Source organism: Bidens hawaiensis, unplaced genomic scaffold (genome assembly GCF_021521415.1).
Source record: "Bidens hawaiensis isolate Kalapana, Puna unplaced genomic scaffold, B.hawaiensis_p1.1 tig00011640_1, whole genome shotgun sequence".
Classification (NCBI taxonomy): Eukaryota; Viridiplantae; Streptophyta; class Magnoliopsida; order Asterales; family Asteraceae; genus Bidens; species Bidens hawaiensis.
Genome location: NW_027491916.1, coordinates 522,262 through 594,350, shown reverse-complemented (window position 1 = coordinate 594,350; position 72,089 = coordinate 522,262). Strand labels below are relative to the sequence as shown.

Genomic DNA, 72,089 nt, shown 5'->3' with positions numbered 1-72,089 from the left:
TCTTCAAAAAGGCTTGAATTCATAATCAGCTGGTACGACTTTATTGTTGCGAGGACTTCTTCATTCTTACGACTTAATGCGTCGGCGGCCACATTAGCCTTTCCAGGATAGTATTTAATATCGCAGTCATAATCCTTTATCAACTCTAACCATCTTCTCTGCCTCATGTTCAGCTCTTTCTGCTCGAAGGAGTATTTCAAACTCTTATGATCTGTGTAAATGGTACACTTAGTACCATACAGATAATGCCTCCATATTTTGAGAGCATGCACTACAGCTGCTAGCTCTAAGTCGTGCGTCGGATAAGTACTCTCGTGGACTTTCAACTGTCTAGACGCGTATGCTATCGCTTTACCTCGTTGCATCAACACGCAACCTAACCCACGATACGAAGCATCAGTACAAACAACCAAATCCTCGTTACCATCAGGCAAAGCAAGGAGTGGAGCTTGCGTGAGTCATTTCTTTAATTCCTCAAGAGCTTCTTCTTGAAACTTACCCCAACTGAATACTATCGACTTTCGGGTCATACCGGTCAACGGTACGGCTATCTTGGAGAAACCTTCGATGAATCTCTTATAGTAGCCAGCTAACCCTAAGAAGCTGCGTATATCAGTCGGATTCTGTGGAGTCTTCCAATTCGTTATTGCTTCAATCTTAGCTGGGTCCACGGTAATCCCTTCAGGATTCATCACGTGACCCAAGAATTCCACTTCTCGTAACCAGAACGCGCATTTCAAAAACTTAGCGTACAAATTTTCTTTCTTCAGCGTCTCCAATACCGCTCTCAGATGCTCGGCATGATCAGTCTCGCTCTTTGAATAAATCAATATGTCATCGATGAAGACAATAACTGACTTATCCAACATTGGCTGACACACCCTATTCATCATATCCATAAATGCTGCTGGAGCATTTGTTAGACCGAATGACATCACGAGGAACTCGTAGTGCCCATAACGCGTCCGAAACGCTGTTTTAGGGATGTCTGCCTCTTTCACCTTCAATTGATGATAGCCTGATCTGAGATCTATTCGTGAGAACCAACTTGAACCTTGTAGTTGGTCAAACAGATCATTAATCCTTGGCAAAGGATATCTATTCTTGACTGTAAGCTTATTCAACTCGCGATAGTCTATGCACATTCTCATACTTCCATCCTTCTTCTTCACGAATAACACTGGTGCGCCCCACGGAGAAACACTTGGTCTAATGAAACCTTTGTCGAGGAGTTCTTGCAGTTGGGACATCAGTTCTTTCATCTCGGACGGCGCTAGACGGTAAGGCGCTTTCGCGAGGTTGGGCTCCTGGTATTATGTCTATTTGAAATTTTATCTCTCGCTCCGGTGGCAACCCCGGAAGATCCTCAGGGAATACTTCTGGTTAGTCGCGCACGATAGGAACATCTTTCAATTATTTCGTCTCGGCATTAGCGTTGACAACATACGCCAGGTAGGCACCACACCCTCGCCTTAACAATCCCTCGGCTTTTATCATCGAAATGACATTAAGCCCAGAACTTTCCTTATCACCATAAACCGTCACCGCACTACCATCCAATGACTTTAACCTTATCATTCTACTCTTACACACTATCTGAGCGTCATACTCAGACAAACAATCCATTCCCAAAACCACATCGAACCCTCCTAAGGTCATAACATACAAACTAACAGTGAACTTATGTCCCTCTAATTCTATCTTACAGTCCTTAACCATTTTCATTATTTTAACCGAGGCGTTGCTAGCGGTTTCTACTATAAAAGTTTCAGACACTCGGCAACATTTCATTTTAGCTACTTCACTAAAGGGCGTGGCTACGAAACTCTTGTTCGCACCAAAATCAAATAATACTGAAGCGGAAACACCATTTACTAAAAACGTACCTGTGACGACATCTGGGATCTGTTTGGCTTGCTCTTGGGTCAGCATGTAGGCTCTAGTCTTTGGCCTTGATGGTTCAGCATCTTTCATTCCGCTTCCTCCAGCTTCGGTACACTCTCTGGCGATGTGGCCCGTCTTGCCACACCAGAAACATGCCGGTTTCTCACTGCACTCATGAGCATAGTGCCCCACCTTCCCGCACTTATACAAAGCGTTTGATCCAACCCTGCACACATCTCCATGCGTCTTTCCACATTTATAACAAACATCTGATCCTTTACTCTACTTACACTCACCCCCATGCATCTTCCCACAAGTATTACGCGACTTCCTCTCCCACACCTTATGTTTCTTGTCTTTGGAGTTCCACAGCTGTGTACCGGGTCGTTAAATAGGAGCGACCCACTTCTTATCCTTCTTCTCTTCCCCCACAACAACATCATCCGCATCCAGGTCCTCATAAACCGTCTCTGCGAGTTCGACAGCAGAGTCAAAAGTAACAGGTTTATTCGCCCTGACTAGCATGCGAACTCTTTGTGGCAATCCCCTCACATAGCACTTAATCCTCTAGCTTCAGTGTTGACTATATCGGGCACCAACCTAGACATTCGATTGAACTCGGTGGTGTACTCACGATGTGTCAATGTTCCAGCTTTCAAGTTCAGGAACTTCATCTCCGCCCTCTCAACCTCGGAGTCAGCACCGAATTTTTCATAACTAGTTCTTTCAGATCCTCCCACTTCATAGCCTTGATTTCCTCTTGACTCTTCCTCTGCTCAATCGATTCCCACCAGTACATTGCTTCATCCCCAAACGATTAGGTGGCATAACCGAAAGCTTGATCAGGACGGCATTCGCTAATGCAGATAACCTTGTCCATAGTGGTTATCCATTGAAGAGTAGCGATCGCGTCTCCCAAACCAGTCAGCTTCGGCGGGTCACATCCCTTGAAGGACTTATAGTTTCACCCACCTTGGCCTCTTTTCCTGTCACCGGCTTTAACAGACTTAATCCCACTCGAGGCCTCCCTCTCTCCTTCCTCATCTCTCCTCCATCACCACCCGCTCCTTCAGCAGTTCTTTCACGGCTTCCAGCAGACCCTCCAGGAGTCATATTCTTAACAGCGGTGGATCCAGTTGAACCCCTTCGTTGTTGTTCGGGTCTCTTCCAGCTGCGCTTCCTTCATCTCCGGTGTTGGAAGCTGTCTCAACTGAAGGTTGTTGGACACGACGAGGCCTGCCACGACGTCCAGTGCGACCTCCAGCTCTCACAATTCCTCCAGTTCCGCATTTCCTCCCCTTCCAGCCATAGCTGATCACGTTACTTTCCGTGTCCTATACACTTCCCTTTATGAGTCTATTTGTGCTTATTCTAATCTTATACATTTAATCAATCAAATAATCACGAAATCCTATCCATATCAATCAAGATAACATTAATATTTAGTACCTAACCATACACTTTACCTTCACTGGGCTTGCTTGAGCGACACATTGAATTCTTGGACATGCATCTTCTTTCTTTTCTTACTTAAATCTCATTCTCTGTTCGAATCTAAGCATGTAGGATGCTTAAATCTCTCGATCTTTGCTCTGATACCAACTTGTAAGACCCCGTTACCGGTGCCCTACTTTGGACTTTGGATTTACTCATTCCATAGTTCTAAACATCAAAGTTAACAAAAACATTCGCGTAATATAAAAACTTTCATAAAACATTTCATAACAATCCATAACTTGTCTTAAAAGAACATCTTGTCTTTCAAAATCAACAAAACATTAAACATAAAACGCCTTGAGTCTTCCGATGTCAGTCTCTTATTCAATTGCCACGTGTTCCCCTCAAGCGAGCTGTCTCATCCTACTCACCTGCGTGCATACTAAAAGTCAGCTACGCTGAGTGAGTTCTAGTTAATCATTCAACATATCATACATTCATACTTACATACTTTCATTTATAATACACTTGCTTACCTTCATACTTTCTTTTATATTCATACCTTACGTTTTAAATAGCATTACGCCCTATAATTTTTGCATATATTATTAGGGTATGCAACCCTTTAACCTTCGCATATATTATTAGGGTATGCAACCCTTTATCCTTTGCATATATTATTAGTGTATGCAACCCTTTTAACCTTCGCATATATTATTAGGGTATGCAACCCTTTATCCTTCGCATATATTATTAGGGTATGCAACCCTCTTAACATACCTTCCCTTTCAGTATCATCTCCAATATTACATTCATTCATAACATACATACATAATATTCATGCCTTATATATAACATTCATTATGGCTTGCCAGTACGTGCAATATCCGAAGATCGTTCACGTACCAACAAGCACTCATTCATATCTTACACATATAGTATATAGGGCATACACTTATCACTTAGGATAAGTGTATTGACTAATCACGTCGAGTATGCACACAGCCCCGAAAACATAACAAGGAACAGGGCTAGAAACTCACCTGGATTCTGTTTCTTTCTCAATTTATCGTAATTCCTCTCTTAATTGAGTTCTGTTAACTGTACATAAGTTACACATATCAATACTTATCCTAGATTGCTTTTACGTAGATTTTATTCTTGAGCCCTAGCAGATTTGAATTTATGGTTTTTGTTTGCTTTAATAATTTTCTTTCCTCGGTAATCTCTCTGCCGTACCCTTGCATTTGACCCATCCAGGTAATCCAAAGTAATCGGACCTCGATATAATCAAATCTTGGATACGTATGCATACATAAATGTAAGTGAACTTGCTGTAAGTGAACTTATGTACACACGAACTTATATATGCGCGAACTAATATACAAGCGAAGTTATATACAAGCGAACTTAGCATCCGGCGAACTTAACGTCCAGCAAACATAACGCAAACGAACTTGTACGCCGAACTTATCGTGCTGCGAACTTAGCAGTGGGCGAAGTTATATGGCGAAGTTACCCAACAGCGGTTACGGATTTGATTCTCACCCCATAACATCTCGGTTTCTGTATATAACCTTTGATATGATACTAAACAATTCCCATAAGCATTCCCGTGGTCATTTTCGGATAAGACTCGGTCCCGAAAAAGGATAAAGTTTGGACCTTTAAGCTAAAAACATTCAATATTAGATCTAAAGTTTATTTTAAACGTGTCGTTCATGTTTACAAGCCCGTTAAGTTCGTCTTGGTCATCAAGTTTACTACTTTAGGTTTCGCTCATACCCGATCTATTCTAGATTCAAGTTTCAAGGCTAAACGTTTATAAAAACATATACTTTAAGATCAAAAACATACCTTTACGTGTTTGTTTGGTCTAGGTTAGCTTGTTTAAGAACAATAAATCTCGTATATGGCTCGTATAGTAAAGATCTACCAAAAACCAATGTTTGTTCGATCTCACTTTCCCTCTTTCTCTCGGCCGTAAGGTGGCTATGTGTGTGTGTTTGGAGTGTGTAGGTAAATATGGAAAGATGGAATGAGGATTAGGGTTTTAGGATGGCTTATGTGGGTATTTATATCCCTTAAAGCCCATGGACCTAAGTCCCATTGCCATTTAATTCATCTTAATTAATCCAAGTCCATAACTCTTTCTTTATTTAATATTAATGAATCATTAACACACGACAACTTAACACAACTTTCTTTATTTAATGCTTAAATATTTAGGATGTTACACATTTTGAAGCATGTAATCGTATAAGCGGCTCTTTGATACCATTGTTGGGTTTTATCAAGATTTCAAAGTCCAAATAAACCAATTTATAAGGAAAACGCAGCGTAAATAAAAGTCTTAAATCTTGTTTTTACCATTACACATAAACCCGTTTATGTTAAACCCAATCCAAGATCCATATACGATATACACACTATCAATAACAACCATAGTGTGTTTCAAGAACATACCTTCAAATACAGAAATTGAAAATGATGAATAAGAATGAATGACGAGATTCCAATAAAGAAATCCTAAAGCTTGTATACCCAACAAGCTCCAACAAACACCTAGGTTGCTAGGATCCTTACACTTGCAAGAACAAAATCCTTTTGTTTTACTTCTTCTTGTTCTCGGCTGGAGTGGAGAGAAAAGAAGAGAGAGTTGTGTGAGAGAGAGAGAGAGATGTATGTGAAAAAGTGATCTCCCAATGGAATCACATGCAAGGTTTTTGAATGAAACAATAAATAGAGAGAGAGTGGGATAGAGGGCCGGCCCCCAAGGGGTTTCCTCCCAAAACCCAAAATCTTGTTTATTTTCTTTTAACCACATATATATTATTTATCCAAATAAATAATACTTCTCTCAAACATAAATTATCCACATAATTTATTTAACACACAAATGCAAATATTTAGAAAACTCATTTTCCAAATATTATAAGTGTTGATAATTATTACTTAGATCATATCTAATAATAAGTATCGTGGCGTTTGTCTAGCTTGTTATTGGGTTGACCCAACTTGGATCATAACGTACTAGCCACATCAACTCAAATATGTGTCTTGGGCAGATCGATTCCAACAATCTCCCACTTGCACAAGATACATAGAAGATCAATGCAAATAGAAAATACCCGCCTAACCCGGGTTTGACGTCCTTGATTCGCGAAACTCTACAACCACGATACACACATGTAAGTCGTACTACCCTAAGATGTCATTGTATCAAATTGTGGGAATGTACAAAAAAATCGTACTAACCAAATCATACATTTGTTTCACCGCTCATTGGGTTGATCTCGTGTCTTGGCAATTAATGAAACGCACCATCGCTTATGAAAACTTCTTGTACCCACATACCGCCGAAAATTTATTTGAATTGGTTGATGAGGTTATAACGACTTATAACTTGAAAAATAAAATATTTTCTATGTCGTTTGACAACGCATCAAACAATTCAAAGGCGGCCGAAAAATTTATCATAAAATATTCACCACCTTGTTACAGGAATTTTTTTCATGTTCGATGTGTTGCACATATTATCAATTTGGTTGTTCAACAAAGTCTCGGCAATGAAAACATGGATCAAGATTTGACTTGCTTTAGACTTATGTTACAAGATGTTTTCAAAAGTGGTAAAAGAAGACATCTTGAATATAAGAACTATTGCAAATCGGTTGAAAGAAAATATTTACGGCCGAATTGGGACGTTCCAGCCCGTTGGAACTCAACTTGTCATATGCTCAAGTGTGCTTTTGCCCAACGCCAAACTTTACAATGTTTTCATAACAATCTTTTTGATCAATGTGAGGCCGATATACTTCCCGGAAGTGTTTGGGTCAATGTCGTTATTTGTTGGAGTATCTTGATGTGTTCAAAATCGCAACAACTAATTTATCGGGAATTTATTATCCTTCTAGTTTTTTGGTTTTGCAAGAATTGTACAACATGTCTTTGAATTTTAGAGAGTTTGAGAAGAAGAACAAACTCTTCAATGATAATGTTGCGGTAATGAAGGAAAAGTTCTTAAAGTATTATGAAGACATACCGCCGGTGTTCACTTGCGTCGCCGCTTTAAACCCCTATTGGAATGTTAACGGGGTTGAGACATTAATCAAGGAAATAATTGACAACATGGGTATGCACGAGATCGACCCGAAGTTGTCGACTAAAGCGAAGGAAAAGTTTAACAAAAACCTTCAAGAACTTTATGACCATTATTTTCAACTTTATGGTCCAAGCGCAAGGTTGTTTTTTGTGAGGCAAACAACGAAAAGTAAGCCGTGCAAGGACAAACTTATAAATTTGATGAATGCGGTTTGTGACTCCCGCTAAGAGGCAAAGAGGAAACACACCAACTAGTGAACTTCGTCGATATAGTGGAGCAAAATATGTTGAGGGCGCAACGGTCGATGAAATTCGCAACATTGATATTTTGGCTTGGTGGAAAGGAAAACAAAACGAATTTCCTATTCTATCCGCCATGGCTCGTGACTTGCTTAGAGTCCAAGCGTCAATGGTTGCTTCCGAAACAGTTTTTTCTCTTAGTGGGAGGGTATTATTAATGCGAAGAACAAAACTAACTCCCGAGTCTTTAGAGGTTTGCATTTGCCTAAAGGATCATTTGGATGCGGTGGATCGTATACAACACAAGGCAAACTTTGAAGACGAAATACCAATAGAGCGTCCTATTCATGATGAGGAGGTTGAGGAAGAACTTTCTTCCGGGAATTCGGGTGGTGAACAAGACGAGGATGAAGACTAAGAAGACTTGTAATCTTTATTTGATTTAGTAAAATAATTTGTAACACGATCAAATTTCCAGTAATATTTAGTTTTGCTTTGTTTATTAACTAGTTTTGCTTTTCTTATTACTAGTAATGTTTTATTCCTTATTAGTCATGTTTTATTTTTGTTATTTTTCAATTGATTACAATAACGACGAACATTTTATTATAAAAAACAACACATATTACAAAAATTATTAAACATGACAATACTAAACATAACATGTTAAAATAAAAAACAAGGTCCGTCATTTTAATACCGCGTTCTACAACGATTAAGCGTTGTTACCGGCGGCGGTAGGTGCTTGAGTTGTAGAGCCGGACGACTCTCCCGCTTCCGCTTTCTTGGCATCCAAACTTTTTTCTCACGACAAAACTTATTGGTATACTTGCGTAAGGTGGAGTTCGACCCCGCTTTCAGAAACTTGGAACAGTACTTGCATCGGGCCATCTCTTGTGAGTCGGTCATGACACACAAATCAAAATGAACCCAAACCTCGGAGCATCGTGTTGTTTCGATGACCATAACAACGCCGTCGTTACTTGCCATTGATCGCTGGTTTAAGCTAAATTGTGATTTAAAGTGTGTTTTAGAGTTTTGAAAGTGGTTTAACAAGCTCTACACACCACCATGCTATTTATAGTATGTGTGTAAGGTGAATATAGTTAAAAAACCGGTTCCGACGGTCAAAAATGGCTATATAGCCGTTGGAACCAATTCCTAAAGGTCAAAAATGTTTAAATTTAAAAAAAATGGTAAACCCGGTTTTTACGTAAAACCCGGGCCCGGTTCCTACCCTACCCGGTTCCACTGGGTTCCCATTGCATTCCAGCGGGTCGATCCGGTTCCTACCCGGTTCTTGATTGGAAGCGATTCCATTCTGTACCCGATGACGAAAAAACCAGTTCCAACCTGGTTCCAGGTTTTAAAAAAACTCGATATTGTGCACCTCTACACCACCGTAGTGTCCATAATACTCTGGTCGGAGAATTTGGACGAGTGAGCATCTCTCATATCAGCCCGAGAAACCCGTGACCTGAAAATACCAGCCTTGATTGATTACGTCCTCCGTCTGGAATCTTGATGCAATCAGTTTCAGGCCAAACCAAAAATAATCCACTATTTATGTTATTATCAAAAAACCAAATCGGTTTGCAAATGTTTCTTTCAGAAAGGACGCAACACATCCGTCCAACTCAATGATGTAGCCTTTTCTAGTTGGCAAACACTCCAAAGAAAGAATAAGAGAACAAGACTTTTGAAACAATTTTCTTCACTAATCTTTCAATGCAAATAACAACTTAAATAGGAAATGATGCAGTACATAATGTAAACATGGGATCCTAAACTTATGCAAGAAATATGGAAAGTGGAGTAGTGGTGGGACCACTCTCTAACTACATGCATGCAAATAAAACGTCGGAAAAGCAAATAATAACTTTGAAATATCCACCAGTTTTAAACGGTTGTTTTGTTGACTGGGTCATTAGCTGGTTCGGGTCCTGGATCAATAGCGGGTCGGTTCTGCTGGGTTGGGCCAAGTGCGACATTGGTCGTATCAATTCCGTCCCCTGGAGATACGACCTTGTCCCAAGGTTGGCGATTTTAACCACTGAAGGAACGGTGTTAGAGGTTGACGGTTGGAGTCCTTTCAAAGTGACGATCATGTCCTTGTGACGAAAAGTAAGCAATGGCACAGAGAAGTCGGCGGTAACTGGACCCAAGGAACGCAACCAATCAAAACCCAATATGAGCTCATATCCTTTGAAAGCCAACAAGAACAATGGAACCTGAAATGAAGTGCCTTCAGGGGTCACGGGAACAGCGGGGCAAAATCCTTTGCACTGAATGGGTTCACCGTTGCCAACGAGAACCGGGAAGGGTGAAGTGGGTTGAACCACTAATTGCAATAATGAGGCCACATGAGGCTGAATGAGGTTGTGAGTGCTACCCGAGTCGACGAGAATGCTAATCGGGTGATTGTGGATGAACTTGATGAGGCGTATGGAAGTCGATGGTGCAAACCTAAAGTACAGGGCTGGTGTGAGACTTAGAAAACGGGGAACCATAGACGAATCCTCACACATAGGGGCGTGAGTGACAGGTGGGTCGTCAGAAAAATTATCAATTATGAGCATAAATTGAGGACACCGAATACGTAAGCCCGCGGCGCGACGCTGTTGTAGTTGTTCCGGCGTCAAACGAGCAGTGGGTAAAGTGGGTGTAGAAACGGTTGGAGCAGTTGGCAGAGTTGAAGTGGCCGGTGGCGAGGGTGCAGGGGCGGTAATCACAGTAGGATGAGATAGGGAAGTGTTTGTAGTGGAGATGGGCAGTGAATGAGGAGTTTTGGACGGGTAAAAGGTGTTGGGTTGATAGGGTTGAAGGTGTAGTTTATCCTCCAAAAGTTTGGCAAGTCCACATGCATCATGCAGTATGGTGGGCTTAATAATTGCCAATTCTGACCGGATGTCTTGTTTAAGGCCTGAAATAAAGCAATTGAGTAGGGTTTGTGGGGATAAACCGGTGGTTTGGTTGCTAATTTTCTCAAATTTGGTTTGATATTCGGCAACCGAGGATGTTTGCTGAAGCTTAAAGAGGGTAGCTTCATGGTTCTCGTAGGTCGAAGGACCAAAACGGAGTTCAATTTTTCATTTAAAATCCGTCTAGGTACCTAAAAGGTCGTTATTAGCTTGGCATTGGTACCACGAAAGTGCATCACCGATGAAGTGGGATGCGGTTAAGGAGACACGTTCTCCGAGAGGCACGTTGTAATACATAAAATAATTATCGGCTTGAAATATCCATCCGAGAGGGTTGGAGCTATCGAATAGAGGGAGGTCGATTTTCGGGTGACGTGGGTGGCGATTGATGTTGTTGGCTAGTGCTCCTTGACGATCGTTTTGTGGACGACGTTCGTTAAAGGCTAGGTTTTGATTGAGTGTGGTCTCTTCATCGTCGGATTCGGGTGATAATCGGTCGGTGAGTTGGTTACATGATTGATCAAACGGCGGTGTTTTCGGTTTGGGTGTCTAGTTTTGCGTTTAGACCGGTAGTGGCTTGGACAAGGGCAGTGATTTGGGCAGTGAGGTTGGCTTGGGAATTGGCGGTATTTGTGGTAACGGTGATTAAGTGGGTTAATTGATCGGAAATTGGTGGTGGCAGATCCTCGGAAGTTGACACATCCTTACGGAGGGGCATGGCCGAGGTTGGTTGAGACGTGAATGAAAGCACCAAGATGATGTAGTCTTTTCTAGTAGGCAAACACTCCAAAGAAAGAATAAGAGAACAAGACTTTTGGAACAATTTTCTTCACTAATTTTTCAATGCAAATTACAACTTAAATAGGAAATGATGCAGTACATAATGTAAACATGGGATCCTAAACTTATGCAAGAAATATGGAAAGTGGAGTAGCGGTGGAACCACTCTCTAACTACATGCATGCAAATAAAACGTGGGAAAAGCAAATAACAACTTTGAAATATCCACTGGTTTTAAACGGTTGTTTTGTTGACTGGGTCATTAGCTGGTTCGGGTCCTGGATCAATAGTGGGTCGGTTCTGCTGGGTTGGGCCAAGTGCGACATTGGTCGTATCACTCAACCTCAAGCACACCAAACCATACCCATGATGTCTTCAGTAGCAACCATTTCGGTGAAGCAGAGTGAAAAACACTGAATCTAAAGACGTTTTGTTAAGTATTTTGGGTTTACCCGGCTAACCTGCGATTGACCAACCCTTAACGGTTCGATCCTAAGTCTTTATATCCTGACAATTTCAATTCTGATCAACTATGTAAAAACTTGTTTACCAAAAACTCTATGGAAGGCAATGGTGATAACTTATAGAATATCAATAAATGAGATCCATATGCAACGAGTTACACCGCCATTTATAATTCAACATTTATATTAAATTTATTTTACAAGTGAAGACAACCCAAATCAACATAACACATTTAGAACTATATTTCATGTGTCTTTGCTTTGTTTATATGCAAACAAGCTTGCTCTTTAAACTAGAAAAGGGAAAAAGATATCCAAGCAGGGTGCACAAAGATGATACTAGAAACAAGAACCTACAGCGTCAACAAGAGTCGCCTGTAAAATGTAAGACAGACATTAAATATAATATTTTTTCTGTGTAATCAGTTCAAACCCTATTTCTGAATCTCAGGTTCAACTAGGCTTTTTATTGGTTAATAAACCATTAAATTATTTTACTGATAAACATATATAGTTATATATATAACATAATATATACTAATTACTAACTTTTATCATAATTCTAAACCAATGTTACTATACTTAAAAAAAAGATTATAAAATTTATATAAATAAAAAGGCTAGTTTGCTGTGTCAAGCTTAGTACATGATCTAGGGCTTGAGCTCGTTTATTAAACAACGAACTCCAATTTACACTCGAGCCCGTTTAAGCTTGGCCCATTTTAAGTATCTAACGAGCAACTCATGAACGACTCCAGATTGTTTCACTAAAAGATCAAACTGAGTCGAGTGTAAACGAGTTCAAGCCTAAAATGAATCTAACCTTCATATACCGAGGCTAGTGAGCCTAAAAGAGCCCATTTTTTTACTTAAATATGATATATTTTATTTATTACAATATATTTACATGTGTTATATACTAAAAATGATATATATTAATTTATATGTAAAATTATTCTAATTATGTATAAATACCTTGACCAATTAATTATGCAAACATATATTATATATAAAACAAACCAAGCTTGAGCTTGAAAATTTTCTCACAAGCCACATGTGAGCTTTTGGAAATAGAGCTCTAAACGAGTCAAGCTTGTGCTATATAAGCTGAACAAGTCGGCTTGGCTCGTTTACAACCATGATCTAAAGAAACAAAGTAGAAGGCATATGCATTGTTACAATGTAATCTAATATATGATGACAAGTATGTTATAAATGCATCTTGAATTAGGTGTCAGTAAGCCACAATCCCCAATGGGAGAAGAGGTGGTTAACACTGTGTAGAAGGCATATACATTGTTACAATGTAATCTAATATATGATGACAAATATGTTATAAATGCATCTTGAATTAGGTGACAATAAGCCACAATCCCCAATGGGAGAAGAGGTGGTTAACACTGTTTATAACCAAGAACATAAGGCCTGAGTCATGTTAAAATGCTTTAGAAAGACATTGTATAAAGGTTCTAGAAATTATAAAATTCTAAGGGTTTTATGTTCAGAAATTCAAGGAAAATATGATTGATAGTATATTAGTTGCATTTTTTTCTTCGAACATGGCATTATTCAATTTCTACTTTTGGTGTGTTTTCCAATTCATGTCTATTTGTGATTGTTACCGGTATTTAATTCATAATAAGTTTAAATTATTGTGTCTACTAAAATGTTTAATTATACCGTATGCTACTGCATTCCCATAGACAAATATGACTCTTTTGAGAATGACATATAACACATTGCAGTAGTCATGCAATCACATCTATTATCGTTCCCATAGTGACTCTCTTACTCCAACCCAAACACCGCCTACCAGTTCTTTTTTACCATGTCAAATAGCAACCTTAACTAAGATCTATCAGATTATGTTATGTGCTTGAATTTTAATACCACAGCATTTACGTTATCCTAGGTGTAAAGCTAAGAATCTCTAGTTATATTGTCCCACATTGAAATCATTTATTCATAGAGCACAAACACAATAAACCCTATGCCTAAGTTCTGACATAGAGGACCAATATACATATATCATAGACGCTTATACTAGATAGTCTTAAAAGAAAACCAAAGATGTATTCTACCGATATGCCACTATACATATTTTTGTAGATGGCATTACTTGCAAACTTTGTTTTTTTTTTTATTTTTACAGATAGTATATAAACTAAACTTATTAATATTTATATTAAGTATAGGGGTCTTATTGTAATTAGTAGGGTTAATATGTAATTATTTAGTCTACAAATAGGGAATGATGTCAGACAAATTAACGATAGTGTATTCAGTATTTTCAATCACATATGTTCAGTGTTTTAATTCAAGATTTGTTTTTTTTGTAACATCCATCTTGTTCGTATTCAATTGAGAATTGTGTGATTTGTTCGCTGATTACCAACAGTGGCATCAGAGCCAAGGTTTGAGAAGCCTGTGATAATCAGATCGATCTGAAGCATCAATCGATTTGGGAATTCAATTTGTGAACGTCACTGGTTTATAATCAAATAATTGGAATTAATCTGTGTGATTAATTGAATCGATTAAGGGCCGTGAACAATTGATTCTGGTTAAGGGTTGTAATAAGTTGAAATCAAGAAAACCCATATAATTGAATTGATCGATTAAAGGAGATTCTGTCTCAGTCAACAAATTGATCAGGAAATCAATTCAATTAGAAATCATCCGACTGACAGAAACTATTTGTGTTTTTTGTTGTCTTGGATCTCGATGAAAAGAGGCCATTGTTGTTTTTTTTTTTTGCTTTGTTTTAGTAATTGATCAATTGGCAGTTCTTGTTATCAAGAAAATAATTTTGAGGAAAATTGTATAGTCATCAGCCAAGAAAAAGGGCTGAACGAATTTTTTTAATCAAGAAACTAATCAGGGCTGTGATCAAAGATTGTGCTTGCTTTGTTGTGTGTTACAATCAGAATTTAAGAGAAAAAAAAAAGAACCAGAAATCAGAAACATCAAATATTGTACGATTAAGTTTCTGATTCATTTTTTCTCTAGTTAATAGAAGGGCTGGTTTTGTTTTAGAGAAACAAGAAAAATATAAGAATAGTTGGTTTGATTTGTTTGGCAACCGAAAAACCCGTGTATTGTTGTCAGTGGAGACGAACAATTGGTTTTGATTTGCCTTGCAATATTGAACCGTGATTCTAGCATAGTTTGTTATGATTTGGTTTCCATAGTTCTCTCTTTCTATAGTTATCCATTGCTAGTCTATATATTCTTGATTGTAACCCTTTTATTCATTCAATAATATTTACCAATTACAATCTCCTGTTAATATGGTATCAAGAGCCAGAATCAACTCCTAAAATTTTCCCTAACCCTAATCGGCATTCATCTGCATCTCCTCAATTTTCCGGCCGACGAAATCTCCGGCCTAATCCCCTGCTTCAATGGCGGCTATTCTTAATTTTTCTCACCAAGAGAAGACAACCCACAATTCCCACAAATTTCCCTTCACTCTCAAACCCACAAATTATGGCTACTGTCGCTCCATGCTTGAATCGTTCCTTACATCTCTAAACCTGTTTGGTTATATTGACGGTACCGTCCCCTGTCCAGATCAAAAAGTACAAACTGGCGAGGCTACAACTGACAATCCTAGCTATACTCCTTGGGATTCTTCACTGTCGTTCTTGTCCTCACACAAGTGAGCAGAACGGTTTTGTGGAACGTAGACATAGACATGTTGAAACAGGTCTTTCTCTTATGGCCCATTCTCACCTCCCTCAGCAGTTTTGGCATTTTGTTTTTGTAACCACGGTCTATCTAATTAACCGCCTTCCCTCCCGTGTTTCCTAAAACAAATCTCCGTTTGAGCAAACTTATGGCCGGAAACCAAATTACTCCTTCCTACGGGTGTTTGGTTCTCAGTGTTTCCCATATCTTCGTAGCTACAACCACCACGAAATCGAATTTCGTTCCACGCCTTACGTGTTTCTCGGCTATAGCCCCTCCCATCACGGCTATCGGTGTTTCGATCCTCTCACCGAGCGCATTTACATTGCTCGCCATGTTCGTTTTAACGAACAACTCTTTCCATATGCTCCATCGCCTAAGTCACCCTCACCACCACCCTCTTCCCCTTATGTTTCTATCTACCCTAACCCACCTCCTGGTTTTCCGACTGATCCCATCACTCTACCATAATCTACGCCCAACAGCCCCTCTCCTACACCCTCAACCCAGCCCATATCCAACAACACCACCACTAACCCACCCACGGCCCAATCCACCTCCACATCAGCTCACTTTCCCACACCCACGACCTAATCCACCCCCACTCCGCCCCAATCCCCGGCTGCCCCAAGCAGCCATTCTGCTCCAGCAGCCAACCGCCCCGGCCTGCACACCTTCGGTAACCAAAACAACCGGATCGGTACAATCCGGCTGCATACACTGCTACCGCCTCGTCTCTTCCTATCGAACCTCCTACCTTTACCATTGCCAACAAGTACCCTGAATGGAACCATGCTATGTCCGAAGAAATGGACGCGCTCTATAAGAATGGTATATGGACTCTTGTTCCACCAGTCCCATATTCCAATGTGATTGATTGCAAATGAGTTTACAGGTTAAAAACTGATGAAAATAGGAAAATCAGCAGGTACAAGTCACGCTTGGTTGCAAAGGGTTTTCATCAACAGCATGGGGTTTATTATCATGAAACTTTCAGCCCCGTTATAAAACCGGTCACCATTCGAACATTTTTGTCCCTGGCAGTTACAAACCGGTGGCCCTTACGGCAGTTGGATATTCAGATGGCATTCCTCCATGGTAATCTGGAAGAAACAGTTTACATGCGGCAACCGCCAGGCTTTATTGACCCCAACAAACCGGATCATGTCTATTTGCTCCATAAAGCCCTTTATGGCCTTAAACAGGCACCTCATGCCTAGTTCAACAAACTGTCTATTGTTCTTCAGCTGGGGTTTCATGGGTCCAAAACTATAACTGATAGTTAATCAAGTTATCTATTTTTGGATATTAGTAAAAAGAGAACTAAGTTAATTTATGTAAAAACTATAACTGATAGTTAATCAAGTTTCATCTGTATCTTAACATTAGTTAGCAACACGAGAAGTGTGTGTTGATTGATTTTACTAGACAAAGAACCTGATGCACTTAACCAGGCTTTACCTTTAACTAACTGATCCAACTCCCTCTTTAGGTTGGTCAACTTGAGTAAGGAGAAGTAGATTCATTGTGAGTAATAGTATTTATCTTATTACTGAACTTAATATCGTTATTTTGTAGCAGTTATCGTTTTCTTAAAGTTCTAGTTTTTCCAACTTAATAGTCTTTCAAATTAATGTTTTCAATCCCCAAGTTCTTTTCTGAATGAAGGGTAATAAAGACTTAGTATCAGGTTTTTGGCTTCTAGTCATTACCGATTCGATCACACTTGCCTTTTTGTGTTTTGGTGTTTGTAATTGTGTTAATTGGACTTCACAATTTTATAACTTGGGTAAAGTAAACGCACATCAGCTATATAGTATAGAATCGTATAGATATAAACTCAGGTTTTGTGTTGTCACAAAAAACAGAAACCAAGATTACAGTTGTAAGAGATCAAGATTGTGTTGGTTATATTCTTTCAGTAAGTTACTTTATGCAAAGAGTTCAATTATTTAAAATGACCTTACAAAGTTTGAGACTTTAAGCTAACCAGATATGAACCCAAATTGCCCCCAATCTGTATGTCACTCTATTACTCTATAACAAAAGCATATTTGTTGTATCCTAAACCCTAAGGCCCTGGGGTATAGCTTAACACCCATGGCATTAAAACTGATTTGGCAAAGGTTAATGAGTGAGACACCACTCCCTTCATGGGTTAAGGGGCGTTAAAGACAAGATAGGTTAAAATGTTAACGGGCTTTAAAATCATCTACACTCACACACAATAATTATAAGAATTGTTTTTATATTAAATTGAGGAGGGTTAAGTATGGTTTAAACCATTTCCTTTAAGTGAGATGGAGTAAAAATGGGTAAAGTGGGTGATGTGACGCTTATGTGGAGTTAAGGGGCATGAATGTATACCACATTAAGTCAACAAAAGTAACCCACAAGTGATAAGGTGACAACACTTGACAGTAACTCACTAACTCCCCTGTAAAATGTAAGAAAGAGACATTAGCTTGCAGTGTAATCGTTTTGAGCCCTATTTCTAAATCTCTTGTTCAACTAGGCTTTATCATTTATTAGCCATTTAATTATATTACTTACAAACAAATATAGTTATTTTAATATATAAATTTATATACAACTTAGTACATGTATATAATTAATAAATTTTATCATAATTAATCATGCATAAAATATAATAACTATTAAAATAAAAAAAATATTATGTTTACTTAAATAATAGGCCCATTTACCCAGTCAAGTTCGATATATGGAAAGCATGCTCGAGCACGTTTGTTAATCAAGCTCTGCATAAAAATAATAACTGTTAAAATTAAAAATAAATATATTATATTTACATAAATAATAGGCTCGTTTACCTAGTCAATTCGGTCATAGGCCCTTTCGTTTTTTTCAATTTGTGGCTTGAAAGAGATGATTTCGATAAGGTGGTGCAGGGGGTCTGTGAAAACTTTCAATCAGAAGATCCTCCGGATTTGAAGCTGGTAAAAAAATTTAAAGAGTTGAGATTCGAGATAAAAGCGTGGTGGGGGAGAACTAAGACAATAGAAGGAGAATTAGAGAGGGTAGTGAAAGACGATTTGGAAAGACTAGAGACGGAAATGGAGAATAGGGACCTGGAGGAAGAGGAAGAGTGTATAAAAGCAGAATGTTTGAAAGAGTTGTCTGAGTTATCAGAACTAAAAGTAAAAGACTTGAGACAAAAGTCTAGAGTTAGGTGGGCTTCGTGTGGAGACGAGAACTCTAAGTTTTTTCATGGTTTTATCAACAACAGGAAGAGAAAAAATTCTATTCCGGGGTTGATAATAAATGGGGAGTGTTGTGATAAACCAAAAATGATTAAAAAGGAGACTTTCGGTTTTTATAGAAAGAAGTTTAAAGAGGAAATGGTTAGCAGACCACATTTGAATTGTCATAACTTCAAAAGGTTATCAGATGTGGACGCAAACTTTTTAATTGAGAAATTTTCGAGAGAAGAAATAAAAGTGGCGGTGTTCGGTTGTAATGGGGACAGGGCTCCGGGCCCAGACGGCTTCAACTTCAGATTTATTAGACATTTTTGGGAGCTATTTGAGGAGGATTTTTTTGGGATTATGTCAAGTTTTCATGATACCGGAATCTTAAACAAAGGTAGTAGTTCGTCTTTTATTGCTTTAATACCAAAAACTGCAGACCTAGTTAACTTAAATGACTATCGGCCAATAAACTTAGTGGGGGTGATAAGCAAGGTCATTTCCAAGGTTCTGGCAAACAGATTGAAGGTGTTGGGATCTGTTATTTCGGATTCTCGATCAGCATTTTTGAAAGGAAAGTGCATTTTGGATGGGCCGCTTATTATCAATGAGTTATTAGCTTGGGCCGATAAGTCTAACTATAAAGCTTTTATGTTAAAGATCGATTTCAAAAAAGTTTATGATAATGTGAATTGGTTATTCTTAAATTCTATCATGGCCCAGTTGTGTTGGACTCGGTCTGCCCAAGAGACATATTAAATTGATGTGGCTAGTACGTTATGATCCAAGTCGGGTCATACCCAATAACAAGCTAGACAAACACCGATAATATTCGTTCATATATGATGTGATCATAACAAATGAATATTAACACTTGAGTTATTTGGAAAGGGGTTTCTAAATAAAATGTACTTGTGTAATAAACAAATCATATGGATGATTTATGTTTTATGAAAGAACATTACATAGTGTTATTTAAGTTGGTTAAATAACAATATGTGAATAATAATAACCAAGCATGTCTCTTAACAGATAATAGGTTTTATAAGTTATAAGTTATAAACTTATAAAAGTATATATGTATGGATATATATATATATATACATGTTTAAAGTTTTATAAAAGAAAAAGATAATAACTCTTTCAAATGTAATATTATTATATGTTTGAGTGGAGACATGCAAGGTGAGTGGAGACATGCAATGGTTATTATTGGTGGAGAAAAAGATGCCTTTAAATAAAACCAAGTCTTTCTCTTTCATTCTTTCATAACACACATAATTTCCAAGTAAACTTTTCTCTCTTCCTCTCTTGGGTATTTTCATCCAACATAAGAAAAGAAGAAGAAAATTTCAAGTGCAAAACCTAGCTAGAAGTGGTGTGTTGTTGAAGCTTGGGGTATGCTAGCTTGAGGAGCTTCCATATTCAAGTTCTTACCTTTCAATCATCATCTTTTTCACCCGGTTTTGTCATATTGAAAGGTAGTAGTAACATGCATGGACTTATAGTGACATGCATGTATTTGATAGTGTGTAATTCGTATTTGGATCCGGGTTTGGGTTTTGCATGTTTAAAATTGGTTTTATACATATTATATTAACAAGATTTAAAACTTTTATATCCGCTGCGTTTTTGGTAAAATAGGGATTTTATCACTTTGATAATCTTGTTAAAACTCAACAATGGCATCAAGAGCCGCTTATACGAATGCATGCTTCATTAGACCCAAAATTTTTCGGGTTTATGGTGGGTTTCACCATTTGGCCGAAACTTTTTGGGGTTTTGGTTAACCCATGGTTTTTCAAGGTTATACTTTACATGCATGTGGTAATCTTGAAAAACCAAGTCATTTGGATGATTGGTTAGTTTGTTTGGACAAAACCCGAAACTTTCGGTTTGCTTAAGTTTTGGCCGAAAGTTTTGAGGCAAAAAGGGGAACCATTTTGGTCTTGTATTATTGCATATTTGGATGTGTAATAGATGTTCATAACCTAGCCATGGCCTTGTGTTTGGTTGAATGATTGTGTTGGTTGTTTGTTCATTCGATTTGGTTGTAATATTTATTTGGGTTTGTAATCTATTTATTCATTCATATGGCTTGTAATAATAAGTAGATTAGATGTATTTCTTTTACTAGAAAAATGTATTAGGATATATTTTGTAAAAGAAGATGCATGGATGGAAGCCCAAATAAAATGATGAAGACCACAACACCGGGAGTAAACACTTGGAGCATATGGATGCGGAATCAAGTGGGAGTTCACCGACACAAGTGCATGTTCTTTTGGGTCCCTTAGGAGAGACTTTTTGACACACTTGTCTTCGGTCAACAAGTGTGGTCAATATTAGGAGGCTATGGTTATGAACTTGTGGTTGTGTATATTTTATGCTTGCATGGTTGATTTACTTATTATTTGCAATATGGTTTGCTTAACAACTTAAAATCAACTAGCATAAAATTGGTTCCTTAGAAATCGTTAGGTAATAAAAATTAGTTTTATTAATAACTAATGATTTCATAATAAAAATGGGTTTTATTAATTGGAACTTTGAAAATGGGTTTTTCAACTAAGTACCATACATTTGAATGCATGCAAATGAAAGGTACAATAAATAGTTTTCCAATCTAGAATTTAGAAAACTAAAATCCCTTTTAAAAACAAGTTAAACACCATCCTTTTATACGACACTTAAGTAACTTGTAGACTTGAAAGTGAGTTAGGATCACCTAAGCACTTTTAAGAAAACTTGTGATCTTAAGGTGATTTTACAAGTACTTTTGGCATTAGGATCACCTAACCACTTGTATGAGTAAACTCACACGTGTGTATAAGTAGGACGACTTGATTTGAAACCATGACTATAGGATCACCTTAACATGGCGTTCAAAGGTGTTGATGGGATTTAACATACCAACAAAACATATGATGTTTAACCGATCCCATAAAACTAGAAGTTGCAAAGGGTTGCAATTGTCAAACGTTGACTACCTTGTTAATTCGAATAGTAGGATAAAGGTCACCTAACTACTATTTGAATGAAACGTTGGGTTCTAGATTTTAATCAATAATTGTCTTGGAGACATTTAAAGGGTATTAAAGATTAAAATTTTATTAATATCGAAAATACTAATTTGAACTTTGTTAAAATTCTTTTAGATGGCCGCAAACAATACACCGAACGCAATTATCCCACACGTGCATAATCTATCACTAAGATCCATTCTGGATAAGGATCGTCTAAACTTTAACAACTTCATGGATTGGTATCGAAACTTAAGAATTGTTCTCAAGCAAGAAAAGAAGTCTTATATTTTAGACGATCCTATTCCCGATGAACCCGATGTCAATAACTTGGATGCCTATGCGGATTGGTTAAAATACACCCGAGGATTCGGTGCAAGTTTCTTGCCTCATGTTGGGAACAATGATTCCCGAGATCCAAAAGGATTTCGAGAATCATGGGGCGTATGACATGATAACCCAACTTAAGGAAATGTTCCTTACTCAAGCTCGGGTTGAGCGATTCGAAACGGTTCGAGCGCTTCATGCATGTCATATGGAAGAAACCCAATCTGTTTCATCTTATGTACTTAAGATGAAGAGCCACATTGATCGGCTTGAACGGCTTAACTGTCCCGTCTCAAAAGAGTTAGCCACGGATTTAATCCTAAATGGCTTAAATAAAAGGTTTGAGACATTCGTCATGAACTACAACATGAATGGATGGGACAAAAGCATTGGTGAGCTTCACGCAATGCTTAAGACAGCCGGGGCCGTCATGGGTAAAAAGGTTTTACCCGTTCTTGCAATCAATGAGGGTGGCTCAAAGAAAAGGCATCACCCGGAACCAAAAGCAAAGGTTGCCGTTGGTAAGGGGCAAGTCAAGAAGGGGTTCAAGGGAAAGGCAAAGGCGGAGCCAAAGCCAAAGAAGCTAAAGGTTAGGGCTGAGGATCCGTGCTTTGGTTGTGGTGAGATAGGTCATTGGATGAGAAACTGTCCGACCTATCTCAAGGAGTTGAAAGCTAAGAGGGATGCGGGGCAAACCTCAGGTACAACTTTCATGATTCACATTGATCTTAATATTATTTCTTCTAACACATGGGTATTGGATACCGGATTTGGAACTCACATATGCAATTCATTGCAGGGGTTCAAAAGAAGAAATGAGGTGAAGAAAGGAGATATAAGTCTCTTCATGGGCAATGGAGCAAAGGTTGACGTCCAAGCCCGAGGAGATTATGTTTTAAAGCTTCCAAATGGTTTGGAAATTGTTTTGAAAAACATTTTATATTCCCCTAGTTTGACTAGGAATATTATCTCTGTTTCTGTATTAAGACAATCTGGTTATGACTTTAAGTTTGTTGATAATGGTATTTATGTTTTCATAGATAATGTCTTTTATTTTAAAGCGATGCCGTTTTATGGCATTTATGAATTAATTCATGATGACTCATACATTGATAACTCGTTGTACCAAGCTAACACCAAAAGACTCAAAATGGATTTGAGTAATACTTTTCTTTGGCATTGTCGTCTTGGTCACATAAACAAGAATCGTATTCATACACTTCGAAAGAATGGTCTTTTGAAATCAAATGTTGATTCATTTAATGAATGTAAATCTTGTTTATTGGGAAAGATGACCAAAGAACCCTTTAATGGAACAAATGAAAGGGCGAAAGACTTATTAGGTATCATACATTCGGATGTATGTAGACCTTTTAGGACAATGACAAGAAATGGTGAAAGATACTTCATTACCTTTACCGACGATTATAGTCGCTATGGGTATGTGTTCTTGTTAAGACACAAAAATGAGGCCTTTGAAATGTTCAAAGTCTTCCAAAATGAAGTACAAAATCAACTCAACAAAACAATAAAGTACTACATTCCGATAGAGGAGGTGAATACCTCAATGATGCGTTTCTAGAACATCTTAGGAGTTGTGGGATTGTCTCACAACTTACTCCACCTGGAACACCACAACATAATGGTGTGTCCGAAAGGAGGAATCGAACTTTATTGGACATGGTTCAATCCATGATGGCTAGATGCTCATTACCTCTATCATTTTGGGGTTTCGCTGTGATCTCTGATGCCCGTATTTTAAATATGGCACCAACCAAGAAAGTGGATAGGACACCTTTTGAAATATGGCATGGAAAGGCTCCAAAATTTTCATATTTAAAGGTATGGGGTTGTGAGGCTTATGTTGAGATCTACACCCCTGACAAACTTGAATGTCGATCCACTAAGTGTATATTTGTAGGATATCCCACGGATTCGATGGGATATTATTTCTACAATCCAAGCGAGCATAAAGTGTTTATAGCTCGAAAGGCTAAGTTCTTGGAAAGAAGGTTCCTTATGGAAGGAACTGATAGAACTGTAGAACTCGAAGAGGATCGAGAACTACAAGCCGATACACGTTTGGTTGACACTAGCAATCAACAAGAGGTTGTTGAGGATGATCAAATGGTTGATCAAAACACACAAAACATTCGCAAATCTGGTAGAGTTAGCACCCCACCTGAGAGATATGGATTTTTCATGGATGGATGCTACGTGGTTGATTCGGATGAACCCACCACATACCGAGATGCAATGTCGCAATCTGATTGTGACAAATGGCTAGAAGCCATGAATGTTGAGATGCAATCCATGCATGACAATCAAGTATGGGACTTGGTTGCTCCACCTCTAAATTCCAAGCTGGTTGGAAGTAAGTGGGTTTTCAAGAAGAAAACTGATATGCATGGAAACTTGGATACTTATAAAGCTAGACTTGTAGCAAAGGGTTTCACTCAAACTCAAGGGGTTGATTATGATGAAACTTTCTCGCCCGTGGCGATGCTAAAGTCTATAAGGATATTGTTTGCCATAGCCGCATATTATGACTATGAGATATGGCAAATGGATGTCAAAACTGCTTTTCTAAATGGGCATCTTAATGAAGATGTTTATATGGTTTAGCCTGAAGGTTTTGTCGATCCACAACATCCTAACAAAGTATGCAAGTTGAAGAAATCAATCTATGGATTGAAACAAGCATCCAGAAGTTGGAATCACCATTTTGATGATGAAGTTAAGAAATTTGGATTCATCAAAAACGCTGATGAAGCTTGTGTGTATAAGAAAGCTAGTGGGAGCATCATAACCTTTCTGGTATTATATGTCGATGACATATTACTGTTTGGAAATGACATTCCAACCTTGGAAGGTGTGAAAGCCTGGCTTGGAAGCTGTTTTTCCATAAAGGATCTTGGTGAAGCCGCCTATATTCTGGGAATAAGAATCTATAGGGATAGATCAAGGCGGTTGATAGGTTTGAATCAAAGTGCATACATTGACAAGATCTTGAAAAGGTTCAAGATGGAAAACTCTAAGAAAGGTTTGGTACCTATTCAAAGAGGAACGATGTTGAGTGCTTCTCAATGTCCAAGCTCAAAGGATGAGCAAGACAAAATGAGTGGTATCCCATATGCATCTGCTATAGGATCAATCATGTATGCCATGATTTGCACTAGACCGGATGTGTCATGCGCCTTGAGCATGACAAGTCGATACCAACAAAATCCGGGAACTAGCCATTGGATGGCTGTTAAGAGCATATTGAAATACCTTAGAAGGACTAAGGATATGTTTCTAATATATGGCTCTGGTGAGGAGGAACTCGTTGTAAAGGGTTACACTGATGCGAGTTTCCAAACTGATCGAGATGATTCTCGGTCACAATCGGGATACGTTTTCGTTCTCAATGGTGGTGCTGTCTCATGGAAGAGTGCAAAACAAGACGTGGTAGCTTTATCCACTACTGAATCTGAATACATCGCCGCCTCCCTGGCAGTTCAAGAAGCTGCATGGATTAGAAAGTTCATTGCCGATCTAGGAGTGGTTCGTACCATTCAGGACCCTCTAGAGATCTTTTGTGACAACGAGGGTGCGATTGCTCAAATCAAGGAACCCCGCGCACATCAAAAGACTAGGCACATTGAGCGGATATTCAACTACATAAGGGATGAAGTTGAAAAGGGAAAGATATGTATTCGCAAAGTTCACACTGATCAAAACATTGCGAACCCACTCACGAAACTCCTTGAAAGGCCGAAGCATGAGAGTCATACTTGCGCCTTAGGACTTCGATATTCTAGTGATTGGATTTGATCAAAATTTGTATTTGGATATTGGAACAATTTTATTTTAACTCAATCATATGGTTTTGGTTTTGGTTATGGTCATGTTCTTGAGTTTTGTTCCATTTTAGTATGTTTAAATCCGTGAATAATTTGAATTATTCTAAACGTCCGTAGTCGTTCATATTTGTGGTAACAAATGTGAAAGTAAGACTATTATGAACTTGGATTGGTAGATATTCATGAGGTATGAATATAGCAAATGGTTGCTGCCAAGGTTCATAGATATTTATGGGATAAATATTGGACTGACCCGCTCTCAATTTTACTGCATGGAATCCTTGGGATTTGTGATCATAAGTAAATTTGAGTAAAGGCGAACTTCATAGTATCCTCCGACCTGTGATACATATTGGGTCTTGATATTCATCGACTATTATGCTTTGACTTAGTTCTTCGCTGCTCTGAAATATGTCAGTACATAAGGCTAAGCTCAAGTATAGTACAATGTGATAGTGAGAGACGTATGTAGTCAATATGGGATTTGTCCCTCTTATTCGTTGAGAGTTAAATGTCTAAGGCCTGACAAGTTAAATCAACAGAGAATGATCACTCTGTGTCTCTGGATTTAACATGACATTTGTGGCAAAAGGATAAATGATAGTTTCACCTAAATCATTTTCAAGTATGGGACTTGAAAGGGATGATGTTATTGAATGGCACTTCGTCATATGAATTAGGGGTAGTAAACCGTAGTTAGGCGGTATTTGCTACTTGCATCAATCTTCTATATATCTTGTGCAAGTGGGAGATTGTTGGACTCGGTCTGCCCAAGAGACATATTAATTGATGTGGCTAGTACGTTATGATCCAAGTCGGGTCATACCCAATAACAAGCTAGACAAACACCGATAATATTCGTTCATATATGATGTGATCATAACAAATGAATATTAACACTTGAGTTATTTGGAAAGGGGTTTCTAAATAAAATGTACTTGTGTAATAAACAAATCATATGGATGATTTATGTTTTATGAAAGAACATTACATAGTGTTATTTAAGTTGGTTAAATAACAATATGTGAATAATGATAACCAAGCATGTCTCTTAACATATAATAGGTTTTATAAGTTATAAGTTATAAACTTATAAAAGTATATATGTATGGATATATATATATACATGTTTAAAGTTTTATAAAAGAAAAAGATAATAACTCTTTCAAATGTAATATTATTATATGTTTGAGTGGAGACATGCAAGGTGAGTGGAGACATGCAATGGTTATTATTGGTGGAGAAAAAGATGCCTTTAAATAAAACCAAGTCTTTCTCTTTCATTCTTTCATAACACACATAATTTCCAAGTTAACTTTTCTCTCTTCCTCTCTTGGGTATTTTCATCCAACATAAGAAAAGAAGAAGAAAATTTCAAGTGCAAAACCTAGCTAGAAGTGGTGTGTTGTTGAAGCTTGGGGTATGCTAGCTTGAGGAGCTTCCATATTCAAGTTCTTACCTTTCAATCATCATCTCTTTCACCCGGTTTTGTCATATTGAATGGTAGTAGTAACATGCATGGACTTATAGTGACATGCATGTATTTGATAGTGTGTAATTCGTATTTGGATCCAGGTTTGGGTTTTGCATGTTTAAAATTGGTTTTATACATATCATATTAACAAGATTTAAAAATTTATATCCGCTGCGTTTTTGGTAAAATAGGGATTTTATCACTTTGATAATCTTGTTAAAACTCAACAAGTTGGGGTTCCCAAATGTTTGGGGTAAGTGGATTTATGGGATTCTCTCTTCATCAAGGTCTTCGGTCTTGGTGAATGGGTCGCCAACTTTTGATTTCCAATGCTCCAAAGGTCTGCGACAAGGGGATCCCATTTCCCCTTTTTTATTCTTAATTGTGATAGAGGCTTTCTCTAGTACGCTTTCAAAGGCTATGGAAGTTGGGATATTTAAAGGTCTCCAAACTCCAAATGAGGGCCCGATGGTGTCCCATTTTCTGTATGCTGATGATGCTTTACTTATTGGAGAATGGTCGGACTCAAATCTAGCAAATGTGGCTAGAATTCTAAGGTGTTTTCACATGTGCTCAGGTCTAAAATTAAACCTGTTAAAATCTTCATTATTTGGCTGTAATATCAGTGAGGTGGAGCAAAGCAGGTTGGTAGGAGGTCTAGGATGTAGAAAAGGGGAATTGCCTTTTATACACCTTGGAATCATGGTGGGAGCAAATATGAACAATATTCACAATTGGGATAGGATTGTCGATTCGTTTAAAAAAAGGTTAGCTTTGTGGAAGGCTCACTCGTTATCGATTGGTGGGAGAGTTATCTTGTTAAAAGCGGTGCTTGAAAGTCTGCCGGTATATTATTTTTCCATATTTATTCCATGCAAGGTGGTGGAAACCTTAGAGAAGATTATGAAGAGATTCCTTTGGGGAGGGGCTAATAATGTTAACAAGATGCATTGGGTGGCATGGGAGAGGGTTACTCTTCCTAAACACATGGGAGGTCTCGGTATCTCTAGATTGAGAGATGTTAACAACTCCTTGCTTGCAAAATTGGGATAGAGGTTTAAGACGGAGAAGGATGGTCTTTGGTCCAAAGTTGTGGAGTCTATCCACAGACAAAGAACTGGCTAGGAGTTGGTCCCAGTTAATAAAAAATATACGGGGGTTTGGAAAAATATTGCTAAATTGGTGAACAAATTAAAGCTAGAAGGTAGTAAGCTTGAAGATTTAATTAAAGGTACGTGGGGTGATAGGAGAACAATTAGCTTCTGGTCGGATAATTGGGTGGATGGTGGTAAGATCGAGATTCCCAAGTTTGTACAAACTAGAGAAATATAAGCAGTGCAAAATTGGAGATCGGTTTTGGAGGCAAGGATCCTTTTTCGGTTGGGCTTGGGGTTGGGTTAAAAATCCAGTTTCTGATGATGAAAGGGCTGAATGGGAGAGTCACATCCGGGTGATTAATGCAGCTAGTTGGAAAGGGGGCTCGGATTCGTGGGTTTGGTTGGGTGCTTCGAATGGTAGATTTTCGATAAGATCGGTTAAAGGGTTGATGGAGAAAGAGAAGGAAAACGCAAACATTTATGCTTTGAATTGGTGTAAGTGGGTCCCGCTTAAATGTAATATTCATGCTTGGAGAGCGGAAATGGATCGAATTCCTACAAATGAGGCTCTAGGAAAGAGAAATATTCCTATGGCAAATTCGATGTGTTCTTTTTGTGGGACGAGTGTGGAAACCGCTAACCACATTTTTACAAATTGTTTGGTGTCTATGGCCATTTGGGAAGGAATTTCTCGATGGTTTAAGATGTCTCCTTTTTCGGCGTCTTCGGTGAGAGATCTTCTAAACATTGCAAAAACTTCTGGACTGGAAGCTGAAAAGAAGGATATGACGCACAAGACTATCATAATCTCGTGTTGGAGTATTTGGAATGCGAGGAACGGAAAAATTTTCAAAGGTAAAGAAGAGAAGCTGAAAGAGATTATAGGCGAAATCAAGTCGTTAGGTTTTCTTTGGTATAAACATATATTGAAAAGAAAAACGTTAGAGTGGTTTAAATGGTGTAATCAAAGTTTCATTTAGTGGTGTGTTCTTGAGGCGTCTCTCCGGGTTGTGGAGGGCGTCTGTGTTTTGGGTTTGGTTGGTTGTTTTATAAAGTTTACAGTTCAAAAAAAAAAGTTCGATATATGGAAAGCATGCTCGAGCACGTTTGTTAAGCGAGCTCTGCATAAAAATAATAACTATTAATATAAAAAATATTATATTTACATAAATAATAGGCTCGTTTACCTAGTCAAGTTCAATATATGGAACGCTTGCTGGAGGACATTTGTTAATCGAGCTCCAAATTACTCTCTAGTTCGTATAAGCTCGACTTTGTTTGAGTTTTTCAAGAGACGTTCGTAAACTACTCAAAATCGTCTCGTTCAAAGCTCAAACTGAGCCACGCTTAAACAAGTTCCAAAACAAAAACAAAAAACGCTTCTAATCTTTGATGAACAAGCCCAAGGCTCGCGAGCCTAAACGAGCCCATTTTTTATTTACAATAACTATATATATTAAAACATATATAAAAGTAAGGAAAGGTTAACGTACAAATGAAATTAATGTGCTAAACGTGAAAATCAAGTAGAGTAATTATATATACAAGTAGAGTAATTATGTAATCATATCATAAAGTAATTATCATAGAGTAATTACATAATTACTCTACTTGTATATATAATTACTGTCACACCCCGACTAAGGGCCTAGGCGTGTGACCAATAGTTGGTACCTATTTTGTAAATATATCAGAGTTTTAGCGGAAGTCTTTAATTTATAATAAAATATTTATCTTTTAAAACATTAGTTTATAAAATATTTGATTTAGTATAAAACTTTCTCGAATAATAAAAATTCGAGAGTTTGATTTATAAACTCTTGTTTGATTTATAAAACTTTGTTTAAATATTGTTTGCAATATTTTAATAATTTAAAACTAAGTCATCTCTACCTTGTGAGCATCTATCTTCTTGGATGGCTATAATTCCTTGCTACCTGTTCTAACTTTAATTCCTGAAACGTTGGGGGGAAAATACGTCAGCGATATGCTGGTTAATCGTTGACTCAAAACATTTTTATAAATCTTTCTTTGACTTACAAGATAGTTTTCTGGAACAACCTCAGCAGAAACGTCTCTTATTTCTGGGATTTGTACCACTTGCCATACACACACAATTACGGTTCTCCGGGAACTAACGCCCATTGGAAACTGATGCCCATTGGAGAACTTATATTATGACCTCTAGTCTGCGGCCACATAGCCTTGACTGATAGACTAGATTGATAATGTTTGGATCCAGACACATATGTACTCGGTCTAAGTTGCTTTTATTTTCTATCTTGTATTTTAATATGGATCACGTAATCCCATAAATCTTTATTTCACTGTCTTTGCTTAAGATAAACAACCCGTTTATCTTGACTGAAAAAGGTTTAACGTATTCACCTGTGATTGTTTGTTCTGAATGCTATGGTGAGACGTTTGAAAAACCTTTGTGAATGAATGAATGATTGACCTATTGTCTTGCTGAAATGAGAGCCTTGACTCGCCCACCCTCAGCTCGATCACCGGCGACTCTGTGAAACACATTCTCTTCTATTCTATTATGCACTTCTTTCGCTTTTATTTTTCCTTTTCATATATACCAACACAAAAGAAGTAGGTTTCCTGTATTTTGAAAATTATAATATCTATTAAATTCATTCAAATAACCAAAAATATTCGATTCGTCATTCAAATAAGTCAAACAAAACAATTATATCAAAGATTAAAATCTTGTTTATTCTCTTTATCTTGCAAATACTAAGTTTTCTCCAATCCAGTTTGAACATCATAGCACACGATAACCTGCATATACGTTAAAAATGTAATAGATTTGTCAACACGAGGTTGAGTGAAAAGCACACCAGATTTGGTGTATATATAGTAAATAAATAAACAAATAAACATGCAACAGTGTCAAATGAGATAAGCAATTCAACCAATGAGTTGTCGATAAGCACGATGCTAGATAAACTGGACGATGGCTATTGCGACGGTCGTATGATCATCCTGTTATGAGAATATGTTGGATCTCCCCGAATGCGATTCAAATAGAGCATATAAGCATGTAACACATAAGATATAAATCGTTAAACACACATGACAAACTGTTGCAATTTGCGTATTAGATAATAGTACAATATATAGTAACGCATGCGTCCCCAAAACGATAAAAATAAGTGTAAAAAGAGGGAATGTGATACTCACCTGATCGGATGAACGAAATATTAGTGATGATGTGAGAAAGATAAATCCTTCGGGATATATCGATAAGAATTCCTACTTTAATATAATAATATAAATTAATTATAAATGATATAACATAATTTATTGAATTATGATTTTGATGTGATTTGTGTTATGATTGGGGTTATAATATTATGGATTTGAACGATTGCTCTCTACGGATTATTTGTTATTATGAAAACAATATTATTAGTCATCATTAATTTATGAGAATCATTTGTTTACCTTATAACCGAAATTTATAAATAATTAATCTAAATAAATATACATTGTGATATACTATAATAATAAACATTTATATAGTTAATTATAATAAAATTTATATTTTAGAATCTTTAACGAAACACCATGATAAAAATATTAGTTAATACGTTTAACACGTTTAATACGTTTTATTACATTTTCTTTTGTTCAAAAAGAATAATATATATATATATATATATATATAATCAAAAATATGCAAATTTACAAAGACGTTCAAAGAAGAGAGAACACCGACAATGGTGTCGGGGTTTAAAATAAAATAAAATAAAATGATTTATTATTATTAAGATATACTTATATATATAACTATCTATATAAAATAAAATAAAATAAAATATATATATAACTATCTATATAAAATAAAATAAAATAAACGAGCTGTTGGGTGCTGAAACGAACTTAAAAATCGCTTAAACGAGCTATTTGGTGCTGAAACGAACTGAAAAATCGTTTAAATGAGCTGTTAGGTGCTGAAACGAACTGAAAAATCGCTTAAACGAGCTGTTAGGTGCTGAAACAAACTAAAAAAATTGCTTAAACGAGCTTTTGCTGTTAAAACGAGTTGTAACGTGTTGAAAACGCGCTGACTCGTTGGTTCAAAAAAATAATAAAACTGACCCGAAACCCGTTCCGACCTTGACCCGTTCTAACCCGAACCTCAATTTTCCGAATTTTTTTTACAAATTTTCGGAATTTTAAAATTATATTTCGCATTTTTACTAATTTTCGCAACATTTAAAAGTTATTATGCAAAGTAAAAACATTGAAAAATTAAAAAAAAATAAAAATAAAAACCTAGATTACCTGCTATCCAGGTAAAATATTTAGGATTGGAACAAAAATGAAAGTTCAATAACCTGATTGGAACAAATTTCAAAGTTGGTTACAATTCTATGGAGTAATCCCTATATATATATATATATATATATATATATATATATATAGGGTAAGGATCCTTAGAGAACCCTTTGCAAATTGAGAACTTTGAGAACCATTTTGGACCATTAAAAACACATTTGAAAAAAATATTTAAAAAAATCATAAAACAAAAAATAACAAAAATTTTAAAAAAGTAAAAAAAACCAAAATTCTTATATTTCATTCCGGTTTCATTAAAAAAAATTAAAAAAACAAAAAAAACATCACATTATACACATATGTATAATTTTATTTAATCTTTAGTTACGTAATATACACATATGTACAGTGTCATTTATCTTAAATTATACACATATGTATAAAAAAATCATGTAAATGTACATATATGTATGTATTATACATATGTGTATATAATGTGGCTAAACCGAGTTTTTTTTTTAATGAAACCGCGATGTTAGAATAAGAATTTTAGTTTTTTTACTTTTTTCATTTTTGTGTTTTTTTTATTTTATGATTTTTTTTATTTTTAGGTTATTTGTGGTCCAAAATATTTCTCATGGTTCTCAATTTCAAAAAAATTCTCTCATGATCCTGATCCTATATATATATATATATATATATATATATATATATATATATATATATATATATATATATATATATAACTATCTATATAATTGATTACCATGAAATCCTACGTGTCGCTCTCAGGTTGTCACCCCCATTATCTAGAGCTACCAGATTGCTTGATTTCAAAATGGAGGCTTCTCATGCATTTGACCTGAAATTTACCAAACCTAGATAGTCTTTAAATGGGTTATAACATCTCATTTATTTGTGAAACTCTTTCATAATCAAACTATAATTTTTGCGGGTCATGGGTCTCACCAAACCCGGATAACCTTAAACGGGTTTAACATCTCACTTATTTGTGAAATAACCCCTTAAACATCAAAAAATAATTTCCACGGGTATGGGTCTTACTAAACCCTAATAGCTCTCAAATGGGTTATGAGATCTTATTTATTTGTAAATACTTTCATCCTCAAACCCTAATCTAATTTATATACTTTACATGTTCTCCATTGTTGGTCTATCATCTCCATCGTCGGTTAACTTCCGATACTACCCGTCATCGTCAATATCAATGTCCCCTTTTTCATTAGACAAATATATGTGTTCATGTTTGTTCATTTAAAAAAATCAACATGTTCGTGTTCGTGTATTTTTATTCGTTAAAAATCTAAAAAACCTACACATCTCAATTGAAAATACCCAAACGCAAAAAAATATAATATCAAACTAATATATATGTATTAAATTAAAACAAACTACGTTAAAAAATAAAATAAATCATCATAAAATAGCAAAACGATTAAAAACAAAAACTTAAATAAACTCATGTAACACGGGAGGATCAAACTAGTGTGTGTGTGTGTGTGTGTATATATACACACACACACGTAAACGAAAGCTTTTAACTAGATTTTTTACAAAGGTCATAACTAAATGACGTCGGTTTAATATATTACTGTTTATTTTATATTTTATTCTAATTATAATAATTTTATAAACCATTAAAAATCATTAAAAAAATAAACCGCGTCTAGGGGTCTCGAACCCGCGCCCCTTGCCGATTCACAGCATTATAGACCCACACACGAAACTAGTTGGGCTAGCTGAACTGTTGGTTAAGGAATAAGAACCATAATTTAAATGCATAATCTGTTAAAATCCCTAAATCAATAAGAATCCTAAAATCTTAAATCCGAGATATAGTTATTTGTTTAATTAATTGAAGTTAGGGTTAACATTATATGGATCAAAACAATTATAGTTCATGTTTTATTTACCAGATTAGACCACGAATCGACGGCGAACGATACCATTATAGCCGCGGCCAAAACACGACGGGTTAAGTGTGTTGCAGAAGACTATCGTCCAATTAAACTTAGGGCTTATGATTACGACGTGAAGATGATGGTGTAACAGGGTTTAATTGAATTTTGGTGGTCGTTACATAGTGTGTTCATGAATGGGTTGATGTCGGTTCGTTATAATAAGAAATACGTATATGTATGATCGATTTAACAAAATTAAGAACGTCGGTGGGGGTCGTTTTGAAAAGGAGAATAACAACCATGATTCAATTGCCTAATTTGTTACGAGAATTGTGGCTCAAGTTGATGAACGGGTATACGGGTAATCCAATTGGGTCACGGTATGGGTTTGAATCTGGGTATAAGATATATATTATAATAATAATAATCTTTGTATATATTACAAATTAGACCCTAGAGTATAGAGATGTGAACACAACAAGTTTAAACTATAGTTTAAGGTTAAATTTATGTATGTTTGAAAGCTAATTATGTATATTAAGTAAATATAATAAACAGAAGATAATATAATAATAATTTGATAATCGTGATATTTTATTGTTAAAATTTCCCAACCATAAAAATGGTGGGGTCACTATTAATAAAAGAATAGATTAAAATCTGAGTTGTTACAGTCTCCCGTACTTTAGGGAATTTCGTCCCGAAATCAAAGGTAACTATAACAAAACCATAAATTTTGAGGAAAGAAAAAAAATTAATATAATTTAAAATTTTATCTTAACACGGAACTTTGAGTAGTCGAAACAACGCTCCAAGTGAAAATCCGATAAGGTAACTTATATATAGGATGTACCAGCGGCACTACGTGAAAATTGACCTTTGGTCACACGAAAAAAGTGTGGTCGTAGGCCTTTAACCACACACATTTGTTTCAGGTCATATGTGACCAAAGGTCGGGACACTCTGGGTATGATATGGTCACACATAGTTTTTAGTGGCCTTATGTGGTTATAAGTGTGGCTAAAGGGTACAAGCATTAGTTGCTGGCCATCAAGAAGTCTCTCCAATAAGTGTGGCTAAACGGTAGAAAATGGCCACATGACTATTTACTATGAGTGGCCATTGCATGTATAGAGCCACAAGAATTCATGTTTCAGCCACATGAATTTTATAATAATGTGGCCAATAGGGTTGTGTTAAGCGTGCATTGTGACCTATACCGTGTGATATAGCAAAGCAATGACCACTTAAATTTAATAATAGTGTGGCTAATTATATCATATAGACACGGTTTTTTTACATTAAAAGTGGCTAAAAATGTTTACTTTCCACTCAAACACTCCTTTGTAGATTATAGTGTGGCTATTGTCTTACCGTTTGTCACACATAATGCTTTTCGTAATTTAAAGTGTGGCTATTGTCAAACTTTTCGTCACACATAGTGAGGTATTGTGTGGCTAATCATATCATATAGACACTGGAGGTTATTGTCAATGTGGCTAAAAATGTGAACTTGCCAGTCAAACACTCTTTTGTAGTTTGTGGTGTGCCCATTGTCTTACCGTTTGTCACACATAATGCTTTTCGTAATTTAAAGTGTGGCTATTGTCAAACTTTTCGTCACACATAGTGATGTATTGTGTGTCCAATCATATCATATAGACACTGGAGGTTATTGTCAGTGTGGCTAAAAATGTGAACTTGCCACTCAAACACTTTTTTGTAGTTTGTGGTGTGGCCATTGTCTTACCGTTTGTCACACATAATGTTTTTTTAATATAAAGTGTGGCTATTATCGTACTTTTGGTCACACATAGATAAATGTGGCTATTTCATAAGTTTAACAAACCCAATAACATAAATTCAAACCGAGTTTACATTACCAAACCTTCACTAATAAGTTATAAATTCAAAATATTTAAAACTACTACTAATTACTACCGACCTCAAACTTTCTCATAAGCTCGTCAAATTGTTTTTTGCCTCCTTTCTTCATTTTCCTTAAGTTATTTTTCCATTTGTTCCATTCGTTGCACTCGTTCTTCCAACTCATTTCTTGACTTCCTTTCATTTTCTTGTTATTTTTCCATTTCGGCTCTAACTTTTTGAACCTAAAATTGTTTAACTATTAGCATCATAACTAGTAAAGGGTTAATGTGAGGCGAAACCTCAAAGCCAAGTAGGGATGTTCACGGTCCGGTTTTTGCGGTTTTTCGTCAAACCATAAACCAAACCGTTGGTAACGCTTTTTTATTTATGTAAACCAAAACCAAACCGTATAACTTTTAAACCGAACCAAACCAAACCAAGCAGATATAAAATAATTAACTAATATATTACCCGAAAACGAGCAAACATACGAGCGATCACATTCTTTGGCACCATTCTGAATGTAGCCCGATGTTCATCATAGTGCTCGATTAGTATTTTTATGATATTCCTATATATGAATCCCATGACTTGCAAACCTATAATATTGAAATACCAAGCAAGTATATTTGTAACATAAATAATAAAAATGTTAAAACTAAAAACAAACCTATCCCAAATCTTTACAATAAATTTCTTCCCAGAAGTATCCCGAGGCACGAGTCCCACAAGTATACATTTGTAGACCATCGACATCGCCACTACCAACATCATCCTCATGTGATCCAGCAAGTGATGCCCCACCATGATGGTTTTCACCCTTCCTAGGTACCGTGGTACATCCATGCATAGCACGGCGACTATCACGCACAATCACATTAGACATAATGTATACACAAACACAAACTTGAATCAAAGACTTGTTGGTGATAATAATCAATGTCAACTGTACAAAAAAGTCCTAACATGTATTCACACGTCGTATCATGGCAAATCAACCAAACATTCATCATACAACTTAACTTATGATCACTTAGTTCACGAGACAGATTATAGCATGTACAAACTGATTTTATTCACTAAGAAAAGATTAAGTATAAATTCTACAAAATTTATAACGGTAGAATATATGAATTAGGTTTCTCAAACAATTTTTATTATATTTTTCTCATGCATACAAAACTCAAAATAATTCAACCATTACAGGTATGTACCAACAGTTCAGCATATTGCACAACAAACACTTGTTAAATGGTTCTATCAACTCAATAATCTAAATTATGCAAGACCAACTAGGTTGTCTTAAAAACTCATAATACTAATTTTCAGAACTAGAACCTACCCGTTTAGTTTTGTCATTAGGGAGTTATGGTGTCGGAAAGACAAACCAGAATATAACTCCCCAAATCAGCTTTGACCAGTGTTTTTGTAAAATCATAAAAACTATTCAAAACTCATCCAAAAATTACAAACTTTACCTTTTGGAAACTAGACTCATAGAACTATATTCTAGAATCAACAATCGTTCAATAATCATCGTTTAACATCAAGTTACATACCAATAAATAAACAAAAACGAATCTGTCAGCAAACTGTTGTCATCAAAACTCAAACCCTAACATATTTATGACATCTCTAGGGTTCTAATTTATCAATTAACCTTTTAGCAATGAAAGAAGATGACTAAGCTTAAATTAGGTGAAATACATACATTTTTAGCGATGAAAGAAGGTGTACTAAGCTTCAATTACAAGAAATAACACTTAAAATTGAAAATCCCCAAACTTGGTTCTTTGGGTTCTTCACACTCAACACGAATCCGGCAAAAATCGAGAGAGATTTGATGGAAACCAACACCACATGTGAATTCCTCTCACAAAAATAATAAGGTTAGAGCCTGGAATCAAATGATTTGGTTAATAATTGAGTGAGTTAGAGAATTAAGGATGAAGGATTATGGTGGGTGTGGAGAGATGAAGAAGAATAAGAATAAGAAGGAATGAAGAAAAAGAAAAAAAAAGGTAGGTTAAATATGTGGTCAAATTAGATTTAAAGATGAGAGGGTAATTCAAAATTTTTTGAAGAAAAGAGGGGGTGAATTTAATTTGAAATTTTGAGGGAAGTGAAATTAATAGGAACTAAATAGAATTATTTTTTTTATTTTTAATAATTAAAATAAGGAGTTGTTAGTGTAAATATATATATATAACAATTAATTAAACCTTAAATAATATAAGAAATTGTATCTTAAATATGAAAACATATAAAATAAATACAAGTGATATTTATAGTTGCTCTAAAAGAGTTGTATAAGAGTATAGTAATAAGTGTTAACGCCCAATAAACCGTACGTTCATTAGTGGGTCATCCTAGTTCTTGATCGGTGTTAGTGTCCCATTATAGCATTTATCATGTCACAGTTGCTCTAAAAAAGTTGTATAGGAGTGTCGTTAGTCATGGTTAGGTGTTAACGCCTGAAACACACCATACTTTCGTCAATAGGCCTTATTTGGCTAACATTAGTCATAGTTAGATGTTAGTTTCCCTAGGTTACGTCATAGTTGCTTTAAGAAGTTTGTATAGGACTATCATTAGTCATAGTTAGATGTTAACGCCCAAAACATGCCATGCATTCATCAATGGGCCTTGATTGGTATTAGTGGCCATTATAGCATCTATCATATCGTCGTTGCTACAAGAGGGGTGTATACGAGTGTAGTGAGCCATAGGCATGTGTCAACGCCCAATAACATGTCATAATTTTATTAATAGGCCATATTGGGCCTTGGTTGTTGTTAATGGCCAGTATGGTCTCTATCATGTCATAGTTACGTTAACAGGTTGTATAGGAGTGTAGTGAGTCATAGTTGGCCGTCATACTTTGCATTAATGGGTCGTCTTGGGCCTTGATTGTTGTTAGTGACCCATTGTAGTCTCTATCATATCATAGTTGCTCTAAAAGGGTTGAATATGAGTTTAGTGAGTCATAGTTTGGTTAACGCCCAATAATATATCATACTTTCATCAATGGGCCTCATTGGACCTTAACTGGTGTTTGTAGCTCATTATAGCCTTTATCACATCATAGTTGCTCTAAAAAGATTGTATAGGAATGTCATTAGTCATAGTTAGATGTTAATGGCCGATAACATGTGATACTTTCATCAATAGGTCTTATTGGGCCTTGTTGGTGTTAGTGGCCCATTATAGCCTTTTTCCTGTCATAGTCGCTTTAATGGGCCGTATTAGGGCTTGAAATCTCTTAGTGGCCTATTATGGAATGTGATATGTAACATTAGATATTTAAGGGTTATATCGTGTTATAGGGAGTCATATTATACCATAATAGATAAAAACAAGTCATACATGTCCTAATGGATCATATTGGGCCTTGAAATCTATAATGGCCCATTATGCATATATAATTTTAAATTGTGTCTTAAGAGGTACAACCCGCCTAACCCGTCAATATACATTAAACATAGGGGTGGCAAATGGGTTGGGTCGAAACGGGTTATGGGTAGGAACGGGTTATGGGTCTAAACAGGTCAGGGTCGGAATGGGTCAATTAAAAAAGGGTTGTTATGGTTCGGTTTGGAACGGGTCAGGGTCAAAAGGTTTGGGTCATTACGGGTCCGGGTCAAAATGGGTCAAGGTCGGAACGGGTCAAAACGGGTTTCGGGTCGTTTTTTTAACTAAGACAACGGAGGAAATGTTTTGGTTTTTTTACTTTTTTCGTTTTTTATTTATATTTTGACTTATGATTTTTTTATTATTATTTTTGAATATTTTTTAAAATTGTTTCTTAAGAGGCACAACTCGCCTAACCCGTCGATATACATTAAACATATGGGTGGCAAATGGATTGGGTTGGGTCGAAACGGGTCAGGGTCGGAACAGGTCAATTAAAAAAAGGGTTGTTATGGTTCAGGTCAGAACGGGTTAGGGTTAAAAGGTTTGGGTCATTACAGGTCCGGGTCAAAATGGGTCAAAGTCGGAACGGGTCAAAACGGGTTTCGGGTCGTTTTTTTTAACAAGGACAACGGATGAAATGTTTTAGTTTATTTACTTTTTCCGTTTTTTATTTATATTTTGACTTATGATTTTATTATTATTATTTTTGAATATTTTTTTAAATTGTGTCTTAAGAGACACAACTCGCCTAACCCGTTGATATACATTAAACATAGGGGTGGCAAATGGGTTGGGTTGGGTCGAAACGAGTTATTGATCGGAACGGGTTAGGTTCGAAACGGGTCATGGTCGGAATGAGTCAATTAAAAAAAGGGTTGTTATGGTTCGTGTCGGAACGGGTCAGGGTCAAAAGGTTCGGGTCATAACGGGCCCGGGTCAAAATGGGTCAAGGTCGGAACGGGTCTAAACGGGTTTCGGGTCGTTAAAAACGAAAAAAGTAAAAAAAAACTAAAATGTTTTCTCCCGTGTCAACGTTCAGCATAAAAAAACTGAGAAATGAGCCTAAACCGAAACCCAACTCGTCAAGTACAAACACTCGTGTTGGCTCGTTTAAGCAATTTTCAATTCGTTTCAGCACTTAACAGCTCGTTTTTATAGCAAACAGCATGTTAAACAAATCGTTTCAGCGAGTTTTCAGTTTCTTTCAGCACTTAACAACTCGTTTTTATAGCAAACAACATGTTAAATAGCTTGTTTCAGCGAGGTTTTGGTTCGTTTCAGCACTTAACAGCTAGTTTTTATAGCAAACAACATGTTAAACAGCTCGTTTCAGCGATTTTTCAGTCCGTTTCAACACTTAGCAGCTCGTTTCGGTACTTAACAGATCGTTTCAACGTGTTTTGACCAATTTTACAGCAATTCAGCGATACAAAATTAGCAGTTAAGCTCGTTTTTGCCCGTTTCAGCAGGTTACATAACTAATACTTCAAAACGTTTTGTGTTTTCAATCCAGAAAACAAGTATAGGCAAACGTTTAGTGTTTTCAAAACCAGTATGTAAGTATGTCCGTGTTTTCAATCCAAAACTTGGTGTCGCATGTAATAGAGTTTTCTCAAAACCAAATGAATACATTTGACTCGCAAACTGTTACCTAGTACAAGTGTTTTAAGTTATGAGAATATGTTCAACAACACATGACTCTAAGACCCACGTATGAACTCACGCACAAACACAAACTTGACCTGACAAATCGATGGTGATAATAAGTAATGTCAACAGTACCAAAGTCCTTAAATGTATCCACACATCATATCATGGCAAAGCAACCAAATATTCATCATACAACTTAACTTATGATCATTCAGTTCACGAGACAGAATCTGGCATATACAAACTGATTTTATTCACAAAGAAAAGATTAAGGATAAATTCTACAGAATTTACCACAGTAGGATATATGAATTAGGTTTCTCAAACAATTTTTATTATATTTTTCTCATGTATAGAAAACTCACAATAATTCAACCATTACAGATAGGTACTAACAGTTCAGCAGATCGCGCAACAAAAACTAATTTAATGGTTCTATCAACTCATTAAACCAAATTGTGTAAGACCAATTGGGTTATATTTTAAACTCATAACACTAAGTTCCAGAAGTGGAACCAACCCGTTTGGGTTTGTCATTAGGAAGTTATGGGGTCCGAAAAATGGACCAGAATATAACTCCTCGAATCAGCTTTGACATATATTTTTGTAAAATCATAAAAGGTATTCAACACTCATCCAAAAATTACAAAATTGACATTTTTGGAAACTAGACTCAGAATACTATATCCTAAAATCAATAATAGATCAATAATCATTGTTTAACATCAAGTTACAGACCAATAAACGAGATCGAATCTGTCAGCCAATTGTTCTCAATAAAACTCAAACCCTAATATCTTTATGACATCTCTAGGGTTCTAATTAATCATGTTAAAACCCCCGTTAGATCTGATCACATGATGGTTGATGAAGTTTGTATCAAGAAGCAAGTGATGAAGAAGAGTAATGAGCTTCAATCGATGTTTATGGATTAGGTTTGTAATTGGGAGGAGGTGAAGGTGATGGTCACATGAAGCATAAAGTGTGGCCATTAACTAATAATAGTCACATTTATTGTTTTGCTGTCACTATTAGCTTTTAGCCACACATCAAATATTATAAGTGACTATCAAATAATACTTTATGGTCATATAAACACGTAAGCGTGACCATATATATTAGCTTTTAGCCACATATGAAATAATTAAAATGTGACCATTAAATGTTAATACTCACGCGTTTTGTTTTAATGTCACCGTTAGCTTTAAGTCACACATAAAAGCATATAAGTGGCTAACAAACAATGTTATATGGTCACATTGACCCGTAAGTGTGACAATATGTATTAGCATTCAGCCATATCATTGAAACCTATTGTGGCCGTAGATCACATTCGGCCACACTTTTCTAAGTGTGGATAGTAACTGTCACATTCTTTTGTTAAAGTGTGGCTAAAGGTTTCGACCAGCTGTGTACAGGTATGTTTTTTAGTCACACGACCAAACATGTGTGGCTAAAGCTCCAAACATGTGTTACTAAGGTTCAGAACATGTGTGTTTTTGTCACATGAACCAAACATTTGTTGCTAAAAGTTCTAGCAGGTGTGTTTTTTTTGTCACACAAATAAAAGTTGTGTGGTTGAAACTATGATTGGTGACCTTTAGCCACACATTTAATCTGAAGTGTGGCAAACCGATTTCAGCACATGTGTGGCTAAAGCCCTTTTTTCACGTAGTGCGGCGTATCCACCATGTCCTTATCATCTTCACATCTGTACCGTTATTTCCACTACTTACTATCACACCCCCATCTTAGGCCTAGGCGTGTGACCAACAGTTGGTACCATTTTTGTAAATTTATCAGAGTTGCTGGTTTAAGTGCGGAAATATTATTTGTGTGGATTAAAATATTATATATTTACATAATAAAAGACGGGATTATAAAATACCCGTTTTAATGTTTACAAATATTACTTGTTTATACAAAACCACCATTTTAAGTTTAACATTGTAAACAAAATTATCTGAGCCATCAGATCATATACTTCACTTCGATGCTTCAAGCGGCTAGTCTTCATTACCTGTAAAATATTTAAAAATACGTCATCAACACATGCTGGTGAATAAGCTGACGCATAAAATATTTTTCTTTACTTGATTACCCCTCGAGACATAACTTAGGTCTGGCCCATCATGACTTAGGAATAATCAAGTTAAAACAAAACACAATTATAAACTTAGCTCTACTCGAACCGCTCAGCAAATACCGCATCGTCCGATATAACTTAGATACCATCATTATACACATGATTACCCTCACTCGGACGTAACTTAGGTCCGACCCATCGTGGCGGAGACAAATAACCAGGTGTGGTGCGGTGTACCCACCGACTTACCACATATGTAAGGATCCAAACAAACGTACACGACAGCCTGAGGGCCAGCAATTATCTTTGTTTATAATGTTTTAGAGATACGTAATCTCATGTAATCAAATTTTAGTTTTACTCGATTAATACAAGTTTAAAAGTTGGGCATATTTACCTTTCTTATAAAAGATCAACTTCAATACACTGACCGGTTCTTCCTTGTTATCTCGGACCTATAGTACAAGTATAACCTTTTATTAATACCATATCTTTAATCTGGCTTAAGACCTTTAGTCTCTTTTGTATAATCTTTACCTCGATTATATTTTATTTTACACCTTTAGTTTAAATATTCGTTCTTTCTTTTATAAGTTAAAAATCTTTAATTTAACTAATTTACTTTCTAAAACTACATTTCTTCTTCTTGAAGAAACGTATACTTTAATCATTTACTTATTATTTAAGAAACTCAAATAATAATATTATCGATATAATATTTATCATATCTTTACTTATATTTTCTTTGTTATATTTTCTTTATTCATTAGCTCGAGGTATCGAGTATATCCTCGACTTAGGTTTTAAGCATTTAATATTTTATTAATATTTCATTTGTCATTACGCATACCTTTGTTGGCTTATTAAACTATAGGAAGTTGGGCAGCACTTCGACGTCTCTTACTTTCTCGAATTTCTTGATCAACACACCTTTGGCACGCAAATCGAGGCACGCCTATTCTTTGTTTCTTGTTGGCACGTCCTTCGAGGTGGTCGTCGGGTCATCTTCGTGGTGACACATTCTTTGAGATTTCGTCGTTTAGTATGTGGTACGAATTGCGAGGTATGTCAGGATTGGGCACGGTTTACTAGGTGAGTTCAGTGGCACGTTTTACGAGGTAGAGAGATGTTTTAGAGAGAGAATGATGTGTGAGTTTTGGTGTGAAGAATGGGAGGGCTGATGGCCTCTTTTTATAGGCAAATCTGGGGACCCATTGCGATACGCGATAGTCCCAAGGACACCCGTCACGTATCGTGACGTAGGGTGATGACATACCTTGTAGGCTTGCCACGTGGCATGTGGCATTCGTCAATTTCGGGTCACTTTTGTATTTGTTTTATTATGTAAACTGAAACCTTCGATATAATCAAAATGACGGATTTTATGTTACATTATTGTTTTATACTTGTCGGTCTCAAAAACACCATTTTCGATCCCTAAAATGGCCTTAAAACGCTTAAAAACAACTATGGGGGGCCAAAACTGCCAATTTTGAAAGTTCAGAATTTCCACCAAGTGACCTTAGCGTCGCGCTAAAGGGAGTCTGCACCAGAACTCGTTTTTTGTTGTTTTTATGGAAACATGTGACTTAAACCAACCCATTTTCATGCAAGACTCTTTATACTTGACCCTTTCAACTTACCCTATATATGCATGACCATTACCCCCTTATTTTCCCCTGATACAACTCCAAAATCTCTCTCAAATACAAAGATCTTAAGGTTATTTTCTTAGTGTTCTTGAAGGTTTGACTTTTAAAAGTCAAACTGAGTTAAATCTTTCATTCTGATTAGCCTATGTAGTCTTATTAATACTTGAATATGGTGGTACAACATGTATATATATATTATATACGCCCCTTGTTACGTTTGGCGGTTACTTCTCCAGTCTCGATCGGTGAGGTTTCGGACCTCGTAAGGCAAGGCTTCACGGAGGACTTCGTGTCCTTATATATATATATATATATATATATACTTATATAACTTGTTTATACATACTAACCATGCTTAACTTCTGCTCAATTTAGTTGTTTGTCATATTTACAAGTTCCATGGTTAAGGGTTCCAAGAGTCTAGCCTCGGTTTAACCGTAAATAGCTCTAGACCGTAAACCGAACTTTTTTTACTAGTTTTTGTTAAATACTTGTTTAAACATGTTTAATGTTAGATTTAAGTTTATAAGTTCAATGGTTATGCGTTGTAGAATCTTACCTCGGTCTTAACCCGAACCAAGATCTAAACCGAAAACCGAGTTTTTGTTTAAAGACTTTATTGTTAATTTTTTGGTTGTAAAATTTAAGTATTTTCATTTGTACATTATTATACAAGTTCTTTGATATTTGGGCATGTGAAAACCATCTATGAACTTATTGTGAGATGGAAACCGAACCAAACCGAACTAAACCGATTTTCACTCACTTAAGACACACAAGTGTGTTTTTATCTATCAAGACTTGTATATTTCTTTAAAAATAGTTTACAAACTTATTTTAATTATTTTCTTAAGTACTTGGAAATGTTGGATAAACTTGATCTCATAACAAAGTTGGGACCGACAAAACCAAACACTCGCTTAACGTACATTGGTAGTTCTAAAACAATAGAACTACATACTTGGTTAACTATTATTGGATTTTTATGAATTATCTCATAACCCGTTTTAGTATCTTTATTTTAAAGGGACTTGCATTCTTACATTTTTACCCACCTTATTACTTAACATAGGTTGAGTAAATATTAAGGTTAGATACTTTAACCCGGATTCGAGCAAACTTACATTTTTAAAGGACTATTGTTATAATTTCTTAAATAGTTACATTTTAAACCTTGAACTTTAATGCTTTATACTTGAGTCTTAAACCACAAACGTTATTGTATACTTTACTTAAATAAATGCTCGATTTTGTGTTCTATGCTTACATGCTCATGTGTTTACGTGTTTACCACTTTTGGTTGGTTGATCTATAAATCCTAGACTATTTTGGCATCCCCTTATCGCAAGGTGTCGTTAATGTATTCGTAATAACGATAACTATAAATCCTAGACTATTTGGCATCCCCTTATAGCAAGGTGTCACTAATGTATTCTTATTAGTGAACTCACTTTTTATCCAAATTATTTCTATTATTTATTGTTTCGTATACAAGATTGTGGCTTTTCTTATTGTATACTTATATGCTCAAAACTATGAATTGCTCACCAATCTTTGTGTTGATAAACTTTATTTTCTGAAATGTTACAGGTTTGTATTTAGGTTGATTATGGAGTGTGGAGAAAACGTTATCAAGACCTTTAGGATATTAGTAAAATGAACAACATATGATTTGCTATATTTTGTTATATTTTTCTTATGAATATTGTTATGTGACATTTCGATGTTGTAAATTAAATGGGTTTGTTAAATATTGTCGCTTTAAATAGTGTCATGCGCTTATGGGCAATCTGTTGCATCCCGGCATGTTCCACCGCCTTTGGTCAGGGTGTGACAGATTGGAATCAGAGCCATGACAATAGGATAGGTGGTTAGATGTAACGACCTAGTATTGTTATGCTTAGGGTCCTATACGTGTGCTTATACGTGTTTACTCTATTTTGATTGTTCATATCGCATGTTATTTATAAACTTGTTTAAAATTCACCAATATCATAAATATTCACATACATACACTTTCATAGTATTTTCAAGGTATCCTTACCTTAAAACGCAAAAGTAGATTTTCATTGTGTTTTATGGATTACAAGATTAACTTGGATCCCGTTGTTTCAAATCTCTTAAAGGTTGCGTTTATATCGGGTTTGTAGCCATCATAGGGAACAAGACATTATAAAACGACCATTTGACAAAAAGATTCCAAGAATCGAAGGTGATTTACTTACCAGGGATGATTGGATTATAGTGCTCGTTTTGTAGGCCACAAACCGTGTTATACATGTCAATACTTTAAGTAGTCAAATGCGAGCGTTCCGGTCGCCATCGTAATTTTCAGTGTTAAAACAATAGAACTGCGGTGGTTTGTAGACTAGTGTTTTGACATGACGTTGTATCTCGATTTATTGTGTTATTATCGTTATTTTAGTCGAAAACATGAAAAAAAGTCGCGGTGGTTCGTGCACATGTTTAGACTCCAACGTGGTGTTTTATAAAACTTTCTAGTGTCGGAATATCAAATCATGGTAGTTCATGTATGATTTTTCGACTCTATAAATCTCAAAATCTCAAATTTTCAAGCTTTAACCTCTCAAAAATCATTTACGTTTTGTTTTTTGATTTTTATTTATATACAAAGTTTTATATTTTATCTAAATCTAACATCTTCTCCTCACTAACTCTAGGATTCATAATAAAAAATTGAAATCTTATTTTATTTTATACACCATCATATTCATTTCTTTTTACCTCAAACTTATTCCATTTCGTTATAATTTTTAGCATGCCTCCGGTAAGCCGTCATCCACGCAAGAACTCCAACCGATGTATGGTTGCTTTCATTGTCAAGCAAATGGCCGCTGTGATTCCCGAACTTGTAACCCAAATCCAAGCTACCCAACCTCCACCCGTTGTTGCACCCGTTGAAACCAAACCCGTATCCTACCCGTATAAACAATTCACTAGTGCCAACACAACCGAGTTTTTGGGTACGAACTGTGCGACTACCTTATTGCAATGGTTCGAGTCGATGGAAAATGTGTTTTGACACAACGAGTGCCCCGATGCGAAAAGACAAATTTCACCTCGATCATGTTTAAGAAAACTGCTCTTACATTGTGGGATAGTGTTATTGACGGGTGCATCAGAGGATGACCCGTAAGTGTGCTTAAATGATATAAAAATCTATACATTAAGTGATAATTTCATGGAAATAGATAACTACTATTGTGTGGTTATTTTCAGGTATAAGGAGATAGAGGATGAAATCACGAGAACGTGGGCGAAAACGGCGAAGAAAACGGAGTTGAAACGAGAAAGATATGAGGAAAACAAGAAATTGAGCAACTGTTCCACCGTGGCCCACGGTCAAAACCGTGGCCCACGGTCAAAACCGTGGCCCACGGTCAACCCAGCTCAAAAACATCAGAAACCACCGTACCGTGGCTTCCTTGGTCACCATAACTGGACCATGGGCCACGGTGTGAACCGTGGGCTACGGTCCGCGCCGTAGCTGCCAATTTACCTTTGTTTTTATTGCGTTTTTTGGTGTCTTTTTACCTATCTTTTCATTCTAAACAACCTAGGGACGAATTTTTGAGAGCAAGAACAAGACTTTGGTGATTATAATCATTTGTTTGGGTTTATGATCCGTTAGATTAACCTAATTGATATGATGATTAATCAAACGATGTGTGGCTAGTACTCTTATTGTTCTCTCCCGAATTGTAAGGTTTTATACTTGGATAATTGTTAATCATTTATGTTATTGGTGAGATAGTATTGTGATCATTTGATTATTGTGCTATGGTGATTGCGTGTTTGTTTTGTAATTGTTAGTATGGTATAATTCGTGTTCTTGACTATCAGTTCTTGGTGCCATAGGCAATCGAGATTTAGTAGAAGAGAATTACGGTTAGCAATACTAAACTGATTATTGAGTGACAACCTTGCGTTTTCTAATCCAAGTACTTAGTCCTCGCTTATCACATCCAAACGCATTTTCACGAATTATAATTGTGTAATTCACTTCACAAGTAAACATTAACTTTATTAACACTGGAAACCTGAAATCGGGAGAGAGCATTCTTTCTTATATTGTTTAAAACTCGTTTATTGTTTTATATTTTTTTGTTAATCAAAAATCAAACAACCAAATCATTGAATTTACATTTTGCACTTAGATTAATTTAGATTAATTTTATAGCTACTCAGTAACGCATTTTCCACAAACTCCCTGTGTTCGATACCCACTTACTGCTATCTATTTAGTTGTATTTGGTTTATTTTTGAGTGAGTCGCACCTCCAAGGATCGAAAACGGCTATGGCTCTTCCATGGTCCGACCTCAAGGCACTTATGATGAAGAATTGTTTTTCCTAAACACGAGCTCCAAAAGCTCGAGGAGGAATTTTGGAACCTCAAGCAAGATAGTGGTGATAATGCCACCTATTCACTACGTTTCCACGAGTTGAGCATTCTCGCCCCTCACTTGGTTACCCCGGCTGAGCGTGAGCTTGACAAATACATTGGGGGTCTACCGATGCAAATCCGGGACTCTGTTATGAGTAGCAAACCCGTGAACCTTGAGAACGCCATCACTCTAGCTGGTGCGCTATCGAAAAATCATGTGAAGGCGGGTACCCTAACCCTCAAGAAGTCAAGTGAGAAGGCCAAGCCCGAACCCGCTCCACAATTCAAGGTTGAACCCGCACCACAAGCCGTTAACTACTCCAACTCATCCTGTCACAACAACAACAACAACAACAACAAAAAGAAACCCAAGACCAACTACCGAAACTTCGTCGTTACTCAACCCCAACCACAACAACAAACCCAAGCTTCACCCCAAACCCAAAGACCCTATACCGGTACCCTCGCTGCTCTGCAACAATTGCCAACTTCACCACCCCTCACACGTGCCCTATCGCCATTGTACCATTTATAACCGTTTGGGTCATCTCAACACTACATGCCGATCCACACAAGGAACCCAACCTAACCAACCAAGAACCATTCCCCAAAATTCCCAAAACCGATATGCACCCTACCCACAAAACCAACCCCAACAACCCCGAGCTTGCTTCAATTGTGGTGATCCTAATCATTTCCGCAACAGTTGCCCTCGCCTAGCTTTTTCCAACCAAGCCCAAGCCACGACCATACCTTATTACCAAACTCAAGCTTACCAAGTCCAAACCTACCAACCCCAACTTCCCCAACTCAATGCACCACTCATCCAACCCATCAAAGCCATTCAAGCACCACCTCCACTTCCCCGGCAAGCATCCAAGTCAACCATGGTGTGACAATCGTCAATTCCAGGTTAACTCCGTTAACTCAACTCCGTCAATTCAAACTTTAAGATCGTTGAATCTATAACGCACACTTCATTACATTTAAACTAGGGTTTAAATGACGCTTAACACTCACTACATGGGTAGTCTTTCGGGATTTGCACCGAAACGCAAACGAGTTGACGCAAATGATTGATAAATAAACGACAAACGTAAAAACAATAATTATATGATTATTATGTGTTAGGATTATGTGCTATGTGATAATACTATGGTCATGTTAACTTATTGTCCAAGTATGATGGAATGTTCTAGAAAAACAACACTTGGAAAGAAGAGGGACTAGAATGTAACTTGATTATTTATAAATATAACTTAAACACTAAACCCTAACTATTTTCCCTAACCCTACAACTTCCGATCGGAAGTCTCTTGTTCCCTCTCCACGGCTGCCGTCCACAAAGATCACACACACACACATCAATCAAGAGATTAATCCAAGAACTAGGTGCTAGGAAGGTATACTTGATCATCCCTTACCTCCTTGTTGTGTAATTTTGATGTTTAATGGGTTGTATGTAAACCCTAAGTAGGCCGATTATATGTATGTATGTGATCAATATGATTCTTGTTAGTTGCATAATAGATTGATAACTAGATTGATGTTGTTGCATGATTCATTGTTGTCTTTGATTTGGATTAGATCACAAACCCTAATCTTGTATGTATGGTGTGATTTATATGCATGGATAGTAGTTATGGTGTCTAGAGGGTTATATGGATGCATGATAGTTCATAGATTGTTATGATGTTGAGTTTTGATGTGAACAGATTCTGGACAGAATATATATACGATGTTTAACTGACTGTAACGAAGTGTAAACGTGAAAATTGATTGAGATTGTGGGTACTGCAGTAAACTAGGTTGAGTCTAGTTTCTATGAAGTATAAATTTGTAATTTTTGGATAAGTGGAAGTATACTTTTATGATTTTACAAAAACGTGATGCAAAGCTGAGCTGTTAGACCTGCTGTTAGGTTATATTGTAAATTCTATATCTCATGAACTACGAGGCCAATTGGGTTGGTTCCACTTCTGGAAGTTGACTCACTGAGTTAGGAACCAAACCCAAGTGGTCTTGCATTTATTGGATTTTTCGTTTACCGGGAATTGCAAATAACATTCTGTTGTGCATGAATCTGACTGATATGAGTTTACTGTAGTGTTTTGATCATTATGAGAAATCTATATGGAATAAAAATAATATAAAATATGTTCTGGAAACCTAAGACATGTATGTTTCAGTGGTGATTTTTTGGTGAATTAATTGAGATGATATGATCGGTGAAATAGTACAATCTTTCAAGTAGAAATTCTGTCACCATGAAACTAGCTGCTGAGTTGTGTAGGAATGCATGAAATATGATAGTTTTTATATAATTGTTGTATTTTGACCAAAATACCCTTACGGGAATAATTGCTTGTAAGTACGTTATTAATACATGACACGAAAGTAATTGCTCACTCGTGTATCGTATCACAATTGTACTTGTTTAAATCACACACGGTTCACAAACGAAACACGAAACATGATACGTGCATAGGTATTATGTGCCGAGTCTAGAGACTCGTTAAACGTTCCGATACTTAGAAAATCTCTTTGTTATTTTAGAACGCTAGAGAGTTTTCTACGACGCGCATCACTCGGTGATCTAATTTGGAATATTCTTCGCAAACAGTGAGTTCACTTACCCCGCTCTTTGAACTGTTTTCAAACGTTTTTCACTTGGGGGAGATAACATACTCCGATAAACGCATTTTTGAGATAAACACATATTTAAGATTTTGTTATAAATTATATATATCACTTGTAGAGGCTAAGCGGCACGTAACCATTGAAGTCCCACGCATCGAACCGGTTAATATTTGGAATAGCGAGTCACTGTTGAGTAGTACTACTGGGTTTGACAAACCCCACCCGACGCTAAGCTCAACTGGAGGTTGAGTGGGTGTAATTTTGGCTAACACTTACCATGGTCTGGGTTGACCTGGTGACGGGCACTTGATAAACAGTCAGCTTCGGTCTCGAACCACTTAGTAATACTTGTTGTATAGATTAGCTACCTATCGATATATAATTTGACATAACATTATCTGGTAACACTTAAACGCTGTAACGTGGTTACACACTTAAACGCTGTAACGTGGTTACACACTTAAACGCCGTAACGTGGTTACGCAAAACACTTAAACGCCGTAACGTGGTTACGCAAAACACTTAAACGCCGTAACGTGGTTACGCAAAACATTTAAACGCCGTAACGTGGTTACGCAAAACTTTTAAACGCCGTAACGTGGTTACGCAAAACACTTAACGAAAACGCTGAACTCAAACGCTAAACGATTTATCTTATATAACTTGTGAACTCACCAACCTCGTGTTGACCCCTTTTAGTATGTTATTCTCAGGTAGCCGAGGCGGGCGCGCGGTTTAGGAGCATGCATTAATTGTTAAACATCTTACTCTTAACATTTACATTTGGTATTAAGTCGTCCTGCGTGACGCAACTTTTGAATTAAGGTTTTACGCTTCCGCACTTACTTTTCATTTAAACGTTTTCTTTGGTTTGGTTATAACTAATGATTCCGATCCTGCCAGTTCACACCCTCTGACGGTAAAACTCCGTTAGTGGATTTTGAGGGTGTGACACATGGAAATTAAGGGCAAGCTTTCATGATAAATGCAAACCAAGCTCAAGTGGCAAACGATGTTGTGAACGGTATGTTTTTGGTGAACCATCATTTGGCTTCTATTTTATTTGATACTGGTGCCGATAGAAGTTTTATTTCTTTGAAATTTGAGTCTAAACTTGCTATGCCTTGAACCAAGCTTTCTCGACCGTTTTCTGTTAAATTCGCCAATGGCAATTCCATTACCATCAATTATGTCATCCGCGATTGTTCTATTATTCTTTCCAAGCATATGTTTTCCATCTATCTCATCCGATGCAAATGCGAAGTTTCGATGTCATAGTAGGCATGGATTGGTTATCTTTGCACCGTGATGAAGTCATTTGTTTCGATAAATTCATTCGCATTCCGCTCGTCAATGGTAAAATTCTTAAATTCTTCGGCAGCATAACTTCTAGAAGGCTAAATCTCATGTCGTGCTCCCAATCGCAAAAGTACTTACGCCAAAAGTGTGTTCCGTTTTTAACTCTTGCGGTGATAAAAGACAAAAAGGAAAAGAAAATCCAAGATATTTCTATTGTTCATGATTTCCTCGACGTCTTTCCCGATGATGTCACCGGTCTTCCACCCGTTCCTCCGATTCAATTCCGAATCGATCTTGTGCCCAGCGCAATGCCCGTGGCCAAGGCTCCTTATTGTTTAGCCCCGTCGGAAATGCAAGAACTGTCGAACCAACTCGAAGAACTTTCCGAGAAAGGTTTTATTCGTCCTAGCTCTTCTCCTTGGGGCGCTCCCGTTCTCTTCGTGAAAAAGAAGGATGGTTCGTTTCGTATGTGCATCGATTACCGAGAGCTTAACAAACTCACTATAAAAAATCGTTATCCCTTGTCACGAATCGACGACCTATTCGACCAACTTCAAGGCGCAACGTGTTTCTCAAAAATCGATCTTCGATCGGGTTATCATCAATTGCGTGTTCGCGAGGAAGACCTTCCTAAAACCGCTTTCAATACTCGATATGGACATTTCGAATTTTTGGTCATGCCTTCGAGTTAACAAATACACCTGCAGTATTTATGGACCTCATGAACCGCATTTGCGAACCATTCCTTGATAAATTCGTTATTGTCTTTCTTGATGACATCTTTATCTTTTCTAAATCTAAATCCGAACATGAGCATCATTTGTGTTCCATTCTCGAGCTCCTTAGAAATGAAAGACTCTACACCAAATTCTTCAAATGTGAATTTTGGCTCGAGGAAGTTCAATTTTTGGGACACATCATAAACGACAAAGGTATTCATGTTGATCCCGCTAAATCGAGGCCGTTAATGATTGGAAAACTCCAATGACTCCCACGGAAATTCGATCCTTCCTTGGTTTGGCCGGGTATTATCGGCGCTTCATTCGAAATTTTCCAAGATCTCTTTGCCTCTTACCTCCCTCACTCATAAAGGGAAACCATTCGATTGGTGTTCGAAGAAAGAGGAAGCCTTTTGTACTCTCAAGGACATGCTTTGCAATGCTCCCGTTCTAACCCTTCCCGATGGAAACGACAATTTTGTTGTATTTTGCGATGCCTCTCATCAAGGATTTGGTTGTGTTCCCATGCAACGAGGTCAAGTCATCGCTTACGCACCAAGGCAACTTAAGGTCAATGAGAAGAACTATATGACTCATGATCTCGAACTTGGTGCCGTCGTTTTCGCTCTCAAAACATGAAGACATTATCTTTATGGTACAAAATGTGTGGTTTTTACCGATCATAAAAGCCTTCAACATATTTTTGACCAAAAAGATCTCAACATGAGACAACGACGATGGGCCGAATTACTTAGTGATTACGATTGCGAAATTCGCTACCATCCCGGTAAAGCGAATGTTGTCGCCGACGTCTTAATTCGAAAGGTTAATGTTAAATCTGTTCTGCTTTTAAGCGTTGTTGTTCAAACCGATCTTTAAATCCGTAACTTTCAAGCTCAACGTACCTCCGTTGAAGAAGGTAACATGTACGACAAAATGTCATGTGGAGCCGAACTTCAACTCGAAACCAAACCCGATGGCCTTATGTACTTTATTAATCGTTTGTGGGTTCCAGATCGCGATGACCTTCGTGCTTGTATACTCGACGAAAATCACAATTCGTGATACTCTGTTCATCCCGGTGCGGATAAGATGTATTTCGATCTTCGTGTTACCTTTTTATGGTCGGGTATGAAAAAGGACGTAGCGTTGTTTGTATCTAAATGTCTTACTTGCTCAAAAGTCAAGGCCGAACACCAAAGACCTTTTGGTCTACTCGAGCAACCACCGATTCCTGTTTGGAAATGGGAAGACATTGCCATGGACTTTATCACTAAACTACCCAACACCCAAAAAGGCACCGATAGTATATGGGTGATTATCGATCGTTTAACCAAATCTGCTCATTTCATTCCGATCCACGAAAGTATTCTGTCGAGCAGCTTGCTCAATTCTATGTTCGGGAAATTGTGTGCCGACACGGTTTACCTTTGTCTATCATCTCCGATCGCGATGCTCGTTTTACCTCACATTTTTTGCGATCTCTTCAAGAAACCTTGGGAACACGTCTCGATCTTAGCACCGCTTATCATCCTCAAATGGACGGTCAATCCGAATGTACGATTCAAACACTCGAGGATATGCTACGAGCGCGTGTTCTTGATTCGGTGGGAATTGGGATTCTCACATTCCTTTCAACAGTTATCATTCTAGCATCGAGATGGCTCCTTTTGAAGCTCTTTATGGTCATAAATGTTGTTCTCCGATTAGTTGGAATGAAATCGGTGAAGCTCAAATCACGGGACCAGAAATGGTCCAAGAAGCCACCGACATTATCGATCAAATCCGTAAGAACCTCCTAGCCGCTAGAAGTCGTCTAAAGAGTTACGCCGACAAACGGCAAAAACCGATCGAATTTAATGTTGGCGACTTTGTCCTTATAAAAGTATCTTCTTGGAAGGGGGTAGTCTGTTTCGGAAAGAAGGGTAAGCTAGCTCCTCGTTTCGTTTGTCCTTTCAAAATCCTTGAGCGTGTTGGGAAGATAGCTTATCGACTCGAACTACCGCAAGAACTTGTCGGTGTTCATCCGACATTTCATGTTTCGAATCTTAAAAAGTGCTTAGCCGAGGGTAATCTCCATATACCTCTCGACGAAGTACATGTCGATGAGTCGATGATCATGGTTGAACGACCCGTTGAGATCATGGATCGCAACAAGAAGAAAACCAAGCGTAGTCGTATTCGGTTATTCAAAGTTCGATGGGAATCACGGCGTGGCGCGGAATTCACTTGGGAACGAGAAGACACGATGAAGGAGAAGTATCCACACTTTTTGCATAATCATCTTCATCTTAATTTCGGGACGAAATTCCTTTAAGTAGGGGATACTGTGACACTCGTCAATTTCGGGTCACTTTTATATTTGTTTTATTATGTAAACCGACCCGTTTTGTAAACCAGAACATTTGATAGAATCAAAATGATGGATTTTATGTTACATTATTGTTTTATACTTGTCGGGTCTCAAAAACACCCATTTCGATCCCTAAAATGGCCTTAAAACGCTTAAAAAAACTCCGGGGGCCAATACTGCCAATTTTGAATGTTCAGAATTTCCTCCATGCGACCTTAGCATCGCGCTAAGGTCAAGGGCAGAGTCCTTAGCGCCGCGCTAAAGGGAGTCTGCACCAGAACTCGTTTTTTGTTGTTTTTATGCAAACATGTGACTTAAACTAACCCATTTCATGCAAGACTCTTTATGTTTGACCCTTTCAACTTACCCTATATATGCATGACCATTTCCCCTCATTTTCCCCTCATACAACTCCAAAATCTCTTTCAAATACAAAGATCTTAAGGTTATTTTCTTAGTGTTCTTGAAGGTTTGACTTCTAAAAGTCAAACTGAGTTAAATCTTTCATTCTAATTAGCTTATGCAGTCTTATTAATACTTGAATATGATGGTACAACACACACACACACACACACATATATATATAGTATACACCCCTTGTTATTTTTGGCGGTTACTTCTCCGGTCTCAATCGGAGAGGTTTCGGACCTCGTAAGGCAAGGCTTCACGGAGGACTTCGTGTCCTTGATATATATATATATATATATATATATATATATATATATATATATATATATATATATATATATATACTTATATAACTTGTTTATACATACTAACCATACTTAACTTCTTCTCAATTTAGTTGTTTGTCATATTTACAAGTTCTATGGTTAAGGGTTCTAAGAGTCTAGCCTCGGTTTAACCGTAAATAGCTCTAGACCGTAAACCGAACTTTGTTTATTAGTTTTTGTTAAATACTTGTTTAAACATGTTTAATGTTAGATTTAAGTTTATAAAATCATTTTTATAAGTTCCATGGTTATGGGTTTGTAGAATCTTACCTCGGTCTTAACCTGAACCAAGATCCGAACCGAAAATCGATTTTTTGTTTAAAGACTTAATTGTTAACTTTTTGGTTGTAAAACTTTATTATTTTAATTTGTACATTATTATACAAGTTCTTTGATATTTGGGCATGTGAAAACCATCTATGAACTTATTGTGAGATGGAAACTGAACCAAACCGAACTAAACCGATTTTCACTCGCTTAAGACACACAAGTGTGTTTTATCTATCAAGACTTGTATATTTCTTTAAAATTAGTTTACAAACTGATTTTAATTATTTTCTTAAGTACTTGGATATGTTGGGTAAACTTGATCTCATAATAAAGTTGGGACCGACAAAACCGAACACTCGCTTAACGTACGTTGTTAGTTCTAAAACAATAGAAGTACATACTTGGTTAAGTATTACTGGATTTATATGAGTTATCTCATAACATTTAATATTTTGGATAGTTGACTTTGGGTTTGACCAATTATTAAGAGCCGAACCAACAACCCGAACCCTCGTTAAAACCCGTTTTAGTATCTTTATTTTAAAGGGACTTGCATTCTTGCATTTTAACCCACCTTATTACTTAACATAGGTTGAGTAAGTATTAAGGTTAGATACTTTAACCCAGTTTCGAGCAAACTTACATTTTTAAAAGACTATTGTTATAATTTCTTAAATAGTTACATTTTAAACCTTGAAGTTTAATTGTTTACATTTCTCAACATTTATTTTATTTAAAGACCTTCAAGACAACCTTTTAATTCAAGACTCTCTTTTATATAGGCTTTGCTCGTTAAACTCGTCGTTCCGGTTAACCTCCAATTTACCGACCTTTTAAGTTTGTTACTTGAACGTGAGTACTTTCATAACCCGTTTTCCATCTTTCGTTTTGGGGTGACATTTCATACTTACTTAACTTAAATGCTTATACTTGAGTCTTAAACCACAAACTTTATTGTATACTTTACTTAAATAAATGCTCGATTTGGTGTTCTATGCTTACATGCTCATGTGTTTACGTGTTTACCGCTTTTGTTTGGTTGATCTATAAATCCTAGACTATTTTGGCATCCCCTTATAGCAAGGTGTCGTTAATGTATTCGTAATAACGATAACTATAAATCCTAGACTATTTGGCATCCCCTTATAGCAAGGTGTCACTAATGTATTCTTATTAATGACCTCACTTTTTATCCAAATTATTGCTATTATTTATTGTTTTGTATACAAGATTGTGGCTTTCTTATTGTATACTTATATGCTCAAAAATATGAATTGTTCACCAACCTTTGTGTTGATAAACTTTATTTTATGAAATGTTATAGGTTTGCATTTAGGTTGATTATGGAGTGTGGAGAAAACGCCATCAAGGCCTTTAGGATATTAGCAAAATGAATAATATATGATTTACTATATTTTGTTGTATTTGTCTTATGAATATTGTTATGTGACATATCGATGTTGTGAAATTAAATGGGTTTGTTAAATATTGTCGCTTTAAATAGTGTCATGCGCTTATGGGCAATCCGTCGCATCCCGGCATGTTTCGCCGCCTTTGGTCGGGGTGTGACATGGCAAATGCAGTGCCACGTGGTGGAGGTTATGTCACGTGTGGACACGTGGCGGAACACGTGTCTTGTTGTCAAACAGATCCATCGCGATATGCGATGACGTTGGTTCTAAGACCGCCGCGTATCGCGATCGGCTAAGAAATAAGAATTTTTCTTTTGGTCCTTTTACTTTGAAACTTGGCACTTTTGACCCAATAATTTCATGATGTTACATCCTCCCCACCTTTGAATGAATCTCGTCCGGGAGATTCGCTTCTTAGAAAAAATGGGGGTACTTTTTCTTCATCTCGGTTTCAAGTTCCCAAGTATACTCGGGGCCTCTTCGTGAGTCCCACTTTACTTTGACCAATTTCAGAGTTCGTCTCTTAAGTTTCTTGATTTTAGAATCTTCGATTTGTATTGGTTGTTCTACAACTTTTAGATTTTCGTTTATTACTACATCTTTTAAGGGCATCGGCAAAGATTAATCGGCTAGACATTTACGCAGATTAGAGACGTGGAATACATCATGTATCCCTTTCATTTCCTCGGGTAGTCTCAAGCGGTATGCGACAGTACCGATTCGCTCGAGTATTTCGAATGGTCCTACTAATCGAGGACTAAGTTTTCCTTTCTTACTGAAGCGAACTACACCTCTCCAAGGTGAAACTTTCAATAAGACTCTATTGCCTATATTGAATTCTAACGGCTTTTGACGGACATCGGCGTAACTCTTTTGTCGGTCACGTGTCGTCTTAAGTCGTTCACGGATTTGTAACACCTTATCAATGGTTTCTTGGATCATCTTGGGTCCAGACAATTGATTATCTCCGGTTTCAGACAAGCTCGGAGCATATTTTCAAGCGTTTGTATTGTCTTTCGCTTTGCCCATCGGTTTGAGGATAATAGGCGGTGCTAAGGTTTAACTTTGTTCCTAACGCTTGTTCGAAGCTTTTCTAGAAATGAGACATAAAACAACTGTCTCGATCAAAGATGATAGACAGAGGCACTCCATGCAAAGCAACGATGTTGTTCACATAGATTCGTGCTAACTTATCCATCGAATATGACTCGCTGATGGGTATAAAGTGTGCAGATTTTGTTAACCTATCAAAGATAACACATATTTCATTGTGCTAACAAGTTGTTTTCGGGAGTTTCGTGATCAAGTCCATGGTTATCATTTCCCATTTCCAAACTGGGAGTTCGGGTTGCTGAAGCAATCCCGAGGGCTTTTGATGTTCAGCCTTGACTTTCAAACACGTTAAGCATTTTGCAACATGAAAAGCGATGTCCATTTTCATTCCATTCCACAAGTAGTTCAGTTTTAGATTTTGATACATTTTGTCACTACCTTAGTGCATCATGTATTTGGACTTGTGTGCTTCGCTCATTATTTTTTCACTCAAGTCTCCAATGATTAGCACCCAAATTCTGTTTCCGAGTCTAAGTATGTCATTGTCACCTTTGACTAGCGAGTCAATGGTGTCGTTACGTTTTTCTTCGGAGATCTTGTTTTCATTTATCGCTTGGAGTTGGGCGGATTTGATTTGCTCGATCAGATCTACTTGGAGTTCTAATCGTAGCGCTCAAACTCTTTTGGGCTTTTCATGTTCTTTATGACTTAAGGCGTCAGGCACAACGTTGGGTTTACCTTCATGATAGACGATTTCACAGTCGTAATAATTCAATGTTTCCATCCAGCGTCATTGAAGCATGTTGAGCTCTTTTTGTTCAAAGATATGTTTTAGACTTTTGTGATCGGTATACACGACAAACTTGACTCCATAGAGATAATGCCTCCATATCATTAAGGAAAAGATTATGGCGTCTAACTCTAGATAGTGAGTTGTGTAGTTCTTTTCGTTTACCTTGAGTTGACGAGAGGCGTAAGCGATTACTTTCTTTCATTGCATTAGTATGCATCCTAAACTGGAATGTGACGCGTCACTAAAGACAACAAAATCTTCAGTACCTTCTGGCAAGGCAAGTATAGGTTCTTGGGTGAGTTTTTGTTTGAGTATATCGAACGCCTCTTTTTGTTTGGTTCCCCATTCATAGTTGATATTTTTACAAGTTAACGAAGTTAGACGAACGACTATACGAGAGAAGTTTTCAATGAATCTACGATAATAGCCAGCCAAATCTAAGAAACTACGGATCTCGGTTGGCGACTTGGGAATCTCCCACTTAGATATAGCTTCAATCTTAGTGGGGTCCACTTGAAATCCATTCACGTTTATGATGTAACCAAGAAATTGCACTTTGTGAAGCCAAAATTCGCATTTCGTGAACTTGGCGTACGACTTCTCGGTTCTAAGTAATTCAAGTAAGATTCGGAGATGAGTTTCATGATCTACCTTAGACTTAGAGTAAATAAGTATGTCATCTATGAATACGATAACAAATTTATCTAAGTAAGATTTACAAATATGATTCATCATGTCCATGAACGCAGCTGGGGCATTAGTGAGACCAAACGACATGACCGTGAACTCATAATGTCCATAACTTGTTCGGAAAGCGATTTTCGGGATATATTCGAATTGAACTTTGAGTTGGTGATAACCATAACGCAGATCAATTTCAGAGAAATAGCTCGCGCCTTGAAGTTGGTCGGAAAAATCGTCAATTCGAGGTAATGGGTATCGTTTTTTTATGGTTACTTTGTTCAGTGCTCGGTATTCGATACACATACGCATTGATCCATCCTTCTTCTTGACAAAAATAATCAGCGCTCCCCACGGTGATGAACCTGGATGAATGAAACCTTTCTCCAGTAGCTCGTCTAGTTGTATCTTTAACTCTTTCATCTCAGTTGGTGCTAATCGATACGGAGCTTTGGCGATTGGAGCAGTACCAAGCATAAGTTCTATTCTAAACTCAACTTCTTGGTTGGGAGGAATACCTAGAAGTTCATCGTGAAAGACGTCAGCGAATTCAGAGACAATAGGTACGTCCTTTATCTCCTTGGGTTTGGATTCTTCGGTGACGTAGGCCATGAATGCTAAGCATCCTTGATTCAAACATTTGTTAGCCCTAATCATGGAGATTATGCTAACTTGGCCAGCGTCTTTGTCCCCTTCAATTCGAATGGTTCGTTTATTATGGGCTCAAAGTTCAACGGTTTTGCTATTGTAAATGACACGGGCATGATTATTGGATAACTAATCCATACCAAGTACTATAGTAAAACCAACAAGGGTTATGGGCAATGATTGAATATGCAGAATGTAACCAGCTAATAAGATTTTTCCTTTTTCTAAGGCTTTAGAGATTTTAATGATTACGCCACTAGCGGTCTCGACGCTTAAAGTTTTATTTAATTTCGTTAGAGGTTCATTTAATAGACTAGAAAAACTATAATCTATAAAACTCAAATTGGCACCTGAATCAAATAGAACTCTAGCATACGTGTCGTTAACTAAGAACTTACCGGTGATGGTTTCCGGCATGTCGGTCGCTTTCTTTGTGTCGAGCATGAATACTCTTGCATTGCCTTTCTTTGCATCATTCCTTTGGCCACTTCCACCGGCACCACCAAAAGCGGGTTTGTTTTTGGGGCACTCAAAGCTTAGCTGACCCATTTCCTTGCGGTTATAGCAAGTAATTGTCTTCTTCCAACAATCGGCCGTTGCGTGGCCGAGTTTGTGACACGAGTCGCAAACAGTTATGGTTGTAGACGAAGCAAAGTGGCAGCGAACTTTGTGGTATTTCTTATAGAATTTGCATTGGGTGTAGTTCGAGTTGGTTCCCGTCTTTCATGGCTCCACACCATTGCCCTTGAATTGGGCACTTCCTCCGGTTTTCTTTTGGTTGTGAGATGGCACAACCTTCTTGTCTTCTTCCTTGTTGCAGATCATACCATTCAACAACTAACCAGCTAACTCCATGGCGGAATCAGCGGTTTGCGGTAGGTGAGACCTTACCATGTCGCGGATTTCCCGCGTAAGTCCCCATATATAACGTGTTAATTTGCTAGACTCACGCGTTACCAGCTAGGGCACAAGTCGGCAGTACTCGTGGAATTTTGGATTGTATTCATGGAGGTTGGTTCCTACGACCCTATGATTGAGAAATTTCGATTGAATTTGATCAGTTTCATGCATCGGACAGAACTTCGCCTGCACCGTTTCTTTAAACTCCTCCCACATCAAGTTGTACAACACTTGTCTTCCTTTGCTCATGATTAAAGTATTCCACCACTCCAGAGCTTCACCCTTGAACATTTGGGTTGTATACTGGATCTTCTCTTATTCAGAACACTTGATAATTATTACGATTGACTCCATCTCCTCTAGCCACCTTACTGTCGCAATGGCCCCTTGTCGCCATAGAATTCTTTTGGACTAAAGTTTTTAAAGTTTTAAAAGAAGAACTTTCAATTTTCATTTTCTTAAATTGTTGCCTAACGCCGCCATCAACATTAGACTCATGAACGCTCTCCTCGATATGAGATGGTTTAGGACGGGACTTAACGGACTTTCGAGAAGGTTCGACGGAATGAGTTTGTCTAGTTTGGGTTCTTATGTGAGATTCGGCTCTCACAACTTTCTTTATCATTTCTTGTATTTGGTTCATATACTTTTCAGGTATTTGTTCTTTTTCTTGTTCTTTATCTTTATTTGCACGATTTTCTGCTTCCTTTCGAGAAGCTTCTGCGTTACTTTGATTCGACATTCTGAAATTGAATTACATTCTTTTCTTAATCACATATTTTATTCAATTTTTTGTTCACGTATATATATACATATATCATTACAAACATATATATATATATCGTCACTCGATATATATATATATATATTCATATGCTTACTTAGAACGATTTAACGTTCTTTATTTGAAACACATACAACGATTACAACAACACTTAAACCTATTCTCAGTCCTTCATGAACTTTTTCACCATCTTGGTCATCTTGTTGCATTTGTGTAGAAGCTTGTTTCCTATCTTCTTCTTTTTACTTCCTTCTTTGGCCACCTTCTTTCTTAACTCGTCGGTCTCGTGTAATGCTAGATCGAGATGTTCTTCTTGGGACTGCGGGATCACATTCGGATAACTGTATTGTGGTGGTGGATCACGGTATCCCATCATCACGATGTCGTAGTGAGTCTTTGGATATGGTGACGAGGTAATATCAGACGGGTAGTTAAAGAATGCTTCAGCTGCTGCCTCTTGTTCAGGATCTCGTCGGCTTGTTCTTGAATTGAAGGAATCTCGCCTTGATATGGTGAAAAGGTTGGCGGATACTTGTTCTTGATTTCTTGAAGGTATTGCATGTAGGGATCTACAGAACCATAGCTTGGACTCTTGTGTAAGAATGGTTGCACACATCCTTGTCTTGGCGGGCAGTCACAGTTTGATGGTCCTCCATTGGAGTTGTTACTGCATCGATATCTCTTCGTCACGATCTTCCTCGGGGTCTTCTTCTTTTTCTGGATCTTCCTCTTCCTCTGGGTCTTAATCTTCCTCCATATCTTTTGTTGTATCATTTACCAACGGGTGCAAGCGATAACTCTCGTATGGTTGGATGACTCCCATCTTCGGTTTTTGAGAAGCTCCGTCGTTGGTGTTGGGGTGAGAACAACAGCATTGTAGTAAGAGGTTCCAGTGTTCCATCGCCTTTGGTCGGAGTGACATTGCATCCAGTCGGAAGAGTCAGAATTGGCTTCCTCCTTGATTGGTCTATTGGCTAGGAATTTATAAGACGAATGGGGATTGGACGGGTGATACGTCGGGATGTCAGACGGGTAATACTATGGGATTCTAGACGGATAATACGTCGGAATTTCGGACGGATGATACTCCTGAATGCTCGACAGATGGTAACTTGAGGTTCTCGGGGGATCATACCTTCGCATCGGTGGATCATCGGGTATGTTGATTGGTAGTTGCTCAGTTTCAGGGAAGTATACCGGTGTGGGTCTTTCAATTGGGTGATCTTGATTGAAGAAGTCTTCGTAGTAGTCTTCACTCATGTTGTCCTTTGGCATCGGGTCGGGACATTCGGCTCTTCTTGCGTCGCGCATGAAGTCGTCGACTATTTTCTTGAAAGACATCTAAGGGTGTTTTAGATTGAGGAGAGATAGAAAATGTTTACCAGCCTATCTTATCCGTATGTAAGTTTAACAAGTAATAATAATAATTCTTATTCACTTGGATCGAAGCTTAGGTATTATTATTTAATACCTAATTTGCTAAGATCGATGGCTCTGATACCAACCTTGTCACACCCCCATCTTAGGCGTAGGCGTGTGACAAACAGTTGGTACCATTTTTGTAAATTTATCAGAGTTTCGGGTTTAAGTGCGGAAATATTATTTGCATGGATTAAAATATTATTTATTTACATAACAAAAGACGGGATTATAAAATACCCGTTTTAATGTTTACAAATATTACTTGTTTATACAAAACCACCCTTTTAAGTTTAACATTTAAACAAAATGATCCGAGCCATCAAATCGCCTACTTCACTTCGATACTTCAAGCAGCTAGTCTTCTTTACCTGTAAAATATTTAAAAATACGTCAGCAACACATGCTAGTGAATTAGCTGACACATAAAATATTTTTCTTTACTTGATTACCCCTCAAGACATAACTTAGGTTCGGCCCATCGTGGCTTAGGAATAATCAAGTTAAAACAAAACACAATTATAAACTTAGCTCTACTCGAACTGCTCATCCAACACTGTAGTGTTCGATATAACTTAGATACCATCAGTATACACATGATTACCCTCACTCGGACGTAACTTAGGTCCGGCCCATCGGGGCGGAGGCAAATAACCATGTGTGGCGCGGTGTGCCCACCGACTTACTGTAAGGCCCCGGTCTTAGTGCCATACGTGAGCGTTGGATTTACTCATAAACACGATTCTAAATATCAGAGTGAATTAAAACTTTGCTGGAATAATATAAACAGTCAACCATTCATTACAAACATCCATAACTTATATTTTAAAAACATAACATAAAACATAGTATTCAAAACATCATGACAAATCTTCAAATGCCAGCCTCTTCAATTCCGCCATGTGTCCCTCTCAAACCAGTTGTCTCAGCCTATTAACCTGCGTGCATACTAAAAGTTAGCTATTCTAAGTGAGTTCTAGTTAATCACGCAACAAACATTACATTCACATACTTACGTAAATATGTATCCGAAGATACATACCTTCATCTTTCCTTACATACTTACATACATTCATACATTCATTCTTTCTTCCATACTTACATACATACATACTTTCATTCATACTTATACGTTTTAAAGAGTATTCTGCCCTATAACCTTCGCATATATTATTAAGGCATGTTCCCTACATTCGCGGATATTAATAGGGTCCGTTCCCTACATTCGCAGATATTATTAGGTTATGTTCCCTACATTCGCAGATATTATTAGGGCATGTTCCCTACATTCGCAGATATTATTAGGGTATGTAGCCTACTTAAACAATACCTTTCATCTGTGCTATAACCATACATACCTTTCTTTACATAATCATACTTTCGTACATACTCATTTCATTACGTACTTTCATACATACATATTTCATACAAGGAATACTAAATATTACTTTCCCTGTAGATACGTGCAATATATGAAGATCGTTCATGCACCGACGAGCTTTCATTCATACATTCATACATACCATCACATAAATCACTATAGCATACACTTACCATTTAAGGTAAGTGTATTAACATTCACATTAAGTATGCACACAGCCTCGAAAATATGACAAGGAAGTGGGGCTAGAAACTCACTTGAGTCTTGTTACGTTCACCGTTAATGGTTATTCCTTTCTTTAGCTGTGCACGACTAACTGTATAACAATTACACGTATCAATTAACTATCACTACCCATTTCGTGTTTCTAGTTTAATTATAATCCTCAACGAACGGGGTCCGGGGGCAGCGCCTCTGGAAGTGGGGTTCTAGGGGCGGCAGCCCGTAGCAGGGTCCAAGGGGCAGAGCCCCTGGCTAGGGTCGAGCTGCCAGGTCATCTTGGAGAAAATTTTATATTTCCATTAACTTTGTTAACACATTTTTCATTAGAATTCCAATTTATTATTTTATTTGCTAACTCATAAAGTTCGAGTGCTTTTTGTAATTAATCCATTTTATTCCAAGTCTAGGGACCTTTCTGTCATTCTTTCAAACTTAATTCGTTATCCAGTTCGTTAACGAATGAGGTTCATTCGTTACTTCTTAACTTAAAATGCCCTTATAACGAACTGGCCTTTATAACGAACTAGCCTTTATAATGAACTGTTCTTTATAACGAATGACCATTTATAACGAATGAACCTTCTAACGAATGAGGGTTCACTCGTTATCTCTGCGTAGCGAAGGACATAATGAATTGCTTAATGAATGAAGCTCATTCGTTATTCTTTCTTAACGAATGGGCATAACGAATTGCTGTTAATTCGTTATTCTTCCATTAACGAATTAGGGTTAGGTCAGAGAATGTCAGAATATTCTCTGACATTCCCTTTAACCTCGTACTCCATTTTCCGGCGCTGTCATCGCCGGAAAACCAGAATTTCACTGGAAAAGCGAGATCTTACTCGTTTTCCACCGTTTTTCACGTTTTTCGTCCTGTTCTATCCAGATCTGAGCTAGAGTGACCCCTAAGCTCATCTTTTGATCGGTTTATACCCGATTCCATCCGGATCCCGTGACTTTAACGGTTTAGGGTGTCGGCTCGTTGTTTCGTGACTAGATCTAGCGGGTTTGGATCCATATAATATCATAACGTTATAAATCGGATCGATGTTCGGTTTTCCTTTTTGTTTTTCGTTAGAGAGAGAGAGAGAGATATATAGAGAGAGAGAGCTTAAGTGTTTGTTTTGGGTGGTGTATATAATTGGTGAAATGAATGGATTTAATGGATAATTATGATATTTATATCATGAGTCATGGGCTTAAGCCCATGGTCTTTCTTCCTTTCTTTTTAATCCAAGTCCATTACCCACGTTATTTAACCCAACACAAGTCCAACTCATAATAACTAATATTATCATTTTATTAACCGAAACTAGAAACGGGATGTTACACTTACCTCATATGTAAGGATCCAAAGAAACTTACATGACAGCCTGAGGGCCAGCGGTTACCTTTGTTTATAATATTTTAGAGATACGTAATCTCATGTAATCAAATTTTAGTTTGACTCGATTAATACAAGTTTATAAAGTTGGGCGTATTCATCTTTCTTTGAAAAGATCAGCTTCAATACACTGACCGGTTCTTCCTTGTTATCTTGGACCTATAGTACGAGTATAACCTTTTATTAATACCAGATCTTTAATCTGGCTTAAGACCTTTAGTTTCTTTTGTATAATCTTTACCTCAATTATATTTTCTTTTAAACCTTTAGTTTAAATATTCTTTCTTTCTTTTATAAGTTAAAAATATTTAATTTAACTTATTTACTTTTCTAACACTACGTTTATTCTTCTTGAATGAACGTATACTTTAAACATTTACTTATTATTTAAGAAACTCATATAATAATATTATCGATATAATTTTTATCATATTTCTTTACTTATATTTTCTTTATTCATTAGCTTGAAGTATCGAGTATATCCTCGATTTAGGATTTTATGCCTTTTATATTTTATTAATATTTTATTCGTCATTATGACTAGCTTTGTTGGCTTATTAAACTCTAGGTACTTGGGCAGCACTTCGACAAGGCACACCCTTGGCACGCAAATCGAACTTCTTGATAAACACACCCTTGGCACGCAAATCGAGGCACACCTATTCTACATTTCTTGTTGGCACGTACTTTGAGGTGGTCGACGGGTCGTCTCCGTGGTGACACGTTCTTCGAGATGTAGTCGTTTGGTATGTGGTATGAATTACGAGGTACGTCAAGATTGGGCACGGTTTACGAGGTGAGTTCGGTGGCATGTTTTACGAGGTAGGGAGATCTTTTAGAGAGAGAATGATGTGTGAGTTTTGGTGTGAAGAATGGGAGGGCCGATGGCCTCCTTTTATAGGCAAATCTGGGGACCCATCGCGTCCAAGGACACCAGTCGCGTATCGCGACATAGGGTGATGACATGCCTTGTAGGCTTACCACGTGGCGAACGTTGTGCCACGTGTGGACACGTGGCGGAACACGTGTCTCGTTGTCAAACAAGGCCACCGTAATACGCGACGAGGTTACCGGCCAAGAAATCAGAAATTTTCTTTTGGTCCTTTTACTTTGAAACTTGGCACTTTTGACCCAATAATTTCACGATGTTACACTTACGATTCTATATTATGACACACAATTATCCGAATTATGATTTCCATGCGAGGACTTTGGTAATTACGTGTCGACCCGTAATTACTTAGATCGTCGTATGGTTCACATAACTCGTCCCATCGTGTGGATTACAAAACATTTGCAAAACATGAATTTGAGAAAAAAAGAGTTTTAATACGTTTTGGTTATAATTAGAAAACATTGCTAATAATGAATTGAATTTTGAGTTGTTTTAATACAATATTAAAATATCTAAAACGTCTTTTGATAAAAGTTATAAATCTTGGAAGTTTGAAAAGGAAATGATTCCTTAGGGTTGAGAGTGAAACGAATTGGAATAAATGAAGACAAGATTTAGGAGTACGGTTTTATAGGCAGTTGTCTTTTGAAAAGATAGATTTTATTGCATGAGCATAATCACTTAAAATTAATAAACTATTAATATGAAAATTGTTTAAATCCAAAAATTGAATAAAGATTTGTTATAATGTATGATTGAAAAAGATAAAATATGTTTAGATAAAAATGGCAAAAACATCTTCTTTGATAAACTTAGTTATGATTGATTTGATTTCTGATTTAAAATAACTTGATTAACTAGATCTAAAAAAATTTGAATAATTGAAGTTGATTGAATTGAAATATTTTGATTAGGTTGCAAGGTAGGGTTTAATAGAACAAATTTGGTAATATTGAGCTTGATGAACATGATTGAATCGAGAACCCTCATCACGTAGGTGATTAGGAGTTCCATAGTTATAGCGAATACATGTAGCAGGGTATGAGATTTGAGAAAACGTCATAGCATGGGTTTTAGAATTAGACGACATAGACCGTTGTGGAACGTCTTGTCGTACGTGGCAAGTATTAGCAAGATAACTGAATGATTACATTGGGTACAAAACGATATAAGGGTTGAAATGAATAGTGATGGTGGCAAGTAATGCATAACGGGTGAATTTTGACGTAAAGTTTCTAGTTTGAGACGCTATGGTTGCTGAGATTGATTGTTATTTTGAATTGAGAACATATAGTCGATGTTTTAGACTTGCATTTGTTATTGTTATTGTTATGAGAACGAGTATGGGTAAATGAATCAAAATTTCCAACAATTAGTATAATGGACAAGATTGAGTTGATTGTTTTTAACGTTTTATATTGGAGTTACTATACGAGTGACCATACAACGGTTATAAAACAATTGATTAATTTTGATTAAAAATGATTTATTGCTTAAAACATACTATGATTAACAACGACGTGAGTTTCAAGGAATGGTTGATGAGTTGTGTAAACTTCATATGAACTATTAAGAAAAATGAATTTGAATTATGTTAAGCTAGTGTTTATTCATAACTTAAGGATAATTTAGAATCTAAATTGATAATCAATGAGTTAATTTGATGAGTGAATGAGTTTTATCAAAGTTTGATATGTTTTAACAAATTAAAATTTTGAGGTTGAATACTTGAAATATGTTTAATGATTTATGTATATGCCATGAGTATAAGAAAGTCATTCGGTTATTAAATTGTGTAACAATCTATATTAAATATAAAACATATTGGATGGTTAAAATGGTAATTTTGCAATTTTGAGACGCTGCTAAAATTTATTAGGGAGACGCCGCTAAAATTAATTCCCCTTCTCTCCGGCAACCCTTCACTGTCTAAAAAACCGTTCCAATCATACAATCTCCGGCGACATTATTAACCCGTGGCGCTCCAGTGAAACAGTTCCAACAATCATAATCGTAACCCTGACTCTCCAATGAAACTAGCGACGCTTAATTGGGGGTTATTATTAATATCGAAACCATCAATTTTAATTTTCCTTGGATTGATAATAACAATCGTAACTGTCTAATGAAATCGTTCTACCAATTTTTCATTGTTCAGGTGAGGTTTTATTTCCTAATTTCGTACTCTAGGGTTTCAATTGCAATCACATCTGTAGAAAACATCATTGTGTTTATTTTTTGTTTTATTAATAATAGATTCTGTTTTTTCTTTAATTCATCTAGATGCAGCAGACATGGAGGACTATGGATTCGAGTACTCTGACATTGAAAATCAATGCTATCATTCTAAAGTTGCCAAATCGTCTCTCGACTTTAATTATGCGTGTACAAAACTAATTGTTAATTGTATGCTTGCCACTTATAAACTGATTGTTAGTTGTATGAGAAGCTAATTGTTCGTATGATTACCCCTAGGCGAGTTAATTCTTATATTAACAGTTGTGTTGGTGTTTTCGATTTATGTTCATAATTAACACTGGTTCGTTTACTCGTGGGATTGCTTTGATGCTCTGTGATGTTGTAAGTTGAGCTTTACTAGGAGTTCTTTCTATTGTTTGTAGATTTTCGTTTTCTTTTGTTAATAGGGGAAGTGGATTTATGGTTTAAAGGAAATGATTTCATGAAATTTCAAGCTCTAATGTTTCTTTCTAGGTACCA

The 72,089-nt window shown here is 36.8% G+C and overlaps 2 protein-coding genes across 2 annotated transcripts; both read left to right on the top strand.

Annotated features, from left to right (window-relative positions):
• Positions 1-18,594: 18,594 nt before the first annotated feature.
• LOC143538560 (uncharacterized) lies at positions 18,595-28,448 on the top strand. Its single transcript, XM_077032089.1, has 3 exons — positions 18,595-19,123; positions 27,787-27,952; positions 28,022-28,448. The coding sequence occupies exons 1-3, from the start codon at positions 18,595-18,597 to the stop codon at positions 28,446-28,448; spliced, it is 1,122 nt and encodes a 373-aa protein (XP_076888204.1).
• Positions 28,449-28,677: 229 nt separating this feature from the next.
• On the top strand, positions 28,678-29,472 carry LOC143538559 (uncharacterized). The gene has a single exon (XM_077032088.1). The coding sequence runs from the start codon at positions 28,678-28,680 to the stop codon at positions 29,470-29,472; it is 795 nt and encodes a 264-aa protein (XP_076888203.1).
• Positions 29,473-72,089: the final 42,617 nt, after the last annotated feature.

What these genes read in the sequence shown, in the direction of transcription:
- LOC143538560 (XM_077032089.1), top strand. Translation starts at nt 18,595, where the DNA reads ATGGAGAATAGGGACCTGGAGGAAGAGGAAGAGTGTATAAAAGCAGAA. An exon ending in TACCGGAATCTTAAACAAAG is followed by an intron (nt 19,124 to 27,786) that starts GTAGTAGTTCGT and finishes TAATTGTGATAG; the next exon opens with AGGCTTTCTCTAGTACGCTT. An exon ending in AATGTGGCTAGAATTCTAAG is followed by an intron (nt 27,953 to 28,021) that starts GTGTTTTCACAT and finishes CTGTAATATCAG; the next exon opens with TGAGGTGGAGCAAAGCAGGT.
- LOC143538559 (XM_077032088.1), top strand. Translation starts at nt 28,678, where the DNA reads ATGGTGGTAAGATCGAGATTCCCAAGTTTGTACAAACTAGAGAAATAT.